This window comes from Indicator indicator, chromosome 5 (assembly GCF_027791375.1).
Source record: "Indicator indicator isolate 239-I01 chromosome 5, UM_Iind_1.1, whole genome shotgun sequence".
Taxonomy (NCBI): domain Eukaryota; kingdom Metazoa; phylum Chordata; class Aves; order Piciformes; family Indicatoridae; genus Indicator; species Indicator indicator.
In genome coordinates this window covers 13,173,312-13,234,259 of record NC_072014.1, presented here as the reverse complement: position 1 = coordinate 13,234,259, position 60,948 = coordinate 13,173,312, and the positions used below count along the sequence as shown (strand labels likewise).

The window sequence follows — 60,948 nt, the reverse complement described above, 5'->3', positions numbered from 1 at the left end:
GTCTCCTCCCGTTTCGGACACATAACCACAGGCGATCAGCTGCTCGGTACCCTGGGGATAACAGCGCTCCTCCTCCGCCTCTTCCTTTTCCTCTGCCTCCTCCTCCCCTTCCTCCTGCCCGCTGCACTGTGGAGCTTGTAGTCCCCCTGCCGCCACGCACGTGGGGCGCGACTACATTTCCCGAGGGCCCCCCACATCCTCCTGCTGCGCGGCTTGCTGCGGATCCGGCTCCAGCGGCTGCGGGGTCGCGGGGAGCCCCGGGACCCTCCGACTGAAGCCAGGCGGGGTCGGCCCGCCGGCCCCATGCTCGCCGCTCCCCAGGTACGGCCCGGGCCGCGGGGGTCCGGGGTGCCGGGGATGAGGGTGCCCGCCGGCTGTCTCCCGGGTGCCTGGCATACTGTGGATACCCCCAGGGTATGCTGGGTGCTTTGGCAGTGTCATTTCTACGCCACCATGTGGCTATGGGGAGAGCAACCCCCCGATCCCCTCTCCCAGGCTGTCTTGTCCCTTCCAGCCGGGGTGGCAGTGGCTTCCGGGGTGGCTGTGCGTGAGCTCGCATCGCCCGTGGCCCTGGGCTAACAAACGCACAGCCTGACAATGATCCCTCGTCAAGGTCACACCGCGATAACATGGCGATAATCAGGTTCACACGATGGTCACCACCTGTGCTCTGTTCCCTCTCCTCCGCCTGGCTTGCACCAGCGAAAAGGGACAACAGCACCAAGCTGGGAGCATCTCTTGGGGCTCAAGCCCACTCATCTCCACCAGTGGCAGCTCTATGGATGGTCTGGAGAAGTGGAGCTGGGTCTGGCCAGATGGATTCAGGGCTGAGGTCCCTGCATATGTGGGGGACACATCAGTGGGGAGTTAGGAGCCTCGTGCTCCTGGGGACGGTGGCATCGAGGCAGCTGCAGCCTGGGCAGTTTCCTTTGGGCCAGGGACAAGCAAGTCCATCCAGGGTGGACATGAAAGGAAATGGCTAGCATCTACCTCCAAAGCAGGCTTGGATCAGAGGGTGCAGAATGCCCACATTGGGGGTTCTGACGCACGTGGTAAGAGGCTGCCCCGCAGGGAGCAGCTGCTGGAGGTACTGGTTGCTTGGCTCAGGGATAAGTGGGACACCAGGAAGTGGTGGCATAGTCCAGGCAGTGGTTTCTGGACAGGAACAGCCAGTGCTAGGATAGGCAATGGGGGAAGTTTAGCCCCTGCTCCTTGCCCCTTGGCCTTTCTGGCACAGTGAGGGGGAGGGGGGACTCCACTGCTTCATTTACTGCCCAAGCTGGCACCAGCTCTGGGTGATAGATGGCTGACAGTAAGTGAGCACTGTATCCCTGCCCTGCTCCCCAGTGGCCTGTTTAAGAGGTAGAGGCTGTTTGCCCAGCTGTGGGCTCTAGACCAGATGGCTTTTGGAGATGGATGCCCATGGGAATGCCACTGCACCAGTGAGTCCTCTTTGGGGCACATGGGCACCCTGTTTCCTGCTGCTGCTTTCGTTTTCAATCTCAGTTGGCTTTCCCCTGCCAGCACTGGCACTGGCTCATTTGTTTCCTAGGCATGTGTTACCTGGGTGGGGTGAGGGCTCTTCAGAGGTGAACTCCCCAGTCTCACCATGCAGGATGGCAGCAAGGGGCACAGACTGGGAGTGACTGTGATTAGTCATTTTGCAATTGAAAGGATAATCAGGTTTCTAGACTTTGCTCCCACAGCATGGATTGGCACACGTGGATTTTTATGGCTTGAAAAGCAATGTTGGTGACTTGTCATGGGAGTGGGGAGCACTGAGAGGACACCCAGGCCAGGACTTCTCCCTTACCCTCACCTTCCCTCACCCCGTGACTGCTAATCAGGCCTTTTCAATGCTGCCAGCTTTCCTGCAGCCAAACCTTGGGATTTGAGCATTTAATCCCTCTCTGGACTGTGAACTTCATGGCATTTTGCATTCTCCCCAGGCTAGGCAATGCCACCTGAACACCATGACTGGCTGGGTGAATGCTGAGGGGCAGCCACTTTCCTGTAGCTCAACTGAAGTCCTGTCAGTGACCCAGCTAATGTGTAACATGGGCAGTCCTGTGCCCTATGTGCACATTAACTTGCTTTCACAACCAGTGTGGTGCCTGCAGCTGCTGCTGTCTCACCCCTGCCCAGAGCATCCCTGGAGCAGAACATTTTACCCCTCTTCCTCCAGGTCTGCAGTAGAGTTACTTGGCTCAGATGGAAGTGTCGCTTCATGAAGGGGGTAAAACCCTTCCAGCTCTTTAAAAAAGGAGTTGTTGGGAGCTGAGGATGCCTGACCACAGACCCAGGTGCTTTGTGCATCCAGGCTCTTTTATGTGGGATTTACAAATGCTGCCTGAAATGCACCCCCCTGTCCTTTGCACAGCATGACATGCAGCTGCTTTTCTTCTTGTAAGAACATGTCCTGGGGAGAAGGTAGTGGTTATTTATTTGCCTTGCGATTATGGAGGAATTTGAACCAGTGCCAGATGCTGCTTTCTCCCCAGAAACTACAGCAACGTGGCTTTCGATGCGCCGGAGACTGCCTGCGGTCAGAGAAGGGCTGCCTGGCCCGGCAGAGTCTGCCTAGCTGACAGTCCCTGGGATATCGCCGCCAGCCCTCTGCAGAGGCAGCCCAGGACAGCCCAGCCATGCCGAAGAACGACGATGACGCCAAAAAGCAGGCATCAGAGACAGCACCAGACCAGCGCTGGAAACTGCAAGTCTTCTACCTCTGCTTCTATGGCTTCATGACACAGATCCGGCCTGGGGAGAGCTTCATCACCCCGTATCTCTTGGGGGCTGACAAGAACTTTACACGGGCTGAGGTGAGCCATGGGGAGCCTATCCCCCACAGGGCCTCCCTTTCTGGACACGATCTCCACCCTGGGGCTGGCCAGAACATCCTTCTGTGGTCCTGGGGCATGGAGGGATGCAGGCATGCCGTGTCCTGGGCAAGGCAGCATGTGGTGCTGCACGGTGGTGCTTTTTGGTGGGGAGAAGGTGGTGTGGTATACGTCCATCTGGCAGCTTGTCTTGCTGGGCTGTGAGGTCACCCTGTCCCCTAAGTCCCAGGGTCAGCGTTCTCTGGCATGAGACATTGTGCCCAGGCTGTCAATGATTTGGCAGGGGGGAATGCCTGACCCTTGCCCAGGGCCTTGCAGTCAGTGGGATGGCAGGAGGATGCTGGACTGGAAGAAGCCCCATCCCATCCTATAGGAGGCCTTGTCCTGTTGTCACAGTGCAGTGTGGGGCACAGTGCTGGGCACTACCAGGCTTCTGGCAGTGATGGGATTAGAAAAGGAGGGGTCACATGTCATTGTTGTCTGACCAAGGGATGCTGGCCGTGGTCCGAACAGGCTGCTGCATCCGTGGGAATGCTGCATTCCCATCACAGGAGGGGGCCAAGGCTCAGCCAAGCCCCTGGCCGAGCATGATGCAGGCCACATTCCTCCCTGAGGACATGCTGTGATGGGGGCCAGCAGCTGCTGCCCACCCAAACTGCGCTTCTCTGGGCTGGGGGCCTCTCCCAGGGACATGTTCCATGCTCAGTCCCTCCCTGCACCCTTGGCAGGTGACTAATGTGATCACACCGGTGCTGACCTACTCCTACATGGCCATGCTGGTGCCCATCTTCTTGCTGACAGACTACCTGTGCTACAAGCCAGTGCTGGTGCTGCAGAGCCTGAGTCATATCTCCATCTGGCTGCTGCTGGTGTTGGGCACCTCTATCCTGGCTATGCAGCTGATGGAGTTCTTCTATGGTGTCACCATGGCTGCCCGCATCGCCTACTCCTCCTACATCTTCTCCCTCGTCGCCCCATCCCGCTATCAGCGTATGGCCAGCTACTCCCGCTCCTCTGTCCTCCTAGGCGTCTTCACCAGCTCCGTGCTGGGTCAGCTCTGCATCACTCTGGGTGACGTTTCATTCCTCACCCTCAACTACGTTTCATTGGGCTTCGTCAGCTTCGGCCTCATCCTCACCCTCTTCCTCGAGCGCCCCCGGCGTAGCCTCTTCTTCAACCGTTCCAAAGGGGCTGGAGATGGGGCTGCACCCCATGAGCTGGACAAGATGGCCGAGGGGGACAGCGGTGGCAGGAGAGGGGACTGGCGAGAGGCAGCACTCTGCCGTATGCTGCGGGAAGTAGGAACTCTGATCAGGCAACCCCAGCTTCGTCTCTGGTGTTTGTGGTGGGTCTTCAACTCAGCTGGTTACTACCTGATGCTGTACTACGTGCAGATCCTCTGGAACGAGATCTACCCTGCCATGGACAATCGCCGGGTGTACAATGGAGGAGTGGATGCTGCCTCCACACTGCTGGGTATGGTTGCATGGGTGGGAGACACCGATGATGCGGGGAGACACCCCCATCCTGCTGTGTCCCCAGGAATGGGTAGGGATACCAGGATGTAGAGATCCCCATTCAGTTGCCTCCTCAGGATTTGCAGTCCTTACAGCATTTTGGGGAATGGAAGGGATGGTTTTGTAGTGCTGATGATATGAGATGACCATCGCTAAGTTGGGGGATGTAAGGTGCTGCCAAGCTGGTGAGATGCTCACAACATCCTTCATCCCCTCTTCAGGGGCTGGTGCCTCCTTCGCAGCTGGCTATGTGAAGATACGCTGGACGCTGTGGTCGGAGCTGGTGATTGGGGTGGTGACAGCTTTCCAGGCGGGGTTGCTCCTGCTCATGACCACCACCAGCAACATCTGGCTGTGCTACGCTGCCTATGTCCTCTTCCGTGGCTCCTACCAGTTTCTGGTGCCCATTGCCATGTGCGTGATGCCCCTGCAGACCTGCTCCCACCCCAGCAGCCTGGCTGGTGGCGTGGGTTCACTGGTGCCCCCTTCTCTCCCAGTTTCCAGATTGCTACCTCACTCTCCAAAGAGCTCTGTGCACTGGTCTTTGGGGTCAACACTTTCTTCTCCACCGTGCTGAAGACCATCATCACCATCATCGTGGCTGATGAGAGGGGCTTGGGCTTGTCCGTGCATCCCCAGGTAAGGATGAGGGGTACTTGGGATGGAGGTGGTCCCCTAATGATGTGGGATGAAGAGAGGCCTGCAAGCGTTGTTCTCTCCCTGTCCCTTGCAGTTTTATGTGTATTTCGGCTACTTCACATTGCTGGCAGTGGCCTACCTGCTGGCGGCCATCGTCGTGGGCATCCGGCACAGCCGCCACAAGCAGCCAGCAGAGCTGGCCTTGTCCAAGGAGCCGTGTCCGCTCCCTGCCGACACGCAGGCACAGGAGAGGAGCCTGGAGGCCGGCGCTGTGTGAGCCTGAGCGCTGGCACAGTCACTGCTGAGGCTGGGTCTCTGTTCTGTACGTGAACACCACCGTCACCCTGTGCTTAGTCTCCTGTCCCGTCGCCAGTTCACAGTGCTGGCCCGTTGAGGACGTAACCCTCTGGGACCAGTTTTCTGCTCCATGGAGGCAGGGCTATGCCCCCCTACCCCAGCCACAAACACAACCATAGCAGGGGCAGGATGCTCATCGCTGCCACTGCCAGGTGCCACACACAGGGTATGGATGGGTCCTCGGGGGTCTCCCAGCCACCAGCTCCCCATCGTTGCTCGGAGCCAGGCTACAAGAGGATAACTTTTCTTTATTCAGTGCCTTTAGAAAATGGTTGATGGGACACAACCAACACACACACACACACAAAATAATAATAAAAAGATCTACAGGCTTTAAATTGCATTAATTACAAAAAATACAGTAGACTGTAAGAAATAGAGACCTTGTGACTCGCACAGCTTTTATGGTAATAATTTCCATACAATAATAAAAAGCTCGTTACAGTTATCTTTTTTTTCTTTCGTTTTTTTTTTCTTAGCACCTTGGATTTGCCCACAGCAATTCAAACCACCTTTGCTGCTCCTTGGCCCTTAGAGTGCAGCAGAGGTGGCCTGGGGAAGGAAGGTGATGGCAGTGCCTGCCCTCGGTACCACACATACTTAACACACACATGCCAAGGGCACGCCTGGCCCCATGTCAGGGCCACCCCACTGCCCTCGGTGTGGCTGGACCCAGGGTGTAGGGGCATGGCTGGGGGGCCCAAGGGTGTGCAGAGGGATTGGAGGGGACCAGACATGCCCCCCTCACTCCCCAACAGCACTCACAAGCTGCTGTTTGGGAGGTGGAAGTGAAGCTGAAGATGGGGATTGGGTGGGCTGGTCCTTACCTGGGGAGGATGGACAGCATCTGGAAGGAGCCGGGGTGCTGCCATGGGACGGTCCCTTGATTGGGTGGGATGCCAGGATTTTGGATGAAAAAGGCCCTGTAGCCCCAGCAGTGGAGGTTTGAGTCCGACCCTGAGGTCCTGGTGAGGACAGTGTGGGGCTGGAGGTGGGGTCAGATCAGAGGAACTCCCACAAGCTTTCCAGGAGGGCATACCACAGACAGCTCTGAAATCTCCCTGCGCAGCATCATCCTGCCCAGCCACCCTGGGAAGAGCATCTGAGCAGGTGGGGGACCCAAGCTGAAGTGGTTAAATATTATGAGTCAGAAGAAGAGTGAGAGGAGGAGGAAGGCAGCTTTCCCACTGCTGCCCTGCCCCAGGTGGGACATGAGCCCCTGCTGACCCACGGCAGGGGCGATGGTGAGACTCTTTGGCTTCAGGTCTGTGGGAAAAAAAAATCCTGTAGGGTGAGGTCAGGCACACGGCAGGGACTGAGGACCCGAGGGGATGCCAGGGTGCAGGCTGGCCTGACCCTCCCCGAGGAGATGTGGGGTACCCAGGGGATGGGAAGGTATCATTTTTTGGCAGCAGTCATGAAGCTGTTCTCGATGCAGAGGACAATGAAGTTTTGCTGGCAGCTGCTGGCCACCTGCTCCAGCAGCTTGCCAGAGGCCAGTGAGGAAGCCTGGCCAGTGGCAGCATGCTCGTCCGTCCGCCACGTCTCGCAGTAGCTCTCAGGCAAGCGCCGGCCCTTGGCATCTGAGCCATGCCAGACACTCTTCTGTGGCCTGGAAAGATGAGAGGTGGTGGGGTGGCTGCTGCTGCCCACACCAGGCGCAGACCCTCATCTCCCCTCTCTCCATCACTTGATCCCGCACTCACCAGCTTGCATCCTGCAGGACATCTCGTCCATCAAAGGAGAGGATGCGGGCACCAGCTCGCAGTGGGGCACCGCTGCCCGTGAAAAGGGCTTCCCAGTTAGTGAAGAGCACTTCATCCTGATAGGGATGGAGGGAAAAAATGGAGTGTCAGCCCTACCTGACACAGGAACACCACAGAAGCTCTGAGCCTCAGCAGCCACTGGGGAGGGGATGCTCCACTGTTACTGCCATGCGGATGGATGGGGGGTTTGGGATGCTCTCCACCCCTCAGAGCTCTTGGATCGTTGAGAAGGGGCTGGGGGACACAAATGTACCTGGAGGTTGACGATGGGCACAGTGGCACGGTCGGCCCTGCGCACAATGCTGTAGAGGTCCTGCAGGCGGGAGGAGAGGAAGGCACGGAAGGTGCCAGACAGCCCGACCTGCCGGGCTTGCTGGAAGCACTGGAAATCAGCACCTCGGATGCCACGCATGCCGCCGCTCAGCGGGGCATTCAGGGCCACCAGGTGAAGCTGCCAAGAGATGACAACAGATCTTGAGGGACACAGCTTTGACCTTCATCCTCCCCAGCCCTCAGTCATCAGGTGGCACTCACAGCAGGCTGGAAATCCTGGTGGACGTGGGCAGCCACAGGAGCCGGATCCGGCCGGTGGTGGATGTAGTAGCTGTTGAGGAGCTCATGCTGGTGGTGGAGCAAGGGTTGGTCAGGCAGGCGGTGCTGGTTGGCCACCACCTCATCCCCGCGCCAGGGCCGGGCGGTGGGTGGGGGGACATGGCTGCGGAGAGGATGCAGGGGTCCATGGGGCTGGAGTGGGGGCTGGGGGCCAGCGTAGTGGACGCTGGGCAGCTTGTCGTACACCTCGTTGTCCTGGGGAGGGAGTGGGAGCCAGAATGAGGGTTGATGCTGCTCTGGGTGGGGATAGGGATGAGGATGGATATGGAAATGGAGATGGGTTGGGGCTGGATGGAGATAGCGATGAAGATGGCTGGAGATGGGGGATGGATGGGGATGGGGTGAGGATGGATGAGGATGAAGGATAGATATGGAGGATGGAGATGGGAATGGGGGACAGGGGACTCACCAAAGCTGAGCTGGGGATCAGAGTGTGCTCCTCCAGCTGCAAGGACATGGCACATCAGATCCCAGCTGCCCCCTCTGCTCTTCCTCACGCACGGGTAGTGGGGACCCCCCAGGCATTTCCAGAAGACACCACCAAAACCCCAGGGCCATGCCATCTGCACTCCCCTGGAGCCAGGTGATGGCAAGCCAAGGTGGGGTGCCCCTCCAGCCCCACCCCACTCACCAGCACTCTTCGGAAGCCCCTGCGCAGGCGAGCGTAGAGCTCCTGGCGGTCGATCAGAAAGATGAGGCTGCCCTCGGGCAGCTCGTGCGCGGCGCTCAGCATCGCCTGGTAAGTTGGCAGGGCACGCAGCTGCGGGCACAGCCCGGGGGGTGGCTCAGGGCTCGGCCAGATAGCCTGTGGGCAACCCCTTGCCCAGAGCCTTGACTCACCCCCAAAGACATCTCACTGGTGCCTGGTGGTCCAGGGGGTCCTGGTGGTCCAGGGGGTCCAGGGATACTGATAGCTGGGCAATGAAGAAAGGTGAGATGGACAGGGCTGCAGCTCAGGGAGGGATGCAGGGTTGGCACTGGGGGGTGTAAAGAGGATGGAGAGGAGGGATGGGGGTAGGCAGGGAGAGATGCAGTGAGGCAGCTACTCACCTTGTCTGTGGGGACCTGGGAAGGAGGGTGGACCAGGGGGTCCGGGAGGGCCAGGGGGTCCCTGTCGTCCCTCATATCCAATACCAGGAGGGCCCTGAGGTCCAGGAGGCCCTGGTGGCCCAACAATACTATCCCCCTTGGGACCCTAGGCAGTGCAAGAGAACGTTCCTAGAGCAAAGCACACAGGGATGCTTCTCCCTTCTGTCCCACTCATCCCCTGCCGTGTGGAGTACTCACCGGCAGCCCCGGGTAGCCCTGGGGCCCTGGAGGCCCTGGTAGCCCAGAGACGCTGGGACTGTAGAGGGAGGTGCTGCCTGGCTCGCCCTTCTCACCCTTGGGACCTGCCTCACCCTTGTCACCCTGCAGGATGGCACAGCCTTAAGTATGTGGCTGGGGCACAGCCCAGTACTCCAGATTGTGCCAGGTGCCAGCCCTGTGAGCCACTGCTAGCAGGCAAAGTGCTTACCCGCAGGGTGGCACTGAAGTGACTCAGGTCATAGGGGAAGTGGCCTACAGAGAGAAAGAGGAGGGGAGAGGAGAGCCAGGATGGGCACAAGCCACTCCCTGCCCGCCTCTGCCTGCAAGGACCAGTCTCCTACCTGGAGGTCCTGGGGCTCCAGCATCGCCTTTCTCTCCTTTTTGTCCTGAAAACTGTTGGAAACCTGTGGGGAGCAGCAGAAAAATGCCATCTTGGCTCTTCAGCATCCCAGCCCCAGCTGTTACCAGGGGTTCCCAAAATGCCCCAAGGAGCTGGGAAAGGGACACTGCCTTACCAGGGAAGGCTGGCAGAGCAGGATGGCCAGAATCGCTGAAGGCCTGAAGGGTTGCAAAGGAAGTGGATGAAGAAACAACAGCATCCTTGGGGTCCTCCCCTTAGTATGATGCTGATAACATCTGCAAGTGCCAGCCTTGGCCAGAATGCCATCAGAGCATCCTCTAGCCAGGCTGGAGATACTAGGGAGATCCAGTCACCAGCCCTTAGCAATCCCATCATGATGAGCCTGTTATTACTTACATTGCTGTTGCCATAGACTATGCTGCCAGGTGGACCGGGGGGCCCTGGGGGACCTGGAGGTCCTGGGGGACCCTGTGGGGGGAAGAGAAGAGGTGTCAGAGTCCTGTAAAGTGGACAGTCCCTGTCAGGATACACCAGGAACATGTCCTGCACCAGAAGGGCAGCCAGTCTCTAAAAGAGGGAGACATGCCTTTTCCAAAGGGACTATGGTCCCCAGGGAGACCCCTGGGGTGTGTCCCCAGCTCTGGGGGCCAGCAGCTGGCAACTGCTGCAGCAGTACTCACCCGTAAGCCCAGGATGCTGCTGACATCTGCAGGGTCACCCTTCTCACCCTTCAGCCCGTTCATGCCAGGACGTCCCTGTGGATGAGCAGCACACATAAACCCTTTCCCCATCCCCCTGCCAACACCAGGGTAACACCCCAGTGTCACCTTTGACAACCTAGCATCCCCTCCAGCACCCTGGCATCACACTGCCCCTTGGGGACACAATAGGGTTTGGGGCTCTGGAAGTGCAAGATGTGCAAATAGGGTGGGATGTGCAAGTAGGTGTGGTAGAGGAGGTGTTGGCCAAGGGCACAAACAAACCACGACCAGGTCTTACAGGTCTGCCTGGAAAGCCGATCTCTCCCTTCATCCCTGCTCGTCCCTGTGGACCCTGGAGGGGAGAGAAGATGAGGATAAGGGTGCTCAGAGCAGGGACACCTCTTGTTCCCCTCTGCCCTGGATTAGCTCCATGGGATACAAGAAGGATGGTGATAGTGATGGTGACTTACAGAGGGTCCCATCGGTCCCCGCATCCCTGGCTCCCCCTGTGGACAGCAGAGAGGGAAAGGACACCATCACTGGGACTATCAATACCTGTTGCATGGAGACATGTCCCCATTCCTACAGTGCACCCACCTTTTCTCCTTTCACCTTTGCAGTGACCATAGTCCCATCGGGACTGATGATGACACCAGGCTCCCCCTTCTCTCCCTGCAAGACAGCAGGAGGTGTGAGGGAAGATGGGAAGGACCAGGCTCCCTCCTGTACCAGGGATAGCATCACCACTGGGACCCTGGAGGCCAAGCAGGATGAGGGACCAGGAATGTGACCACTTCATGGGGAGAAGGTGGCCTGGAGCAGTTACCTTCAACCCTGGAGGACCCTGGGGTCCAGATGACCCTCGGTCTCCTTTTGGTCCCATTGGGCCCTGCAGAGAGAAACAGAGCCCACATCAGCCCTGATCTACCACAGGCAGATCCCAAACCCCTTCCACCATCACCACCATGCTGACACTGCTGCAGCAAAGCATAGCAGGACCAGCAATCAGAGGTTTCACTAAAGCATGCAAGGAGCTTTCACTGGAGTCACCCCTGTGGTCCCCAGCTCTGCCACTGACTCACCAGGAAGCCAGCATGGCCTGGTCTGCCCTGCAGAGAGAAGCAGAGTTGCTTGTAATGGCAAACCCTCTCTTTCCAATCAGTTAGGTGCTCTTCTGGCACTGTTAAGGGGTGGGCAGGAGTGGTGGGGGAATACTTACCTCTGGACCAGGTAAAGCCAACAAAGATTTCTGGAAAAAGAGACAAAATGAGGTTGTTCATCCTGGTCTTTTCTCTGACGAGGTCAGAGCCCCTGGAGTGTTCTCCCTCAGTCCCCACACATGATAGGTGCTAGGCAGACCCCTTTCCCCACCCAGCTCAATTTTAGCTTCCCCTAGCTGTTGTGAAGCTGGGCACTTACATCTTCGCTGGAAACAGTGATGACCTGTCCAGGGGGACCAGGTGGACCAGGGGGGCCGGGTAGCCCCACACCATCTTGGCCTTTCTCACCCTGCAAAACATAAGTCATCAGCCCCAGGGCCACCACTGGTGGTCTCTGTCCCCAGCCCAGTGGCACCTACCTTCTCACCGGGGTTGCCTCTGTCACCTTTGGGTCCCTGGAAGGAGAAGCAGGCAGGTGAGCTTCACACTTAGCACCATACACAATGGACCCTGGATCACAAGTGAAGACCCCCGCCTCGGGCCTGCAGCTTGGCAAAATCTTTCAGACCACCCCCCTCTGCCTGCAAAGTCTGGGCAGCAAGCCAGCTTGGGATACTTTTGGGTGGAGGTGGTGGCAGTGAGCAATATGGCAAGTTGATGGGGACAGGATCACAAGCAGTATGGGCACATCTGGCACATGGTGAACTGGGTTCCAGAGCACAGGAACAGCCAAAGGCATTAGAGGGGATGAGTTTCAGCTGCTGCAAATGGCACTGCAGTGATCAAAGGTGTCCTGCCTGGAGTGAAGGGGCTCCTGGAAAGGGAGAGCTGATGTTCCTACCTGTGGGCCAGGGAAGCCCTCCAGGCCAGGGCGGCCATCCATGCCAGGCATGCCAGCATCTCCCTGCAACGAAGTGAGGGAAAGGGCAAGATGCAGGATGGAGCATCCCTCTGACAGTCCTAGGTTGGGGAGCACAGGGGCCTTGCCCAGTGCCCTACAAATCCAGGTGCTCACACATCAACCATCCCAGTCTCCCAGCACTCCTACCTTCATTCCAGGCAAGCCAGACTGCCCAGGACTGCCAACCTCCCCCTGCAAAGAAAGAGGTGTCAAAAGAAGGAGCATCCCCATAAGCTGCCCATGGGCATCTTGCAAGAATGGAACCTAGGGTCCAGCACTGGGAAGGTGTTTAAAGGGCTCCTCACCTTCACCCCTGGTAGTCCTGGCACTCCCTGCAAGCAACAAGTGGGCCATGAGTGTTAGGTGACAGGAGGGGACATGATGGCAGGGGATGCCCCAGGAAGCCCAGGGTGGAGGGGAGGGAAGGGACAAGAGCTGTTACCTGTGGCCCTTCAGGTCCGCGTGGTCCAGGGGAGCCAGTGGTGAATGGTAGCCCAGATCCCTCCATGTCGCTCTAGGTGAGGAGAGAGAAGGAGCTCAGCCACACCTGCCCCTGCTCCAGCTCATCTTCCTCCCCCAGCACAGGGGTGGTCACTTACAAATCCAGACTCATAGCCTGGCCCTGGAGGTCCTGGGGGCCCTGGCTGCCCACGGGGTCCAATGGGCCCAGGCAGACCAGCTAATCCCGTTTCTCCTGGGGCTCCTGGTGGTCCTGTTTCTCCCTTGCTGCCCTGTGAAGGAGACAAGAAAAACAAGAGGACAGGTGATACAAGGTGACAACAGTCCCTGCCTGGAGCCTGTAAGAGGAAGGCAGTGCATCCTCTCCCACATCCCCATCCCTGTGCCCCTTGGAACAGGACACAGACGCTCCCCGTCTGGGGCATTGCAGGAAGGGGCATTGCCCACCTCGGGCATCCTTTCTCCCAGCTGTCCTTGGGTGGCATTGGCTGCCAATGCAATGTGCACAGTGGCCACCAGAGGCTCCTCTAAAATCATAAATGCACCTTTTTTTTTTTTTTTTGCACATGCAGCAATGCTGCAGCAGAGCTCAGTGCTGATGGGGGACAGTTGCAGACATCACTGTGCTTTGCTACAGGGTCTCTGAGGAACAGGATTGGTCCTTACGCCCACTGCCACCCTACCTACCTCTTTGGTGCTAGCAGCACTAAGAAACGGTAATTCTTGAGGTTCTTGCCCCAAGCTCAGGCTGAGGTGGATGGGCCATTCCCAAGGAACATCCTTAAGATTCATCCAGATCCCAGTAACTCCTCTTCTATGCCTCAAAACACTCCACTCAACTTTCCTGCCCACTCCCCAGGAACAGGTTGCCCAGAGGTGGTAGATGTCCCATCTCTGGAAACATTCCAGGTTGGGTTGGATGGGGCTCTGAGCAAGCTGATCTAGTTGGAAGGTGACCCTGCTCACTGCACGGTTGTGGGACTAGAGGACATTTAAAGGTCCCTTCCTACCCAAAATGTACTGTGATTCTCAAGGTGGCAGCACTCAGAACAAAGCCAAGCAAGGTGGTAGGAGCTTAGCAGGCGTTCTGGGGTGGGTCATCAGCTACATGAACCAAGCTGCAGCATGGCTCTGCTCTGGGAGGGACTCAAAATACCACCATTTGCCTGAGCACTTCAGTATGAGGTGGCCTTCCCAGGCAGCATCCCTGCATCTGGTCTGCAATGCACATGGGACTCTTTGGCAAGAACACTCTAAGCACAGTACCTTGGGTCCTGGTGCACCAGGGAGGCCAAGGTCACCCATGTCACCCTGAGGAGGAGGAGAAGAGGGTGTGAAGAAGCTCCTCAGCTCCAGGCAGGAGCAGGTTGGTGCTCCCCAGCCTTGGGCTGGAGGGAGCTGTGACCTCCCAGAGATGTTCCAGGGGTACTGTGACATGCTCCTGTGGGACACAGGATAGGGGACACTCACCCGCTCTCCTTTGGGCCCTGGCTGCCCAGGTGTCCCGTCTCTTCCAGGAGGACCCTGAGGACCCTGCAAGATGCCCAGGAGCACACGGAAACTGTGGGGCTGGTGGGTATCAAGCCCCCCACTGCCACAGGGGGAACTTACAGCCCCACTGCTATGGGGTGGCCCTGGGATCAGTTCTCTTGGCCACCTCATACACCTACCACTGGCCCTGGTGGTCCAGGGATCCCATCCCTGCCTGGCAGCCCTGGTGGTCCTGGCAGGTCTGTGTGGTTCATTCCAAATCGTCCTGGCTCACCTGGCAAACCAGGCACACCTGGTGGTCCTGGAGGACCAGGTGGCCCTCGTGGACCCTAAAAGAGAAGGAGAGGACAATGGCTGAGTGTGTCCCCTTACTCCTTGCCTGCAGGACAGGCACTCGCCCACACTCACCCGCAGGGTCTCCAGTTCGCCAGTGAAGCCAGAACCCTCCATGTCGATGAAGGTCTAAGTGGGGAAGCACAAGGGTGATGTCAGGCATCAATAGTCATGGTCAGGGTACCCAGTGGTGTGGGGATGCTGCCTGGGGGCTGATGGCAGCATGCCAGGTCTTTGTGGTTGATGAACCCCATGTCCCCTCCAAATCACTTTTTCCCAGAGGGTACCCACCAGCTTGTCATGCTTGAAGGAGGGTCCTGGTGGTCCCGGGGGTCCAGGAGGTCCAGGGGGTCCCCTTGGCCCCATGCCTGGGTCACCCTGACACAGGGAAGAGAGCACGGTTTGTGAGAGCAGCCAAATTGATGACAAGAGAAAGGAGGGGTAACGTGGTGTGTAGGCCCCCACACTGGCACTGTCCCCCACCACTGGCACTCACCTTCTCTCCCTTCAGACCAGGCTCCCCTGGCATTCCAGGGAACCCCTGGGGCCCCATATCACCCTGCAACGAGGAGCAGTGGGGTGTCAGCATGTGGCAAGGCAACGGGGTGGCCAGCACCCACCCCCTGCCCCACAGCCCTCACCACACTTACAGGTTTGCCATCCTCGCCGGGATCACCCTAGGGAGAGCAGAGAGAGATCAGAGTGCTAGCAGACAGGGGTGAGGGGAGAGGGGATCCCTGATGGATGGGGTGCTTGACTCACGGGCTCGCCATCCCTGCCAGGGGCTCCATCCCTCCCCGGTGGCCCTGGGGGACCAGTGACCTGCTCCACCACTGAGCCATCGGTGTGCTGTGAGAGAGTCCCAGGGGGTCCAGGATCACCAGGTTCACCTTTCTGGCCCTTGGAGCCAGGGTAGCCAAATCCAGCGCTGCCCTGGGGAGGGGAGAGGAAGGAAACCAGCATGAATGGCATGCCCCCAGGAGTGGTAGCGCAGGCAGGCATGGCTTTGGTCCTGCTCCACCAGCAGTGCTCACCTTAATGCCCAGTTCTCCTTTTTCCCCCTGCAGGACAGAAACAAAGAGGAGTGGGTGACAAACATGGAGATAGCACCAGCCTCCTTGAGTTCTCGAGGTCCAGTCTCTCACCCACCTTTTCGCCCTTGACACTGCCTGTCCTCACAATGCCACCAGTCCCCGAGTCCCCTTTCAGGCCACGTTCACCCTTCTCTCCTTTCTCACCTTTGGGGCCAACGCCTGAGGGAAGGCAAAGGGGATTTGGTTGTGCGTGAGGACAGCCACTCCATCATGTTCCCACTGGTGTGCCCTGGAGTCAGCAAGCACGGTGGGGAAGGGAAAAGCTGACAGCATTACCTCTCGTGGAGCCCTGCAGTGTCTCCTCTGCTCTGGTCCTCTCAGCTTGCTGTGGGGAGCCCCCACTGGTCCTAGGTCCACTGCCCACCACCATAGGGGGAGAGGTGACAGGGACAGCATCCACCAGCCCTGGGACACCCTGTGCCAATAAGGGGACACCACAGTGCCATTCACCTCCTGGTGCCTTCTCAAAAGGGACAGCTGCAAGGACCCCAACAGACACTCCGAGACCTTGACCACAGAGGGGACCCAGCCTTCCTTGTCCTTAAAGGCTTGGGATCCCGCTGCTGACTGCAACATCTGCAGGCACCAACTCACCCCAACTTTCCCTAAAGGTTGATGTCCACCTTCTGCCCCGCTGCCAAAATCACCTGAGACCTGTGTTTGCCAGGGAAGAAGGGGTGAGAGGTGAGCTGGGAGCACGGGGCAGCAGCCCTCTAGCCCACCCCATTTGGGCTGCCAGTGCTCACCTCCTCAGCATCGTCATCTTCTTCCTCACACTGGCGCTCAGCTGCCCGTGGGTCCCCTAGCAGCTTCAAATCAGCAATCACCCCCTGGAGGAAAACCACATGAAGGGTTGCCACACATAGATGGATGCCATGGATGGATGCATGCCACAGACAGACAGGTGCTGCAAGCCACCCTGCCGTATGGTGTGATCTGCCGTACCACTACGCCATCACATCACTGAGTGCCCCTCCATACTTTCACCTGATGCAGAGAGTGCTGTCCACCCAAGCATCCAGCCACAACCCAGCACAGAAAGGTTTCAACCTTGCAAGCCTAGTGCCCAGCACCACCAGCATGGCTCAACAAGCCACAGGAAGAGCCACATGCCAGCTCCAGCACCAGGCAGGCTGAGCAGAAGTAGCGGCCAGAACGCAGCCAGCCAGCAATGCTTTTACAGGGAAGTTCATGGCTGTGCTCTTTGTTTCCCCTCTCTGGAGGGCTCCCAACCCATTGCAATCCCAGTTTTGTATTTCTTAGGCTAATCCTCCCTTCCTTGCCATTTATTTGGGTTTTGCAAGCACTGTGCGTGTCCAAGCTGCTTGTTTATTCAAGAAACCACCACAAATTTCTTCCTAAGGATGCTGCCTCCAGACAAAAGCCTGCAGCTGAGCTATCAGCACTGTGCAGGAGGGCAGCATCCCCATCTCATCCGGGAAGGGTGTGTGGGTACCAGCTTGAACCTCGTGGCTTCCACGGTGAGTGGGGTCACCCAGCACATCCTCACTGCTGCGATAGGACATGAGGATGCTGCCAGCATGGGGTGCTGACCACCCCTCTGGTCCCAGCAGGAAGGTGCCAGGGACCACAATGGAAAGCAAGCTCTGAGATGGTAGATACATCCTGCTTGGTGTCCCTTCTCTGGGCAAGACACCTAAAATAATATTTGGGCAGGCTTGAAAGCACAGTGCACCATGTCCGGGAAAGAGAGCTGTGCCAGCAAACATGAGAGGTTTAAGAAAATAAGAATCAGGGGCAGCTGCAGCTCAGCCAGGCTGGCTGTGACAGTATAATAAGAATAAATTATAAATACATTATTTTATAGATATGCCATAAGCATACCATATTACAAACATTGTATTTTTGTATATATAACATAAAAAAATAAATCCTTCCCACAAGCAAATGCCCCCCAGATGGGTTGTGACCTCTTCCAGCTGCTCGCCCTGGTCACAGCCAGCTCTCATTCATTCCTCTCCTCCCCACTGAGCACCAGCAGCAAGCCTGGTCTTTGAGAAATGCAACACACCAGCCTGGCCTTCCTGGTCCTGGGGCTTTCTGGAGGCACCAGAAATAATCCTGTTCCAGCCCTGAACTGGCGTATCCTCATGAGGGCCGGTCATAAGGGCACTGTGCCGCCTGTTTGCCCCAGTAAAGGGGCAGCAACACCAGAGGTCTTATCATGCACCCAACTTCAAACAAATCTTCCTGCCAGATCTCAGCTGAGACCCCATTTACAGTAACCTCCTTGATGTAGAATCATAGTTTAGATAGGAAAAGACCTTTAAGATCACCTACTGCAAGCATTAACCCAGCACCGCCAGGTCACCACTAAACCATGTTCCTCAGCACCACATCTACACAACTTTTTAATCCCTTCAGGTAGGGAACCTCCACCATTTCCCTGGGCAGCCTGTGCCAGGGCTTCACAATCCTTTAGAGGAGGAAATTCTTCCTAATGTCCAACTTAGACCTCTCCTGGTGCAACTTGGCACCATTTCCTCTTGTCTTATCACTTGTTACTTGGGAGAAGAGACCAACAAATTGGGAGAAGAGATCTATATCTGCTGTCCCAGAGGCTACTGCGTTAACCAAAGGCTTTGCCCCTCCAGGTTTCATGCCACTGACACAAAGGCAACCTGGGAGGAGATACAGATGCCAGCTGAGACCCCACCAGCAGCCCTCCAGCTGCCCTCAGGCAGCTCATCTTGCCGCTTGACTGAGGGCCAGGTTTTAATCAGCTTGATGCCCTGTTAGTTCCAGATAACACGAGGCAGAGCTGGTCAGAGATGGAAATAACACGAGGCAGTCAGATGCCAAGGAGATATCCAAGCCTGTGCTCCCTGCACCCCTCCTGGCCAGCCAAGTGAGTCAGCCTCCTTCTGTCCATGGCCCGCTATTCCCTGCGGGAAAACTGGGGGCGGGCAGTGGGATTGGGGGTTTGGCAAGCTCGGGAACATCACCTGCTAGAAAGGCAGGAGCAGTTTGCTCTGCTCTGGGCTGCTGCTTTGCCTTCCACACAGTGCCAAACCCTCTTCAGCTGGTGAGAGGAGTTCCTCTGTGACCATGACTTAAACCTCCCAGCATGTTCAAGAGCAAAAAATTGTTCAAGAGACAAAGTTGCTTTTGAGACCTCAAGGGACCAACTCGAATGCCGGTGCAAGCCAGTCTCTAGCCCATTAATCATTAACCCCTTCCTGGGGGATCTTTCCCTGCCTGAAGTCATTTAACTGGGACCGTAGCAGCACCACTCATTGAGGAAGATTATGTTTAAGATCAGAAACGTGCTTCGCCAAGGTCCTTGGGAAAAGCACCACTCCATTCAGCAGAGTGGAGTTTGCTGTTGCTGGGCAAACCATGCTCAGCCCAGGAGAAACCCACTGGTGCGATCCTGAACTTCCCTCAAGCACCATGGGGGATTTCCATGCCCGCTGGCCATTTTCCCCACATTTTCCATAAACTTTATCTAGAACATAAGTCATGCTCAAATCATAGGCTGAGCTATCACCTTCTCTCCTTGCTCTCCAAAGACTTCCTGTAGATACTGTCCAGTGTCAGCCAACAAAGATATGCTCTGGCCCAAGCATTTTTTCCAGCTAAGAGAGAGGTTTTGTCAGCCACATCAGCTCCCCTACCAAAGGAGTTAGGTATTTTTAGCAGTGGAGAGGCTCCATGTGTTTGCTAGAAAAGCGACAGGCAATAGTGACTGCTGTAGTGCCACCCCATCTCCCACCACCCCCACCTTTGGTGAGACCCAAGACAATAAAGTTGGTGGCCTTTCAAGCCAACTTTCCCTTCTCAAGTGTCTCCTTCCCCAGGCTCACACAGAGAATGTAGCCACTGGTTTGTCTTCTAGACAAAGAGGTTGGGTCAATAGGCATAGGCCGGTGTCATGTCTCTCTATCCTCACCCAGACTCCCTGGAGATGCTTCTTGGGGTGATGTGAGGCCTTACCTGGTATTTATCTGGATCAGCTCCTCCAGCTTGAGCAACAAAGAGCCCGGAGCCCTCTTCCAGCTCCATCTCATCTGGGGAGCGCTCAAAGTGGAACCGTTCATGCTCCTCACAGTCCAGGTAGAGGATGACTTCATCCTCCTCCACGCTGATGGCAAAACGTGTCCACTGGTTGAGCAAGGTAGGCACAGTGAAGGTGGCTGCCACAGATGAGCTTGGCGAGCCTGGTTCCGTATAGTAGAAGATGATCTGCTGCTTGCCTGCCCGCAGCTCTGAGAGCTTGATGCCCACGTAGATGATGCTCTGTGAGGAGTCCGTGATAGCGAAGAGCACGCCAGCTCGTGGGGTGGTGGGCTGGATGTGGAATAGGACAGAAAAGTCCCGGAAGAAAGGGCTTGGCAAGTGGTACCGGGCCACTTGTCCTGTGTTGGCATTGGGGCCAAAGACATAGCCGGGGTTGTTGTCAGGGCCATAAATTTTGAGGATTTCCTCTGGTGGGGGGTCTCCAATCAGCTCCAGGAGGCTGACCTCAGTGCTCAGGTTCTCTGCAAGAGGAAGGGAAAGGGGATGGTCACAAGTGGCCCAGTGAAGGTGGTCACTCTCAACAAGGTGCCTTGGGAAGACATTACCAGCCATGCCTTTCCCAAATGCTGTTATTCAACAACATCCTCTGCTTGCCCTCCCTAGGCCGTGTGTTGGTCAAGGCAGCAATGCTCCTCAAGCTGCTCCCACTCCCAAAATGCCACCTGTTCCCTGCTGCTAGCCCTCCCACCATAGCTGGGACATCCCTGAGATGGGATATAACCAACAGGATCTTGCCCATGGTAGCAACATGCCTGTGCAGGCAGCAGGGAGTGCAGCTGGAGCACTGGTATGCTGAACAACTGCAGAGCTGCGAGGCAGCCTGCTGCATCCATACCCGCTACAGGGTCATGGTGACACCCCACGTCATCATTTGACACGTTCACGTGGTCACCCCAGCTGGAAATAAATCAGAGCCATCCTCTTGCAACACTCTGGGAATGAGGCTGAATCCAGTGGACACCATTAGCCTCCCAGGATGATCTCAATTTGGATCTCGCCTCCTCTTCCAACTCCTTTTTCTGAAGGCGCTTGGGGAAGTTCTGCTCGGGATGGGCTCTCCTACCCAACACAGCTGAACATCTGTCCGGGGCGAGAGGGCTCCCTGTACGCCAGCTCCCGTCGTTTTGGCAGCAGGCACATCCTCATCGCCCACACACCGGGAGCTGGATTCCTCCTCTCCTATGTCAACTGCTCGGGTGGGTGCCAACTTGGTGGGAGCGAGCACATCGGGTGCTTTTTAACTCCACGTTCCCTGGGAGGGAGGAATCCCAGCCACACCAGATCTGAAACAGTCAAGACCTTTGCACCAGGAACAGATGCTTGGTGCTGATTTTAGCCCCATCTGAAGCCAGGAGCAGGAGCTGAGACAATTGATGTCCCCAGCTCCAGCCCTTGTGTTTCACGTGACCAATGGTGGGATATCAGAGGTGTGCTGAGCCCAGGAGGACCAGCCAGGAACCTCCACCCTGCTCTGGAGCCAGGCATTGTCCTTCAGAGCTCTTAAAAAAAAAAAAAAAAAAGACAGAAGAAATCAGCCCAGCCTTGCCCTGCCTGGGAGGAAAACATACCTCTTGGGATGGTGGGGGAGATGAAAACCTGAGTGTCTCTTTCAAAGCCTGAGGGTACCTGCACACACAGAGCATCCCCAGACTCCCCCAGCTGCTGAGCCCCAATGCCAGTGCCAGCCCAGTGACACAGACCCTGGCAGTGGGGACATTAAAAATGTCACTGATAAGAGGTGGGAACAAGTTTTCCCTCTTCTAGACCCTCTGATCCTCTTCTGAGCCTGCTGATCTGAAACTACTCTGTGTCCACCCTGTGCCCCCAAGCCCCCAGTCCCTCCCAAGCTTGGCATCCCAAAACTGAGCACCTGGCTCAGAGGAAACCTCCCTCCTGGTCTTGCACCAGCTCTAACTCCCTCATCTGCCCTGCACCATGATCAGGCTTCTCCATGGGACTTCCCCAGCCCACTCAGAGGGGCAGGGCTCAGTGCAGCCCCTCTGCCTCTCATGCAGGGACCTCTGGGTCCTGGCATCCAGCATCCTTAAGAGTCCAGCATCCTTTCAAGTCCAGCATCCTTTTGAGTCCAGAACCCTTTCATGCACAGATGTATGCAACCCTACAGGAGAAATGATGGAGTGAGCAAGCAGGGATACCCTGGATCTGCAGCAAGCCCAAGCTTGGCACACACCATTGAGACCCCCCCTTTCTCAGGCACCTCACAAGCTCATGGCCACTGCCCCATGCACAGCCCTGTCATCCACAGCCACCCTTCAAGTAGGCCAAGCTGACAGCAAATGCCAGGATACAGAGATGGAGCTTATCTTGGGCTGGAAGAAGCCCAATTCACAATAGCTTTATGGGAAGAGGAAAACAGAGTTTCCTCCTGGGGGTCTGCACGGGTGTAAGAGCCTGCACTGCAATTTCTGCAGTCAGACAAGGCACTCTCTGCCCCTGGGGCTTGGGGTGATACAGGACTGGCTGAAAGAGTCTTTTGTTAATGATGCAGTTTGCAACCACGCTCCCCTTGGTGTTTCAGTTAGCTCTGAGATCTCCACTCCTCTCCACACATGCCACTCACCCCCCAGTGTGTGGTGGGAGCTGGATACTGGTGCTTCCACAAGCAAATGGGGACATGTCCTTCCCCTGTGCAACACGTACAGCAGGCAGAGGCCAAGGCTGTGAAGCTCAACAGGGCCTGGGGAGTAGGGAGGTGGTATGGAGGGAACCCCTCAAAGAGCTGTCCTCTGTAGAAGCCAAGTGCCCCTTGTCAACCACAAACCTTTCAGGAGACCATGCCTGCTTTTTCCAAAGGGCACTCAGAGACCAAATACTGCACCTTGCTCCTCCCCACAGCAACCCAGCAGCACCCACCACAGAGCAGAGAGAACCAGAGGTTGCTGTCACAGGATGGCTGCAGGGATGCCTCTGGCTGCAGCGACCCAGCTGTTTGCTCCTGTTGCCATTAGAAAGGCTCCAGGGATGCTCCAAGCCACCCTCCTGCTCTGCCATGACTTTCATGGATGGTCCACGCCAGGCCTGCCAGCATGGCATGCTGCCAGCATGCAGGGGATCCTTGGCACACAGGAGCATCTCAAGTCACTCCCTGGGGTGCACCAAAGCACCCACATCTTCCATCCATTCCTGATGCTGCCCGTTTGGGAGCATGTGCCTCCCACTGAGCATCTCCATGATTCCATTTCCCCCCTTCCCAGGGCTGGCCCACGAACAGAGCTGCTTTGATGCTGAGGGGACCACGTGTGAGACCCTTGTCTGCCAGCCCCCTCTGAATCACCCCTCTGACAGCAGCGGGTGCCTCGCCGCTCCTGGTCAGCAGCCCCAGGCCATCACTTGAGTGCGGAGGGGGCCAGCCAGGAACACAGCCTCATTGAGAGGGTTCAGCAAGGGCAGCAGCGAGCTCCCACTCCTGCTTTCATCTCAAACCGTGTTCTTGCTCTTGCACCCCAATGGGCATTTCTCTAAGAGCCAGTTTCCCCTCTGCTCCCTTCCTTCCATGCCTCTGGTAAAGAAGCACGTTTCAGTCCCCAATTCACATGCAGAAAGGTCACAACCACCTAATGATGAAGCTGGAGAAGTAACCTCTCCCACCTGCCAAGCACGGGGGGATCAAACATTAGCTGTTGGGTAAATCATTAACCCCAAGGTAAAGAGCCACTCTGGGAGAGGGGAGTGTGTGGGCACAGCCAAGGGTCACCTTGAAGGTACTGCCATGTCCCCAGTTGCTGCTAGCATTGTGCCGTTGCAGGGTCCTGGTCCTTTGTCCCTGCAGGAAGCTGCCAGCTTTGCAAGCACCCTGCTCCTGGCACAGACACCCCAAAGCCTTTTGCTGTGCACTCTGGCACCTGCAAACTGTCCCTGAATGCCAGCACAATGTGCTTGGTGAGCACCTCTTGTCCTGGCCACCAGTGAATTTTGTCTTTTGAGCTGGCTGCTGCATTTCACCAAAGATGAAACAGCCCAAAGAGGGGATGGTGATGCTCAGCCTTGAGGAAGGAGCCTTGCAGAAGAAGCCAAGACTGGACAGAAAGCAATATTGGACTAAAGAGCATCCCACGGGGACAAAGCAGAAGCATTCTTCTGCACCTAAAAACCTGGGGGAGTTTGGGGGGAAAAAGGGGGAGACACACACACAAACACATGGACATCACCCAGCCACATTACCTGCAGAAACATTAATAAAGACACAAGAATACCCATCGTCTTCCTTGGGGAGAGCATCACAAGGCAGAGGCAGGTGCCCGCCAGCCAAGTGCATCCAACACAGGTCTCTGACGGCCTCACAGAAGCCCTGGCATGGTGGGGGGGTTATGGGGACCGCGGCACTACACCCTGGGAGCAGGAGCAAGCAGAGAAACCACTCCACGTAGCGATGGCACCGCGATTCAAGCAGCCCCTCCCACTCATGCAAAGCTGCCCGAATTTCCACCTCGCTGCTGTGGTGGAGGTAATTTGGTAATCTGAAATGGTCGGTGCCCAGCACGCTGCAGAAGGGCAGGTGGGTCAGGATGGGAAGGCAATGGCCGGCTGGTGGCAACAGTCCAGGATAGGATGGGAGCCCTGTGCCACCACTACCGTAGAGTTGTGCAGCAGCGGTTAGTAAATCAAACTTGAGAGGACTGAAGTTATCAGCAAGAGGAGGATCCACACCATTATCTGCCCTTCTGTCAGGCAAAGGAGGGCTCCGACTCCCATTTGTGCCAGCCACCACCAGCTCTGGGCGGCTGGTGCCATGCCACAGCTTTGGCAGGGTGGGAAACGCTCTGTGGCGATGTCGGGGCAGTTGTGCCATGGCGTCCGAGGGCGGCACCACCTGCTCACGAGAACTGCCACCTGGTGAGAAAGGAAAAGGGGCACTACCTGGCCGGGGACCCGCTGGTCTCTGCAAGGACACCTCTGTCCCCATCGCCACAGGGGTCCCCGTCCCCAGGAGCTGCAGGTCCTCGGTGTTCTTCATCCCCAGGAGCTGTGGGTCCTTGGTGGTCCCTGATCCCAGGAGCTGCAAGTCCTTTGTGGCCCCTGTCTCCAGAAGCTGTGGGTCCTCAGTGGTCCCTGATCCCAGGAGCTGTGGGTCCTTGGTGGTCCCTGTCCCCAGGAGCTGCAGGTCCTCAGTGGTCCCTGACCCCAGAAGCGGAGGGTCCTTGGTGGTCCCTGTCCCCAGGAGCTGCAGGTCCTCAGTGGTCCCTGACCCCAGCAGCTGTGGGCCCTTGGTGGTCACTGTCTCCAGGAGTTGTGGGTTGTCAGTGGAGCTGCTGGCTGCATCCTGGCCAGGGGCAGGTGATGTGCTGTGGGGTGGAGTGATGTTTGGCCATGACATGCTCTCCACCAGCCTCGTGGCATTCCCGTCCCACTGTGTGGCATTTTCAGTTGTGGTCTCCTTGCTTGCAGGTGCTGCTGTAACAGTATCCGGCTCCTGGTACCGTGGGGTGGTGATTTCTCCCAACATTTGGCCACCTGACATTCCTGGGGACACACTGGGGGTGGGAGCTGCTGCAGAGGTGAGCGATTCCAGCACTGTGGTTCTCTCACCGGGTGCTGCTGGGCTTTCCGTGGTCTTCGTGCTGCCCCAAATCCAGTCCAGGAACTGTGTTTCAGAGGAGGAGAAGCAGCAAGCCAGAAGGAGCAGAAAGCCGAAGCGAGGTGGGGCCATTAGGAAGGGAAAGCAAGCCCCGTTGCTTCGGACAGTCAAATGGAGAGGCCAGAAGAAGGAAAGCAGGGAAGAGACAGGAGTTTTGCCCCAGCCAGACTCCCGGAGCACTCACATTGCTCTCTCCTCCCAGGCTCGAGCACACAACCCTTCAAACTGGAGCGGAGTGGGAGGAGTGGCTCTGCCAAACCCTCCTCTCCTGAGCGCCAGCCTCCCTTGCACCCGGCACAGCCCCCCAGGGACCTGGCCGCCTGGCTGGTGACCCACCTGAGCCCCCCAAAACCTCTGGGAGTCCAGCCAGCTTTCAGATGCACCCTGTTCCCAGTCCCAGCTGCTGCTGACATAATTTTAACTGCTTCCTGCCCAGAAAATCCTGAACACTCTCTCTCTGCTCAGTGGCTCTGGTTAGATTACCAGTGTCGAGAGCCAGACAGGGTGGGGTCACACATGGAGAGGGTCCGAATGGATGTTCAGTTTAAATGGGACATACAGGTCGCCCCACATTGCAGGTCTCAGGGAAAGGTTATAACATCAGAGCAAGGCAGAATGAGCAGGGGAGAAAAATCCCTGAAAACATTTCCAACATTTCCACCATCCGGAAACACAAGTCTCCAGAGTCAAGTGCTTTTAAGCTGCTTTCACAGCTCAGTTACAGGGCCAGGACCCCCCAGGTGCTGTCACAGGATGGTTAGGGGAGTGCTCAAAATTCTCTCTGCCAGGAACATCACCCATTAGCAACGTCTGGAAACCAGGAGGTTTGAGCAATTGCAGCCTTGAAGCTCAGGATGAAAATCTCCCCCAGGCAGCCATTCTCCAAAAAGTTCAGCTGCTCTTTGCCTGAGCTTAAAATAATCCCCCAAATCCACCTATCTGGTCCATTTTCATTCATCAGCACTGCCCTGCTCTGGAAGTGACGACCCCTGTTCATGGGGACTAACCAGTTATGGCCCCCTACAGCGATGGAGCAGAGCCAGGGCCTGCACCACTATGCTGCTCTTGCTGTGACACTGGGCAGGTCACTTTTGTGGTTCAAGAACTGCCCCTGAGAAAGGACATTGATGGAGAGGTGACAGTTTTGGCTCCCCCTCACTGGGAGTCTGCAGGACCAGGAAAGCCTGTGGTAACATGGCCTGGCAATATGGAGCAGAAAGGGAGGCAACTTTCCTGATGCTCGTGTTTAAATATATGCAGGAAAAGCACTGAAACAAACACTCAGATGTCTGCTCTACTTTACAGAACATTTCCCACAATACTTTTTAAGTGAAATGAGTGAGTTTTCCCCATAAAACACTGGCTGGCACGGCAAGGCTGCTGCTGCTCGTAGGCTGCCCCATGACTGATGTTGTTAGGGGCACATATTATGGAACAGCCCACGACTAATCTAATGTGGGATGTGTTTTTGTCCATATGTCAGAGTTTCCATACAGCCCCCCTGCAGCTCATGAACCTGATGAACCATCAACCTGAGAAAAGGAGCCAACCTGCCAACCTGCCTTGGCGTGTTTGGACGGGACCCCACTGCACCCAGCTCTGCTCCCCTGAGGCAAGGGTGCAGCGTCCTGGCAGGGTGTAGACCTCCCTATGTACTCAGCAAGTCTGAGTGGGATGCCAGCAACTGCTCCTCTCCCACTGGTGGGGAGGACAGATGGAAAAGCTCAGTGTTCCCGCAGCCAAACTGCAAGGAGATAAGTGGGGGGGGGATGACAGCCTGTAGCAGGGATACAATCCAAGCCTCTCAGAGCCATGCAGCATACCCAGGGCAGCTCCTGGAGGCAGGCAGGAGCATCACGAGGAGCCTCAATGAGCTGCCTCATCTCAGCCAGGAAGGTTTTGGCGGTGGCACCATGCTGGGGTGCCCCAAGCGTGTGCAGACAAGATGCCCAGCTGGAAAAAAATCCCATTTCTCCCTTCTACTGGAATTAGGCAGCTTAAAGCAAAGCAGCAATCTTGTGGGACCTCCTCACATGCAGGTATGCCACTGCCAGCCCTCATTAAGGCAATGATCTTCATTTCACTGCACAACTCCATGCTGGCAGCTCCCAGGGAGGCAACCAGGGCTCAGGCATCCCCCCCAGATTATAGCACCTGTGTTCCACAGATGCATTGCTGACCCCCCTCCTGGCAGTGGGATTTCCAAAATAAGGGCCTGAAGGGTGGCCTGGTGGCATAGGCGGCACTAGAGCATCCCAACCCAATGTCCCCAACTCTGCCACTACCCAAGCAGCCAGGCAGGGATGCAGAATGTACCAGCCAGTAAAATGTTTTTGAGAGGTATTTCCCCAAAGAGAAGCCACAGCAGCTGGCTTGCTGGCAGAGGAGGGGAAACCCCTTGTTAACCTCCTCTAGGCTAAAGGCTCCCAAAGAGCTCTTTGCGTGCTCCAGGGGATGCTGCAGGAAGCTCATTGTGACTTTGCACTTCCTTAAAAGCAAAATTGGCTCCTCAATCTGGTCCCAATTCCCTCCTGGACAGACTGACTGTGTCTTCCCACCACTATCCAGCACTGGCTGCTGCAGTCTGGTCCCCCTGGAAAAGGGGGATGAGGCCACTTTGATCACTGTGGGCTCAGTCCTGTCCCAAAAGAAAAGGGAAAAGGAAAAAAAAAAGGAGGAAAAAAAAAAAGAAGGAAAGACAAGACTGAGGAAAAAAACGGAGGGGGGAAAAAGGGTGGAGGGAAACGAGGAGGGGAAAAAAAAAGAAAGAAAAAGGGAAAAAAAAAAACCAAACCTGTCACCCAGGTTTCAGATCTGCAGCATGCCATCAGTAGTTAAAGAATAATTATTTTACTCTTTGGGGCCAAAGCAGGGCTGAGCAAGCGGATTTCAAGTGCCTCAGGCACGTGCCCCCATGCTGGGGAATGCAGCAATGGCCAGGGACAGCAAATCTAGCCATGAACCCACCAGGCCTCCCAGTCCCCAGCCCGTGTCCCGAGTTCTTGCAGGGGCAGCTCTAGATTGCTCTCCCAAAGGCATTTTGGGAGGTGACAGGGATCCTGCCCCAGTCCAGTTCAGACTGGTCAGGGTTGCATCCCCCAGAAAGATGGGCAGACAGGCAGATGGACAGACGGGTGGACAGAAAGGCAGATGAACACCAGAGGGAGCCTCAGGCTGAGCAAAGTGCAAAAGTATTCTCAGGAGAACCACTTCGTTGCACCCCATCAGGGGTGACCGACCCATCTTCATTACACTGGGGACCCTTTTATCACCAAGGAGTCACTAAGGCCCGGTCAGGGACAGACAGCAGCAGCAGGTTTTGTAGGGTGCAGCTGGACAGGGTGAAGGCAGGGCTTTGTCACCCATGGCTTCCTTCCTCCTTCTGCTCACATCTCAGGGAAGGTCTCTGCAAACTGGTAGGGGATTCTGGGTCTGAGATGTTCCGAGTGAGAAGCTTTAAGCCCAACAAGATGAAGCACAGCTGCAGAAAGGACTTTAATGCTGACAGCAGATGCCAGTGCCTGAGCCAAGCAGAGAAAGACCCCCCCACCCAGGGCACCTCCTGCTCAGCCATGCACCCTTGGAGCAAGGCAAGGATGGAGGTCATAGTATCCCCATGGCGCTACTCCCAGGAAGCCTCCTTAGGAATTAAGGACTTTAATTAACATATTTACTCATTATCAGGCTATTTTAATCCACTTTGTTTGCTGAGACCAGCCCTGGCTTCCCCAGCCTGCAAAGAAGACAGGATAGCTGTGAATCGCCTCTTGCTTTTGGCTACCACTAAAAATGTCCCCAGCCCCATTACCTCACATCTAGAAGTATTCATTCTTCACCACCTTCTCTCAGCTTAGGCAGCTCTCTCTCAAGCCCAATATATGTTTTGAGGCCTATTACATGGAAAATTCCTAATCACAGCATTAGTTAAAATTGGTTTGATGTTGCAGCGTAGTACGGACACGTTGTAAGGAACCTCATTCCTGAATAACCAGAACAGGCTCATAGGATCATTCAGGCTGGAAGGGACCTCAGGAGGCCTCTAGTTCAACCTCCTGCTCAAATCAGGGTCACTCCTGAGCTCAGACCAGCTTGCTGAGCGCTTTATTCAGTTGAGTCTTGAAAACCTCGAAGACTGGAGACTGTACTTTGTGCAGTCCTCAACTTCCTCATGGGGAATTAAGTTTTTCCTTACATCCAGTCTGAAGTCACTCATTTCAGCTTATGCCTGTTGCCTCTTGTTTTCTGCTGCGAAGAGCCTGACTTCATCTTCTTGCTAAACTCCCCATAGGTACTGGGAGGCTGTTGGTTTCTCCCCACCCCTGAAGCTGTTTCTGCTTCAGGCTGAACAAGCCCAGTTCCTTCATTGTGTTCTCACTGGGCAAATGCTCTGGTCTCCCATACGGTGCCCAAGAAAGCAACCGCCTCCAAAGGGCACAAAACAACAGCAGAACAAGTGTTTGGGGCTGCAGCTGATGCCCCAGCTGTGTGTCCCCTCTTCCATGGATGCTGCTGGGGAAGCAAAGGAGGAAACCTTGACACTGCTGGAGGCAGGAGCATTTGTGGACCGAGCAGAAAAATTCAGTAACCATGAGCAGCAGATGATGTCTATAAATCCTATCAGTGTTTGGGATTTTAATCTGTTCTTCATCTAAAAGGCCAAACAACAGCGAAAAGGCCCTTGTCAAGATGCATGCTGGGGATATTGCCACATCCCAAGCTGCTGACCTCCCATGTGGAGACAGCTCCTGGGGAGAGACAGTGGGACACAGATCACAGATGGGCACTCATCCAGAGAGAAGAGAAGCCAAGAGCTGGGGATGAAGATGCACAGGGGCTGAGCCAGCATGAGTGATGGCATCTACCACAGCCCCCAGAATGATGCAGGTGTCAATTTGCTGGGACCTGCCTCCAGGCCAGCATTTCCACCACCCCGGGCTGCACAACACCACCAAACCCCTAGGACTGTGGCATTCCTAAACATTTACTCATGGAGAGCCAGAAACATCCTCCCAGCAAATTCCTCGATAAGATAAACTGTGAAAATGTCACAACTGCCTTGAGAAGCCATCAAATAAACCCATGGGGCAAGAAGAGTGGCCGTGACCAGACCCTCGACACTACCTGCATCCTCCTCCTGCCTCCAAACTGAGTGGAGACAAGAGGTACCCACTACACCAGGGCACCCATCCTGTTCATGGAAAGAGCATTTTTGTCAGCCCTCATGGGAAATTATGCAGCCAACAGCAGCAGGCAGGGCAAGCAAAGCACAAAGCAAACAGCCTTCCTTCCAAGAGTGGCTAAAAATACCCGTGGAGGTCGAGCCTTTGGGGAATGGTGTGTCAAGGGACAGGTCTCATTGAAGGTATCTTGAGTTTGCCTTGTAATTTATTATCCCCCAGCAAAGACTGTGAAACCCTAGCTGGAGAGGAAACAATCAAGAGATGCTGGTGTTCCCCCTTTTTCCCATCCACACAGGCAGGACAAAGCAGTGCCTGCTTTATCTGGCACTTGGAGCAGGGAATTGGGGCTGGGGTGACTTTGGCCACTCTGCAAGGTGCCCCGGCGACCCCAGAGGAGGGATGGTGGAGGGCGGTCATCAGCTTCCAGTCACAATCCCAAGGGAGGTCTTTAAAAGGGTAAGGAAGTCTTCAAAATGCAAGGTGAGCTGGTGTGACCTGTAGACCATCACTGGTGTCCCTCAGCCTCATCCTGCCTCCAGCACTGGCCACCAGCTCTGCTTCCCATCACTTGCCTCCCTCTGGAGCTAACCGACAGCCTGGAGATAAGGCGACAGCCTGGAGATAAGGCGAAGGGAGGCAAGGGAAGGAATGTGACCCCCTCACTCACCCTCTGCCACATTACTAAATTACCTTGTAGACTAATTGCTTCTTGGAGGGTGAAGGCTCACCCCTCCCTCTCACCCCCCACCAGGGTCTTCACTCAGCCTGGGAGCCACACTCCTGGGAATCCCCAAATTTCAATTGCGTTCCTGGCATTCCTACCCCGGGGGCTCTGGCAGCATCCACGACCACTGTCTGGGCACGCATAGGGGCTACCCTGGTTATAAGAGTGGGGTTCAGTCCCCATCTCTGCGAGGGACTGAGCAGATTTGTGGCTGTGGAGCACATCCCTATTCCCAGGCACTTATTTATCTAAGAAGTACAGAGACACCAATGCATCTGGTATCATGGACAAGTGCTGTGCCCAGGGACTGATGCTGTGTGGCAGGATGAGGTCAGAGCTGGGACACGGAGTTTGCAAGCTGACTAGATGCCAACACAGCCTGCTCATTTGCACAAAGCAACACGGAGGAGGACAAGCTACCCAGGTGGAGTACACTCCCCCAAAGCTTGAATGAAGTCTTTCAGCATGATGCAACAGAGAAGCCAAAGAAGCCCAAGACATTAGGACATGACTTGCACAAGCATATTCCCAGCCATGGAGAGGGCTGTGCACCAAGAAGGATGAGGAAAGGGTCCATGGAACACCCTGCTCACACACTGATCATGTTTGTGCACTGCACCATGCTAGGACATTAAACTGCTAGCATCAGCCAACACTGCTGGAGGGTAACCCTGCACCAGCAGTGAAGGCTGCAGGGCAATAGCTGGGAGTCACCCATGACCAGCAGTTTTTCAGGACTTCAGTGCAGAGAAAAATGCCAGCACAGATTTTTAAAAAACCCCAACAATTCACCATACAAAAAGCAGAAGAGTTGCCAAACAAAGCAGTACCTGAAGCTATGATGGAGCAGTACAGCATTCATTCCACGCTACAGCTTCCTTCCTGCATCCACCATGGGCCGAGGCTGCTGGGTGCTAGCTGATTCATGCTGCTGCAAGAGGCAATGTAGATGGCAAGAGACAAGAGGCCATAGCTTGTGGATGATTTACAGAGCCTCTCCGCAGCTTTACAACAGAAGAAACCACCCAGCAGTTCATTAACCTCATCCTCAGCACAGCTCACAGCAAACAAAATGAAAGCTTGTGGGGTTGCCACAGGGCCAGGAGACAAGAAACGCTGTTTTGCTAGGGAATGGAAAGGAAAAGAAAGACTGGGGAGGGGGTTTTATTTTGAACTTCAGCTGCAACCTCCTGCTCATCCAGCCAGCCTCGATCTTGTCAGCCCTGCCCTCCTGCAGCACAGGGGACTTTGTTTAGCTTGGAGCCTCTCGAAGCCTCCAGCTGTGCTCGTAATAAGACCCCTTGTCCGCTCTGTGGTCCTTCCACCTCTCTGCACTCCTCAGACAATAGTTTGCCTGTGCTGCTGACTTTGGCATCGTTTCCCTGCTCTTTCCAAAGTTTACCCTGCACCAGGCAGCTGAGCCTGCCCATCCTTCTTTGGCATCCCACTTCAGGCCAAGATCTCGACACAGCTTTCAGTCCCTTGAGGTGGGGAGATAGAAGCTGGTGAGACATCCAGCAGGCCCTTTGTGGGTAGATGCTGAGGTCAAAGATATTTAATGACTTTGCAAGCAGCCTGGATGAGGGGCCACTTAAACAAAGAAAGTGTCACCCTTGAACTTACTTAGCTGTACGCATCCCAATGCTAAAGAAAAAACAAATCAGTTGCACGCTTTGAAATTAAGTTGAGGAGGTGGTTGAGACCCCATCCCTGGAGGCGTTTAAGGCCAGGCTGGATGAGGCTCTGGCCAGTCTGATCTAGTGTGAGGTGTCCCTGCCCATGGCCGGGGGGTTGGAACTAGATGATCCTTGTGGTCCCTTCCAACCCTGACTGATTCTATGATTCTATGATTCTAATCTATGACGACGTGATGTCAGCCAAGGCTGAGTTCCCCCACTCCCTACCAGGATAATGGTCCATGCCTCCACTGCCACAGAAAGTATTTAAGTAGCAAAATTTAGATCTTTTGAGAAAGTCTAAGCACCCCTTGACTCAAACTGGAGTCAAATGGGTTGATGCTGTCAGTGGCTACTTTGCTGCTTCGTGCAAGTGGAAAGAAGGTATCTTAGCTTCCTTCAGCGCTGGGGAAAGCCAACAGGATCTGGAGGAGTCCAGAAAACACATCATCCCCCTCCAACCAACAACCAAACATGTCAGGCAAGAGATCTCGTTCTCAGCACAAGTAGGAGATGGGGATCAAAAGCATGTCAGGCAAGAGATCTTGTTCTCAGCACAAGAAGGAGATGGGGATCCTCTTTTCAGCAAATCATTTGGTGTTAAAGCAAAATGGGACTTCAATAAATAACTTCATGCACTGGAGTTTACTATCTATAATGTGACAGTGTCAAGAACAAGGATGGCTGCAGAGTGGGTTCCCGTTTGCATACAAAAGGAGACTGAGGAGCAGATTTGCCACCTCCTGAACCAGGATGCCATGGTACCATCCCTGGCATTGGCATCTCAAAGCAAATCCGGCCAGCCTGAGGACACGGTGCTACTGGCTGAGGACAATTATGCAGCCCACGGGTCCCTGCAAGCGGTTGTCCTGGCCAATAAGGGTTAAAAAACCCAACCCCAAACCACACAAAAAACCCAGCAGGCATGCCTGAAGAGGAGGATTAGAGAGAATAGGGGCATTTCTCAGCAAAGACTATGGCAACGTAAATAGAAAAGTAACATTACGATCAAGAAGGGGGCCCTTTCCCTTTGCTTCTGCCCTACAATGCCACTATTGTTTTGCTGACAACCGGTAATTGTCCCAAGCTCCATACACTGGTATTCCCACCCTTTAACCGGGAGGGATTTTGCTGCCGCCGACCCTCTGACACCAGCAAAAATTCACATACCACAGGGTTCAAAGGGGGGGCGGGCTGGAAAGGCTGGGCCAGCCATACTCCGAGCCATACTGGGTATGTCATTTGGGGACTTCCTTTTAGTCATCCATATGAAAAAGAAGCCGTTTGGGATGGTTTTGCTCCCAATGACCATGCCTGGGGTTCAAGGTGTCCCAAACAGCAGTGGGTCTTTACCCCCATTCCAAGTGAGGGGTATCCATTGCCACCCTAGTAGAAAAATTAATCAGTTCCCAAATGCCTGACTCGATGTGGTGCATCCTTTCTCAACCTGGTAGCAAAGAGGAAACTGGGAAAAAAATAATCCCATGGAGCCATGGGTTTTCTTCCCTCCTCAAAAGCTCAGGCATTCATACACCCCTGGAGATGAGGCCCTTGCAGGCAGCAGATGCCCCGCTGCCCGTGGGTCGTGATGGGGATGAGTTGGACCCATCAGTTCTCCTTTGCAGGATGAGGGGGTCATGGTCCCAAGGTCCCCAGACCACCACGAATCAGCACCAGCTCAGAGAAGGTGATAAAAAATACCAGAAAATACCTCAAGCAGAATAAAACACTTCCATGTTCAAAAGGTAGATTCTTCTTTTTTTCTGGCCTGAAAGACCAGAAAAAGAGGGGGGGGAAAGCATATTTTTTTTTCTGCTACAGACTGCAGGCAGCACAGCCAAGAACAGAATGAGAGGACCCATGCAATCACCAAAGGATCCATCGCTTAGCACAATAACCAGCTGCACTGAGATTGTTTTTTAGTATTTTTTTCTCCTGCATTTTAATTACATGATCACAGAAGTTTCTTCCTAATAGGAAAGCTGGAAACCAGTTTTTCCTGCAGCAAGGCCAATTCCACAAATGCTAGCAGTGACCTGTAAAGATAAAACATGCCCCACGGATCTGTAGAGTAACATCTTTCCTTCCTTGCAGTGTCACCAGCCTGTTTTGCTGGGGTGGGGTTTTGTTTCTTGTTGCTTTAAGCACCCAAGAGATAAAACCCCACTTAACCTATCCCAGTCACAGGAAAAAAAAAAAAAAACCAAACAAAAAACAACCCCAAAAAACAACACATAGGCAGGAGGAGCTACAGACTCCAGGCAAGCTTCAGCGTGTCCCCGCAGCACCCAGCCAGGCTCTGAGGAGCACGAACCGCAACCCCCCCCCTTCTCCCAACCCTGGAGCCCTGCCAGCTCCTTGCCTAGTTAAAGCATGTGGCCGCTTGCAGGGCAGAAAGCCGGCAGCTGGAGCATGAAGGCTCCAGCACCTCACCACCAAACCAGCACCCCACTTGTAAGGATGCTGGAGCCTGGAGGAGCCCAGGGTTGTATCAGTACCCAACTGACCTCGGCTGAATCACTTGCTTGGCCAGAGGGGTGACACAGCTGTAGTGCAAAAATTAAACCCAGATTTTGTCATTAAACCAATTTTGGTCAGAGAGGATTGCGCTGCACCCCCTTTTTGGGGATACTGGAACACAGCAGGATGGGGGGAACATCAAGGAAGAGACAAAGGCTTGCATGGCTCATGGGGGAAATGCTCAGAAGCCCCTTGGCAAGGGGAGGAGGACAGGAGAAAGCCCAGAAAGGGCTTCAGGGAAAGCAGAGGAAGGGCTTAAAAGATTAAAAAGGGACAATGTTATCAGCAGGCAGCTGCGGTGTGCCTCTGTGCCACACACGCGAGGGGCTTTGACTGATGGCTCTGGCAGCGTGGTACCCATCAAAATCCTGCAGTACCCACCACCCTACCATCCAAGATGGATGTTTGGATGCTGGCACTGGCTGCACCCCTGAAACCCACACAGGGGCAGTGAAGCACCACCAGCAAACTTGGAAGCAAAGCAGGGTCATCAAGAGATCGAACAGCAACAGCATGATAGAAAGATTAAACAGCAACATGAAAGAAATGGGTAACATTTCTACTCTCTACCCAAGCAAACTGGTTTTTACTGGTGTTTGTGCAACTGTGGTGCAGCAGTTCGAATCACAGCAGCAGCAGCCTGAAGCCACAGAGGAACAACCAGCAGCTTAACAGCAATCCTTGTGCAGCAACTTGCACAGCCACTGCTTTGGGGTACAAAAGACGTACTGGGAGACCCACTGCCACCATGAGAGTCAGATTTAGAGTGAAATAGGCTGTTGCAAGGACCCTGTACAGCTGCAGTGGGGCTGGTGCCACCAGGCAGGCTACAACTGGCCATGGAGCCTCCCACCTCAGCGAACCTCCTAAGCCAGGCTTGGTGTTGGTCTAGGTACTAGTGAGGTCGCACCTTGAACAGTGGGTATGGTTTTCAGGCTTTCACTACAAGAAGGATATTAAGGTGCTGAACTGAGTCCTAAGAAAGGCAACATAGCTGGTGAAGGCTCTAGAGTACAGGTATTATTAGGAACAGCTGAGGGAACTGAGATTGTTTAGGCTGGAGAAAATGAGGCTCAGGGGAGACCTTCTCGCTCTCTACAACTACCCAAAAGGAGGTAGTATTTAGAGGTGGACATTGACCTTTTCTCCCAAGTAACAAGCAATATGACATGAGGAAACAGCTTCAAATTGAGCCAAGCGAGGTTTAGGATAGACGTCAGGCAAAATTTCTTCCCTGAAATGGTTGTTAAGCCCTTGGATATGTCGTTCAAGTAAATGGTGGAGTCACCATCCCTGGAGGGATTTAAAAGACATGTAGATGTGGTGCTGAGGGACATTGTTTATTGGTGGACTTGGCAGTGCTGCATTAACAGTTGGACTCGACCATCTTAAATGTCTTTTCCAACCTAAATGAGTCTATGCTTCACCATCAATCCACCCATTCCTGGTTGAATGCAGGCCAGGAGAAACATCCCTAAGCCTCTTTAATCACCCATCTCCAAAACTTCCCCACTGCTGGACCAAAGCTAACCACCAGGAGCTGCTGTTGGAGCCAGAGGCAGGCACAGGGAGCAGGGCCAGGGCTGCCCCCAGAGCCCAGCCCAGCTCTCCCCTCTGCCCAGCCATAAGGAGAGGCACGCATCCGGAGCACCAGCCTGGGATGGAGCAGGCCACGGCCAGTGTCCGTCTTACACCGCTGCATTAATCCTGTTGCTAAGACACCCGGGGGTGCAGAAACACAACACCCGGCGGATTAGCGTCTAGACGGCCTGACCTTTCCTTCCACCGCCAGGTGGAACCGCCAGGAGAACCGGGCGCCCCGGGATGAAAGGAGAGGTTTCTGTAGGTGGGAGCCAGGGAGGGAGGGACAGCACTGTTGCTGAAAGAGCCATTTCACTACCTGCTGCTGAAGAGGGATGTGCAGGAGATGGACCCAGGTCCTGCAACCTGCTGCCAAGCCTGGGCTTTGCCCAGCAACCCAGCTGACAATAGAGCTTTTCATGAGAGGGGACGATGTCAACCCTGCAATTAGCAAGGGAAAAGAAAAAAGTGCCGAAAGAAGATTATTACCTTCAGCAGTTGCCTCTGGGGGCCCCTCTCAAATGGCTTTGTTAACTCTTTCGGCTGAACCCAGGAAGTAGAATGTGAGGAAGGAGCCACCGTTGTCAGCAACAGTTGGTGGCCAGGTGGACCCAGGGTGGCATCTAAACCCTAAGGGATGCCATGAGGAGTCTCCTTGGACACTATTGGAGCGACCTGGCAGCAAGCAATGTCTCTACCCCTGAAGTCCAATGCTGAATCAGACACAGAGGGAACCAGGACCATCACCCACCTATATTCTAGCTGGGAGGGAACCACGCTACAGCTACCATCATCTCCCACTAAGATCTGGGGAAGTCCTTGTGAGATCAGACACTGACCTGGGTAAATCACATCCTCACTCAAGCCATCAAGTAGCCACAGCATAAGCCAGCACTGAACATCTTCTGCCTCCCGCCTTACTGAGTAATGCAATGGAGGGCCCAGCCCAGTGGGTACCACATGCTGTAGTGGGTGACAGGACTCTCCCATATCCTCCACATCTTCATGACCTGATGTCTCCATCTCCCCAGCAAAAAGAGGCAATATCTTGTTGAAATAAAACAGCATGTATTTTTATCAGGTAGTACCCTGGTTACCTGGTGGGAGGAGGTTAGAAACCTCCCTCTGGGCAATATTTCTGCTCTTGCTGCTAACCCCTACCCCAGCTTTCTCTTTTGCCACCCACCCAGAGGAAATCCAAGCTTGGTCACCTTAGAGGAGAACAGCTGATGGCCCTGATGGTGCCATTGTCCCCCACCCCAGGGGCATCACCTGATGCAAGTCATTCCTGCAAGAAGCCATTCAGAGAGCAAATCCTTAGTCAGGCCTCCAGCAGCTTTGGCAGGCAGCCCAAGTGCAGTGACAGGGAGGGGACCTGTGGGGACAGCTCACCTATTTGTCCCAGGAACACTGCTTTCCAGGCTTACAGGTGAAGCAGGGCTGTAGCACTTGCTCCTGGGGAGCCAGGTCTGGCTTCACTGAACCCTAAGGACACCTTTGGTAGCTGAAGCATTGGTCTTGTCCCCACAAGGAGATTTAACAGCAAGCCCCAGGTGCAGGGGTCCCCAGTGCAGCTGCAGAAATAACAACTGCTTAATCAAGTCCTACATTAAAAGCCAAAGAACTCACATGTGATACTGCAACACACTTTCCTCCATCTGCAAAGTCAGGGACTTTCTCCCACTTTATGATATTCAGAGGGATTCAGTACCAGCCAAAATCACTGCAGTTCTCTTCCATGCCCCCTCCCATTCATCAGTGCTTCCTCCAACCATCAGCTCTCAGCATGAGGCACATCTGCCTGAAAGGCAGCTGCATCACTGCTACACAGACACTGGCACCTAGGGGGCATTGGTACCTCCAGCGTGGCTGGAGGACAGGAGAGCCTGTGAGAGCAACTAATGGAGGTGCAGAGACCAGATGGAGCGATGGGGTGAAGCAGAGTCCAGCACTGACCTCCCACGCTGCCTCCAGGCTGTGTATGGAGAGATGTGCAGGACACCCTTGCAAAGGATCCATCTCCCACGGGAAGGCTGCAGAGAGCTGAGCCCTCAGGTCTGTGCCTGCACCAGATAAGGCCCCTCCAGCAGGCTCAGGGCTACTGGCATCTCCCAGAAGAGCGATGCCATGCCATGCACTGCATGTTAGGGCTCTAGGGAGGGAATCCTCACTCATGACACAGCAGGATGTAATCTCCTTACAAAGCACAGGGGCTCCTGGCTCCGAGAGCACACATCCGCCCCAGGGAGAACACCCTGGTGCTCAGCAGAGGAGTGCAAATTCACCTCATGAGCAAGACAAGTGGTTATTAATGATGGGCACATGCTAACCAACGCTGGGGTGAAGGCTTAGGGTCCTGGCATGTGGACACTACAAGCCCTTCTCCTGTTTCAGAACCTGGCTGGGGAGATGCTGGCATGAGGTGTCCTGGGGCTCCGCACCCCCATATATGTCCTGGGTCAGGGCAAGCCCATCCCCTTGCTTCAGCACAGCCCCCTGCCCAAAAGCAAGGTGGGAGGGGCAATGGCTGTGGTCACTCCATCCCTGGGAACAATGTTGGGAGTAGAGTGAAGATCTAAGGGGGTCTCCCCAGGAAGAAGTGGGGAGATGACCGCATGCTGGGGTTTGGCTAGGAACTGCCACTCCCAAAACTGGGCTGGCCACAGGAGTGCTCACCACCAAGACAAAGGCCCCAGCCCCTCTGCGGAACATTTTAGGGCCAGAAGGGAAGGGCCACACAAAAAGATACCTTCCCACCCTGGGGAGCTGGTTAAGAGGAAGACAAGATGTCATTTCACTCACTGGTGAGTCTCTTGCTACTCTAACTTGCGTGCATCACTCCTCCAACCTGGCCCACAGGTGCTTAGAGGAGGGGTTCACATCACCCCTTCTTTGGGGACCCGGCTAATCCTGCTGCCAGCAGGCAAAGCAGGACAACAGAACATGCACCACTCATCTCACCAGAGGCACAGATCCCACACCAGCACTGAGAGAGGAATCCTCTGGCTTTCAGCACTGCCTTGCCTTCCCCATCCTGCACTGCCATCCATTTAATAAATTACAGTAAACCAGAACAAACATGGAACCCCTGATCTGGCACCACTAGCTGCAGTAGTGGCCTGGAACCTGCCAGCAGGAGCAATGGCTGAAGCCTTGGGCACCTATCATTCATATCCTTAACCTGGAGGCACATTCCAGCACTACACTGCCTCAGCTGGGAACACTGCTCAGCTGGAGGTGAACTGGACAGGACCTGGGCCACCACCCACAGCATGAGTGCAGCCAGTGAACAGTGTCAGCTTATCGGGGGTTATCAAAAAGGTGCTGTTTATCCAAAAGTCAACAATCTCCAACTCAATTAAGTTACAGACTAACAAGGAGGGTGGAAAAGACTAAATCTGTTTGACTGCGGCGTTTACTGGGGGGAAGGCAGGTGAATGAATGTGAACTCTAAAATCAGGGGTAACTTCAGGGACCATCAACCTGACAGAGATTTGGTGGGAAGAGCATGGGGATGGTGATGCTGGGCTGGTGAGCTGCAGACTCGAGGTGCCCCAGCTGCTCCTCCCACCCTAGGCTGATCAAGCAGCCTCCCACAACCTGGGGACAGGGTCAGAGCCGTATCTTTCACTCCCGTGGGAGGAGGAAGTCAGCAAATTGAGCTTGGGAATAAAATCAAAATGCAATAAAATCCACTAATGACCAATTTCCATCTTAGAAAACATCTGGGAGGCAATGCCAAAAAAAGCAATAAAAATTCCACAAAAGCAACCTTTTCAACTGAAAACCAGCAGGCACAGAACGTTCCGGTCCAGATGTTTCTTGATGAGAAAGTCCTCAACACCGGGGATGCTGCTGCCAGGAGCTTAGCAAGTCTCCAGGGCCTTGTCCCTAGGGCACCCCTCGCAGCAGCCCCAGGATGAAATGGGGGAGAGGGTGGTCCTGCTCCTCCTCCAGCCCCCAACACTTGCTGGGAGTCAAAAGCCATCCTACCTTCAGCTTGTCGGAACCATTCCTTCACCCTCAAAGGGTTTATTAACTGCACTCATACCCCAAGGCCAGTGAGGGGGGTCTGCCTCAGGGTCTGCTCTTGCACATGTTGGCTGGGGAAGGAAATCAAGACAAGAAACAGAAAACGCACTGAATGACTCCAAGACATCCAATTATGTGGGCAGATCTGTCAAATGTGCCTAGCACCACCAAGGTAACCCACCAGCTGTGCCAACGAGCTGCTACACACCCCAGAGGCAACCCTGGTGACAGGGAGGGATGTGGGACATCAGGCTGCAATGCTGCAACAAGATACCCAATGGCCTGCTCTTTAATGAAGGCTTCTCGCTCATTAACAGAGGAGCAGAACTTTCCAAGCACAGGAGACAGCCAAACAGTTGTCTGAGCAACTCTGCATTAACCTAAATCTGGACAAATGGCACCTAGAAGGAATCAGCCATGAGTGTCCCAGGTTCTGGTGTTTCCTTGCCACCATGTTCTTCCTTCTCTGCTCTTTGATCGCTCTCACCCAACACAGCCCATTTTTGCCCTCAGGCCCACTCCAGTTCTCCCCATGCCTGCAGCCTCTAGTCTCACATTTCTCCCAGTGCCTCCAAAGCCACATGAAGGCAATGTTGGAAGTCCCTGTTAGCTGTACAAATGTCCAAACCATTTTATAGTCCTGTTCAGCTTCTTGCTTCAATTAATATTTGGCAGCAAGCTCTCCAGGCTAATCAAGTCCCACATTAAAAGCCAAAAACCACACGTGTGCTGCTTCATCATACCTCCCTCCACTCACAAAGTCACGGATTTTCTCCCACTCCCCAATATTCAAGGGGATTCTGTACCAGCCAACTCTGTTGCAGGTTTCTTCTCCACCACATTCCACCTATCAGTGCTCCTCTGAGCACTGACACATCTGCCCAGAAGGCAGCAGCACCACTGCTTCACACACCAAGGGATACCCAAGGGATGAGGAACAGGGCTGGAGGACAAGAGAGCTGGGGAGAGCACCCTACAGATGGCAGAGCAGAGATGGGAGTTGTGGGGTGAGGTGGACCCCAGCACTAGTCCCTGCCATCCGTTGCAAAGATGCTGCCTCCAGGCTGCACATACAGCCTGAGAGACGTGCGGGATGATCCTGGAAAGGATTCATCTCCAACGCTTCCTCAGATGTCATCAGCTACACTAGAAGATCATTAGAATGTTTTATTAATCCCATACCTCCAGGCTGCTGATATACATCCGATACTTAATCCCAGATGTCTCCTTTAGCACTTTGAACTCTCTGCTGAACTGCCAGAATTAATTCTGTTCTTGCTAAATTATCAGAGTTTGGAAGAGGCACAGCATACTGAAACTGTCATTTCAGGTCTTACAGCATCGTCCTAGCAGTGGCCACAGCCCAGACTGGTGCAGCAAAGAAAGCCAGCCGTGCACACATCTAACAACAACAACAGAAGCAGCAAGGTGGAGGCAAACCCTCGGCAGTAAAGCTGTGCAGCAGCCCCCGCCAGCCTATGAGCAGATGCATGGTTCCATCCCTCCAGCAGTCCCTCCAGGTCTCCTCCTCTCAGGACTGTCACCCTCTGCAAAAGCAGTGCCAAGTTCCGAGCACCTGGAATAACATGAGGAGGTTGCCCACAGATGGAGGATCTTCTCCCTCTGCTCTCTAGACACAGTTCAAGTATCCCTCCTTGACCCCACCTCCCCAGTACACCTCTCCTGACTATATCGACCTTACTGAACAGGAGAGCTGCTTGGACCATTGAGCTGGTTATGATGGGTGTCTGCCTGTTACTGCCATGGGAGACCAGGGAGCCCCCAGGCAGCAGGAAGGAGCCCATGTGAGAAACATGAGGACTCCGGTGCAGGAAGGATGCACACCAGCATGGACCACGGGGCTTCCCACATGGCTGGGCAATGGAAACCCCTGATCCCCACTCTGTAGGTAGTGCTTGGAAGGAAGTGGGTATGTCCATGGTATGATAACCTAAACCACAAACCAGAGCAGTAGCAGGTAGAAAGTGTGACCAGCCTGTTAAGGGAGGAGATTCTGCCCCTCTGCTTCACTCTCCTGAGATACTAGTCAAGAGTATTGCATTCAGCTCTGTGGTCCTTAGCACAAGAAAGACACAGACTTCTTGGAGCAGATCCAGAGGAGGCCACAAAAACAATCAGAGGGCTGGAGCACCTCTGCTGTGAGGACAGGCTGAGAGAGTTGGGGTTGTTCAGCCTGGAGAAGGGAAGGCTCTGGAGAGACCTCACTGTGGCCTTTCAATTTATAAATGGGACTTAGAAGAAAGATGGAGAGGGACTTTCTACCAGGGCCTGCAGTGACAAGACAAGGGCCAATATTTTTCAAAGATGGTCTGTTGACATTGGACATTAAAAAGGACTTTTTTTTTTTCTTTTAAGAATAGGGTGGTGAAACACAGGAACAGGTTGCCCAAAGAGGTTGTGGATACCCCATCACTGAAAGTGTTTAAGGCTAGGTTGGATAGAGCTCTGAGTACCCTGACCTAGTGGAAGATGCCCCTGCTCACTGTGTGTGGGGGGGGGGTTGCATTAGGTGATCTTCAAAGGACTCTTCCAAGTCAAAACATTCTGTTATTCTATGATAAAGCAGGAGCAGGTAAATTAGTAAGACTGCAGACATATGAGACTGAGAGACTCTGGGCTTGTGCAGAAGACCAGGTCGTCCCACGTACCTGGGAGCTTCCTCCCAAAGCCACTGCGACAAGTCAGGTGTGCTAGAGGACACAGCAGTGGCATCCTATGGTACAAGTTGTTTGAGAATAGCTCTCCCTCACTGTGTCAAAGGACTGAGGACAGACCTCAGGTCTACCAGATATCCCTGCGCTGTCCAGGTGGCTGGTTTGCAAACAGTGGTGGCCATGACACCTAAGCATCCAGGTCCTCAGCACCTTCTGCAGGCTCTGTGCTCATGGGTGGATGCAGCTTTGGATCAGTCCTTGCACCCTGTGCTCACCCCCTGCTCTACACGTTCCTGCCTCCTTAAAAAGTAGCACTGACATCCCCCCCCTACAGAAGAGGCTCTTTCCCAGCAGCAAAGTTATCTGCTTGGGATTTTTTAAGCCATGTGATAATGCTTGAAACAGGATTGCAAAATGCGTTGCTCTGCCTTCTCCAAGGGCTCAAGGTTTCCTGTTTAACAGCACCCAAATTATACCAACATAAACTTTGTAAGAAGAGGCTAATTCCAGCTGCAGGCTAAAAAGAAATAAGAAAAGATGTCACAATGAAGCTGCTATTCAGAGTAGAAACCCCACTTCTTTGGGACCTTGTAGTGTGCATGCAGGATCTTTCAGCAGCCACAGGGAAAAGCAGTTTGGTTCTCCAATCTCCCAGGGACATATGCCAGTGGAGAGGGAGCTCCCAGGCATTTATGGACATGCAGGGCCAGGAGAGACCTGGTCTGTTCCCTGTCCCCTCATGAAAATCTAAAATCGAGTCAGAGCTCTGGGAGATGGTTGCTGAGGACGGACCAAATCCAAGTATGAGAGCTGCAGAACCACCAAGAAAATTAGGGTTGGGGCTTGAAAAGGTTGCTTGCCTCAGGGGAAGTAAAACAAAAATCCTGCCTGGGAGCTCAGCCTACTCAGTGTCTTTTTAAAATAAGTTTCCAGCCCCAAAGTGCCATCTGAGCAGGGCCACTTCATCTCTGCTGCCTCCTCCTCGGGATGGGATCCATCACCCAGGGGATGGACCAGGAGCCCTAGGAGCATCCAGCAGTGCTGCAGAGAGATATCTGCAGGATTGGCTCCTTCCAGCTGCCGGCAGCTTGAGGTGGCTCTCCCTCCCCACCAGCTCCCACAGCGGAGAGCAGCAGCCCAGATAAGGTTTTGCAAACAGAACTCCTGCCAATTGATAAGGAGATGAAGCGCCTGCAGAGCCTCTCAAGCACAGCATACTCTCCCTGTCGCTCCAGCTCAAGAGCCAAATGATGCTGTAGGAGCTGAGAGATGCCAACTCTCCCCAAGGTGAAACCATGCTGATGGGTCCATCCCTTGGCCAATTTCCCACAGCCCTTCTCCTAGTCTTTAGAATAAATTCTTAAAATACTGTTTGCAAAAGCTCCAATCCACCTGTCAGAAATCCCCAAGCGCCAATGCCACAGTAGTTATGTGACAAGCTGTAAGACATTTTGCACAGCACCTGCTTCTTCTTTGAAGGCACATGTTTGCAAGGAATCTGAGCCACTGAGACCCACCAGACATTGAGACCAACTAACTATTGAGGATGGAAATAAAATCAAGCAGGAGCCTCTATGCCAGCAGCGAGTGGCTCCGGCACCTGCTATATTTAACAGTGGGAGGGGGCAGCTCAGCTTCCCAGGTGCTGCATGCATCCTCCTCATCACCAGCCAAGACTTCAATGTATCAGCCCATCCCAATCCCAAACTGATGCTGAGAAACTCCCTGCAGGAAAAAATGAATGAAGCCAGGCTCTCTCATATAGCTATACCCACCACAAGACTAGGCAACCTTGGTCAGCTTTGTAAACCACTAAGTGTGAGGATGCCCCATCTCCAGGTTGTCCTCCTTCCTGGGAATGTGGATTTCCCCAGCATCCAACCCAGCCCAGGCTGCCGCCCCTTGCATGGGGGACACCAACAGCCCTGTAGTGTGCTGTTTCCCCCGTGCTTTCAGGACTGGGCTCATGCCAGCATCACTACAGCATCCCCATCCCCTGCTGAGGAATCCCAGAGATCCAGTGATAACAGGTAAGACCAGTTCTGAGCAGCTAAGCCTCCAAATTTGCAAGGCAGGCAGACAAACAGAAAGGTTATCTCCATGCCAGGACAGCCTTCAGAGCAAACATTCACCAGGAGCCATCACAAAGGAAGGCTGGCAGAACAGGCCCTGCAGTCCTTGGACGTTGAACCAAGGGAAGGAAAAAAAAAAAGAAAAAGAAAGAAAGAAAAAAAAAAAAAAAACAACATCCCTCTTGCAAATTCTTTTAAAACCCACTTCACAGCCTGCCTTTGGGAGACAGCCAAGTCAGCTGGGTGAGACGGGCACCTCCCTGCCCTGCCACTGGTGACTGTGCCAGTGGTGCTGCCCCGGCATTTAACCCCTTTGTACACCACATGAAACCCCTTCAGGGTCCCCCAGCATGGCTGCTCAAAGCTGGAGGGGATGCAGCTTCAGCTCAGCAAAGGGTCTCAACCAGCCCTGAGTGCCCAATGCCATGCCAGGAGCTAAGATGCCAGTGGAGAGAGGGTGGGAAAGGCACAAGTACTTCTGAGTAATCACTGTTAAACCAGCTCCTGGCTCTCCAGCTCAGTTCAGCCATGCTGGATGGTCTCCAGGGACCTAAAATAGTGAATTCCGGATTTCACATGGGAATGATGCACCCATCTCTGGAGACCTCCAAGGGGAGCTTTGTTCCCACGGTGCCTGGGGAGGCACCCACACCACAGAACACAGCATCACAAACTCAGCCTGGGGCACTTCAAGAATGTCTATAACTGTTCCCAGACATGCTTTAGTCATGCCATGCATCCCTGCTGCCCAGGCCACTCTCTTGCCCTCTGTGACATGACCCAACCACCAGCAGAGCCAGCTTCCACACATGCATGCCTGAGCTGTTCCTAGATGACAGAAAGCCTTGTTCCAGTAAATAATCCATCGATTTCATGGCTCACTGCCTGTCCGACTTCCAGCTCGCCTGTACCTGGGGCAGCCACTTAACAACATATCTCACCCAGCCTACAATGACAGAGAGGGGCATGAGCCATGCCTCCTAATGTGCTGGCAAGCTGACAACACTCAGCACAAGCATAAGACAAGCAGAACATCACCCCCAGAGAAAAGCCACCCTCACCTAGTTTTGGTTTATTGTTTGTAGCTCAGCTGCTTTTTAAAGGGGATTGCTGGGAGGCAAATTGGGCTGGGGGCATCCTGTGTTACCCATGGCTTTCTCAGCTGCCTGGCGCTGGGCACGCATCCAGAGCTGGCTGCAAGTGGAGAAGGGTTTTCAACTGGCCTGGCAGCCAGGCGGAAGCTTCCCCGGCGTGGAGGTAAAGTTCACCGGGAAAATAGGCAACTCATATGCTCAGGCAGTGAGAGAACCAGCTCGTGTGCCCCGTGGGTAAAGATAGGCTGGAAAGCTGAGTCAGTGCTGAATTCCCCTCTCCTGGGGCACAGCAAGATGAGCAGATGAGAGGGCTGTTTCGCAGAGCCCCGAAGGCCGGAGAAAGCCAGCGAGCAGCGTGGGAGGTTTTGCATCCCCAGGGCTCACACTCGAGGCTTCCTACTGCTCGTGCTGCTCCCAAGGACTTGCAGTCACAGGGAGGACTTCTGCTAACACGGCAGAAACCACTAATACATGGAGCATGGCCACTTAAGGCAAGGCCATCTCGTTTGTCCCACAACCAGAACGAACCAAACTACTCTCACCCCAGTAAAGCCTTGGAGTGTGCTGCAGCCAGACATCTCTCCCAAATGTTGTTCAGCACAGCATTCCCCCAGCATCCTTCCCTGGTGCCCTGTTGATATGGGGCACACAGAACCCCAACCCTGCCACTCTCAGCGGCCGCGAGGGATGCAGCAGTTGAAGGGGTGCGTGGGGGAAAACGCCCCCCATCACCCTTCTCTTTGGGGACCACAGAGACTGGGCGCAGCATCTGGCCCGGCAAGGACTGGAAGCTCTGTGCACACCCAGGAGCAGAGCTTGTTCACACCACATCCCGGGGTACAGGGGCTTCAGGACAGGGAGCGGGTGCAAGACCTCGGGCACAGGCGGCAGGGACACACACCCTCTCCCCATCATCCCGCGCACGTTACCGGGCTCCTGGGAAGTGGCGGGGACCAGCAGGACAAAGAGCCCGAGAAGCAGCCGCCGCGGGGGGCACCTGCGGGAAGGGAAGAAGAGAGCAAGAGGTTACCTCACGTCCCGCTGGTTCCTGACAGCCCCCCGCCAAGCAGCCCCGCCAGGACCGATGGTCCCTGGGACGTTCCCATGCTACCGGTGCCCTCCAGCCTCGGTGAGATTGGCACACCGGTGCCTCGTTGAACCCCAGCCCAGGTGGCTCTGGGGTCCCAGCGGTCCCGGTGGCAGTGTCCCCGGGGTCCCTTTCACGGCATACCAGTGCCCCCCAGCCTTGGAGGCACTGGAGCCTTCGGTAAACCCCAGCCGAGTTAGTTTCGCAGGTCCTAGCAGTACCGGTGCCCCCGGGGTGCCTCCCACGGCATACTGGTACACCGGAGCCTCGGTGAACCCCAGCGCCAGTGGCTCTGGGGTCCCCATGGTACCAGGGTCCCTCTCAAGGCATACAGGTGCCCCCAGCTCCGGCGGCTCTAGGGTCCCGGTGCGCCCGACAGGCCCCCACCCGGTACCTCACCTTGAGCGCATGGTGCCCGCTCGGTGCCGCCGGCTCGGATCGGATCGGCGCGGCTCGGCTGCGCTCGGCTCGACTCGGCACTGCTCGGCTCGGCTCGGCTCGGCCCGGGGGGCGGGGAGGGGAGGGAGGCAGGGGAGGGAGGGGCGGCCCGCCCCGGGCTGGCTGCGAAGCGGGAGAGCCGGGGCTGGGCCGCAGCCCACTGCCAACTCCCGGTCACCGGGGAATGAACTGGCGCTGAGCTCCTGCAACATGGGGGGAGTCGGAGACACCCCTCGGGGCGTCCAGGCTCTTCGCCAGCCCCAGTGCAGCCAGTGTGCGGGGGCCATGGCCCCGCTGCCCTCTCCGAGGAGCATCTCGCCTCTCCCCGGGGCGCCGGGAAGCACTCGCACCCCGAAAGGGCACTGTGAGCGTGGACCTGCCCCGGCATCGCCTGCTCCACCGAGCCCGTAGGTTTCCGCTCGCAGGCTAGGAGCGGGTGAATCGGCGAGTTGAGGTCGTACCCTCTTCCCCATCTCAGCTCCGGGGGCGCCCAGCAGGGAAGGAGGCTCCCATCCGGGCACCCCATGCCATCGTCTCCTGGCCTGTCCGTACCCCAGCGGCCCCTCACTCCTGCACGTGGTGCTTGGAAACCCCATGAGCTTTCGCTGCTGCTCTGTCCCTGCGATGAACGACATGCCCCCTCTCTGGGTGTGGAGGTCCACTCCCTGGAAGTGTGGAAGGCCAGGCTGGACAGGACTTTGAGTAACCTGCTCTAGTGGAAGGTGTCCCTGCCCAGGGCAGAGAGGTTGGAACTAGATGATCTTTCATGACCGTTGCAAACCAAACCATTCTACAATTCTATGATTCTAACCAAGCCCAGCCTGGCAGGATGGGAGTCCTGGGTGTCCCCGAGACAGCCTGTGCCAGAGGGCTGGGGTGCCAGCGTCTAGGTAAATACACAGGTCACCTCACCTTTCCCATGCAGGGACAGGAGTTAAAAGTGGTGCTGCCGCCCACTTTCACCTCCTCCCCTTATCCTAGCTTTCATCTGCCTCCAGCCCCAGCCCAGCGAAGGGCAGGATAATCCCCACAAAACCTGCCACACCTTTCTTTGTCTTCCACAGCATTTTAGTGCCCCGCGGCAGCAAGCTTCTGAAATTCAAGCCCTGGAAACTTCCTGGGGATCTAGAAGTGATTCATTGATGATGGCAGAGGCAGTGTTTAGTCTGATCCACGGTTTGGATCTAGCAGTATAAACCATGACATCCAGCTGCTTGGCTCCACGCTCGCAGAGGTGCATGCCATCACTATCTGTTTTTTAGCAATAAATCTTGACTGTACCGTCACCAGAGCCAAAGGCAGGCAGCCCCTCAGCACGACCCCAGTCTAGGGGAGATGAATAGACACCGAAGCTGCCTTTTGTTTGGGTGCAGAATGATTTCACACAGTCAGGACTGTTAAATTTATGCTCTCCTGGCTGGATGCTGAGTGATTTACCGCCCTTTTCTTCTCCTGCAGCTATAGTCCTTTCCTCCAGGTAGGCATTGATGTGCCTTGCCCAGGTACCTGAGCTGCACAAAAGGCAACACGTGGCAGCCCTGAGTCACTGGGCTGCCATTTCATGCAGGGTGGATGGGCTGCAGGAGGAGTCACAATTGTGCTGGGTCTGGAGAGTGTGGAGCAAGTGGGAGGAGAGTCCTGGGGCAAGAATAGTGTTTGAAAAAAATCTCCTTGAAAACAGCAAATCATCCACCTTGGTAGTGTCGGTCTCTTCAAAGCAAGCCGGCTTTTAATGGGCTTGATGGGAGTGGGTGGTAAACACTCCTGTGGAGTGGGAGAGGCCATGGGCAGCTCCAAGGCCCTGCTCTGGGCATTGCTCTTGCTCAGCAGGGAAGCATGGCATTGACCCTTCCCACCATTATCAGCAGGGGCCAGGAGGTGCAAATCTGGCAGGGGCTATCCTGACCACCTGCCTGGACCTTCCCACACACTGACTCAGCTGGTGCTCCACCAAGAGCAGAGATGTTATCACTGGGCACTGCAAGCACGAGGTGCAGGTGAATGTGGAGCTGCTTTACAGCCCAGACTTCCTCCTTGCTGCACTTCTGGGCTCTGCCTGGCCTGGCTGTGCTCTCCCAGCTCCTGCTGTGCTTGTTTGCTGGGGGGATACACGGAGGAAATTCAAGTGCATCACCTTTTGCCAGCCCTCCTGCCTCCTGCCTTGCCTGTGAGTGGGTCTCTGCCCTGGTACCGGCCCCACTGCCATGGCACTGTCTCCCCCAAGCAGACCTCCATGTGAAGTGCCTGGCTGACACCAGGGCAGTTTCCCATCATAAAACTTCCTCCCGCTGTGCTTTAAAGTTCAAGAGCCATGAAGGACAGATAATGAAGCTCATCTTTTCCCAAGGAAACAAACAGCCTGCTGTTGGGGGGGACATGCTGCCAGGGAGGCAGCTCTTTCGAAAGTCAACCAAATGGAAACCAGCAGTGCTCTGATGGTGGCTCTGTAGCTCACAACCGCAGCTTCCCAAACCCTAGCCAGAAAGGCCCTCCTGCCCTGTAGGCTTCAAGCTCCAGCAAAGCTTTGACGTTTTTCATCTCTGCACGGCTCCTCCAGGGTCCCACTCTCTCCCCACCCCTGTGCCTGGCTTCCACCCGCTCTCTTCCAGCTGCATCCCGCAGCTGGTGGTCCCATGCTGCTGGGTGGCCCTGGGCAGGGGCACCCTATTGTGGAGACAGAAGGACTGTCCCAGCTCCCCAGCTTCACACGGCCCTTGCCAGCTCAGTGGCTGGGACGGCACGGCGGCCAAAAACATGTCACCCTGGCAACCCTGTGAGACGACTAGCCTGTTTTTCCCTCTTTTGGGCAGAGAGGAGGGGTTGCAAACCTTGGCCATCATGACCCAGGCATGACCCTGACAGTGGGTTCAGTGCTGGCACGTATGGCCTTCATCCACATCATCCTCCTGAAACAGCTTTGTCAGGGCGGCTGCCCTTGTGCTCTCCCCAGGCTGCCAGGAAGCCTGAGGAGCGGCACACTGTGTGCTGTGGGAGTGGCAGGGGTGCCAGAGGACACTGAACTGTCACCACTGCCATTGCTTGTGCACAGTTGCCTTGGGATGCTCCTGTGACTTGCAGCTAGGATACAGGCAGGGGTGGCCTTAGTCCCAATGCCAACATGCTTTTCCACAGCAGCCTCAGTGAGAAAGCTGAGGAGCAGTGGAAGCCATAGGATTTGGGCCAGGAGGGCAAGAAGGGACAAGAGGCAAAGGATGATAATTGGCAAGTGTCCCTGCAGAGAAACAAAGGCTGCAGCAAGCAGAGGGAGGAGAAAACCAACAACAGGCAGTCCCCAAGTGGTGACCATAACTGGCCTTCCTGCTTTGATGTGCCATTTGTCCATGTTAAACCACCTTCTCACAGCGGCAGCCTCTGGGTGTGAGTACTCAGGACCACTGACACCAGTCATTTTTTTACCTCTCTACCACATCTGTTGCTTTGGCTAAGAAGCCTGTGTCTGCTCATAGCCCAGATCCACCAGGAGAGTAGTGTAGGAACTGGTCCAAGAGGGATGTCTGCTGCAAAGGGCAGCACCATTCATTGGCTCCAGCAAAGATCTGGCAAAGGAGGACGTGACAACATCTGAGGCTGCAAAAGGCATCCCTCCTTTCCGGAGGTGAAGCATGCATAGCCATGAAGGTGGGCGGTTGGGAAGGACCCAAGGAGCTCAGGCAGGGAGTGGGAATAATTGGAAATCCAGATATTCCCCCAATAAGGAGAGCTGGCAAGCACAAGAACTTGGCCGAGTGGGGAGCACGTTACCCGCCCATGTAGGCGTGGGATGAGCTAAGCCAGGTTGGGGTGATAGGAGAATGGGAGTGTAGCAGCCTGGCCCCAGCAGCCAGATATGGTGGATGCATTAGTGAGGGGCTGCAGAGGGAAAAAGGAAGTGTACAGGGGTGGCTGGAAGAGTGGCAGAAACGCTCCAATTTCTGGAGCTCACCTGCATCCCTCCCATGGATACAAAGAAGATGGGACAGCATGGATTGCTGCAGTTCAGCAGCTGAGACCAGGGGACCACTGTGTCTACCTCAGCAGGTACAGACTGCTGTCTGCAGCCCCTCACATCATTTCACATGGCCCTACCATTGTAGAGCTCAGACCCCTGCACATTGAGCTAGGCAGGCAGGGGACCCCAGCCCTGTCCACATCCTCTCATCTGATGGAATCGTGGTGTGAAAGAGGGCTTGGCCCATTCCCAAGTTGGATATCAGGAATAAAAGCGCCAAACGATGCTCAAAAGAGAAGGGGAAGTGAGAGCATTTGTTCTGGAGCCAGAAGATACACAGCTGCTGATTCAGCAGAGGCACAGCAGAGAGCTCACCCCACCCCTACACACTGTAACCTCCTCCCCAGGGAAAGAGGAGGGGGACCAGAGAAGTGATCCCTCTTCCTATTCCAGGTCAAGCGACCCCAGTGTATTGTTGTCAGGGAGAAAGCTAGCCCCAGACCCCTGGAACACATGAATCCTTCCTGCTCTCTGTCTGCACTCATGAGCAGTGCCTGCTCCCTCCTGTGCAGCCTCCCTACCAGATACAGGCACCTGGAGTGTCCTAGCAGCCCCCTCTCCCTCCCGGCTTCTCCATGACTCATCCACTCCAAGGGAAAATCAATACTTCAGTATGCATCAGAGGAAGGACTGAGAGAAACATTTCATGGGAAAGGGGATGAGGCAGATGCTTCTTGCATGCCTCATCCCCGAGGCTCACCCTTGAGTCTCTGCCTCTTGGCTGGCTGTGGGAAATGGCACTTGCTTCCCTTCCTGCTGCACAGTCATGCTTGTACACCGCCAGGGTAGAGCGCTGCAGCCACAAGAAACCACATCCGAGGTATGAGGGGCACATCCGGTCCCTCACAGCTTCAGAGGGACCCACTGGAGCTGGGGTGAGGAGATTCTGCAGCAATGGAGGAGATGGAGCAGCTGCCTGAAGGGCAGGAGCATGCAATAGGAGCTCTAGGAGGGGAGGAGAGGGTGGAAGAGGGGGTTGATAGAGGGCTACACACTCACAGAGCTGGTGGGCGAGGTGGATGCAGAGTCACTTGCCACAGCTTGCAACACCACATCAGGAGCACTTGCTGAGGCTTAGTGGAGAGACCAGATTCCAGCAGGCATTTCTGTCCCCAGCCACAGTGCTTCCTGCCACAGTAGGATGAAGAGGTGGATAGAATAAACCAGAATGGGAGGAGAGAAATTAATGGCCATGAACTAAAGAGCCTGAACAGGCACATCCCTACCAGTATCCTACACTATGGGATTATGAGGAGACCAGCTCGCAGTGGCCATATTCACAGCATTCCCCAACAGCATCACTGGGCCCCCATGCCCCTTTCCACTGCACATCCTGACTGGAACCCTCATCTTTCTGCAGGGCTTGGGACTCACAGGAGCACCAGTCACCTCTTGCTCTGCCAAACCCAGAGTGGCTGAGAGCTCCTGAAGCCTTCTACTAAATGCCTTGGTCTGCTGTGGTGCCTGAATTGCTCATGTAAGGGAGGAGTCCTCCCACACTGGGACACCCTGGCTGCCAGCTCCAGCACCTCCATGGCCCTCCTACGACTGGTGGGGACTTGATTGGGATGGATGCCCTGGGCTCTCCCACCCCTTGCGTGGCCTGTCCACATGCACTGTGCCTCAGCAAGCTCTGCTCACAGACCTATCTCCCCATTTTCCCCTAGAAACTGCAGTTCAGTTCAAATCAGTATCTGCCTGCCTTGCTTGATGTGAGCTGGGACCAGCAGGCAAAGAAAAAAGCAAGCTCATCTGGAGTCCTGCTTCCCTTCCCCAGTCCTTTCAGAGACACCTCTTGAAAAGCAGTTTATTTTTAACACAAGAAACATAGCATGTTCCTCCTTCTTCCTGCATTGATAGACAAGGTGCTTGCTCATGGAAGAGCCCCAGCTCTGCCACAGCAATGGGGCTGAGCCCAGGCTGCCATTTTGGGGGAGTGCCCATTAAGCATTCTTGCTGGCTTACAGGCACAGTGCTTACAGGCTGTAAGTCATGGCCTGGCTTAAGCACAGGGAGCAGGGTGCAGGTGGGAGGACACGGGTTGCAGTGTGGGGTGGTGGCTGGAGGACAGGCCTGGGGATGCTGTGTTGGTGATGAAGAGTGCCTGTGTTTTCCCTGTGTGGAGGTAACACTGAGAGCAAACAGCCCCAGATGGAAGGTTCTGGCATGTGACAGTGCTGTTTCCTTGGGGAGTCTCCCAGCAGCTCTGAGGTTGTCACCTCCTCTCTCCCAGACTGCACTCGACATCTCCCCTGGAGAGGAACAGTCAACTTTGACTCATCTGGGAGAAAAAAAGGAAAAAAAAAAGAAGGAAAAAAAAATCAAAGTCCTTTGCTCCAGCAAGACTCAAAATAGGAGCTGTTTCCTCCCTAAGAGGAAATTCCCAGCTCCCAGTAGAGGAGCTTGTGCTGGCTGGATCTGCAGGACTGGACTGCACTGGGCTGCCCCAGGCTGCTCAGCAACCCTGAGCTTCTGCTCCAGTTCCCCAAGCCAAGATGTACTGAGCTGCCAGGCTCCCTGCAGCCTGGGAGGGGGTCTGGGCAGTGGGAAGAATTGCCTTGGTAAGGATCCCAACTCTCAAGGATCTTCATACCCACTCTGCATAGGGTAGTGCTAGGACCTGACCGTGTGCCTACTGACAGTCAGCATGCCCCATCCCTTTCTGGCCCAGCTGTTGCTGGCCATCCCCAAGCTGTCCATGACTGACTGACATTAACTTGCCTCTCCCATATAACCTTGCCAGAATTTCTGTTGCAATTTTTGAGCTTTTCCCTTCTGTCTGGGGAAAAAAAAGTGAGTGAGCTGGCATGGGTAGGATTGGCCCCAGGGCACAGAGCTGTCTGCTGGGCCCATCCCATCCCTGTGCACCCTGCTCAGCTCCCAGTCCCTGCAGTGGATTTGCTGAGCTGTTCGGTACTGGTTTGAGCACACTTGGCAGGAGAGCCCTCAAGGCTGCTCCTAGCCCTCTTGCTTCCCCATTTGTATCCAAACTGCTGTGCTTTTTTTCAGCTTTCCTGTTCTTTTGGCAGAACTTCTGCTCTCTGACATCAAACTTCTTCCTGTGCTTCCCATTCTTCTTTCCCATCAGCTCTGTGTGTCTGGTTTATAAAATTGCCCTATGTGGCCTTTTTTCCATGTTTTACTGAGGCTTTTCATAAGGGTCTCCAGGCAGCTTGGAGGCTTCTGGCTGATAGGTTTGGGATGGACCTGGTTTTTGCCTTTTTTGACACATTTCCTCACTTTTAAATGATCTCCTGTCTTGGAATCAAATAAAGGCCACTTATTCAGCCTGGTCTTTCTTACCATAAAATTAAAACCAAGTGGTGCAGCAGCTGGCCTAGACCCTGCTAAGCTAAGCTCCATGTACTGTGCAAGCGCAGATCCAGAAAAGTATCTTCTCCTGGTGGTTCTCAGACTGCTTCTGGGGTGATGGCACTGTGTACTACATTCAAGAGTTTTCTCTTTATGTCTTGTGCCCTGACACTTCAATTCAGTCCACAAGTGGCTAGTTGAAGCATCCCCCTAAAATTCCAAAGTATGTGGCTTTAGGTGCCTGGAGTTGCTGTGGAGTTGGTAGGTTTATCCTTGTTCAGTTGCCCAGACATGTGCTGGGCTGATTTCCTGGCACTGCAGAGGATTTGATTTGCCTTCCTTATTTACTGCAGTTACCCTCTTTATCTTCCTGATGGCATTTTTCAGAAGTGTACTGAACATCAGCTGCATTCCCCATGTCAGTCCCACCAGTACAGACCAAGTGCTCTCCCCTAGCCACCTGTTTCTGGATTAAATATTCTCTGGCACTGGGGTTATCAGTGCCAGCAGCCTCCTTCTGTTATGATGAATGAACAGAACCTCAGTTCTGTGCATGTCCCTAGCATCCCAAGAGGTGCTCCAAATCCTACCATAGCTAAACACCCCATCTCTGACCCACTGCCTCATCACCACCCTCAGACTCTACCTCTCTGCATGTTTCCTGAGTCTCACCCTTCGCACTGGCAGGGTTTCTAGAGGACCACAGGCAGGTCTTGGGCACCAGCATCTGGCTAAGCATCCTGGACGTAGCTGCCATGTCACCTTCCTTCCAGCTCACCTAAGACAGGGCATGGCACTATCAGCTTCTCTGCTGTAGCTGGAACATGTCCCTGACAGTGGGTGAAGGCAAAGAGTGTCAGGATATCCTGGTGGTCTTGCTTATGTCATACAAAGTAACTGCCACCAGATACTGCTTTCCCCAAAGAGCCTGACCTGCTGTGTAATCCTGGCGATGGGAAAACGAGCAGTTTCATCCCAGCACTTAAGAGCTGCCTTTGGCTCGTCTTCACTTGCTCAGCAAACGCCCCCGAACAGGTCAGCACTTTCTTCACAGCAAAACTATGTGAGGAATTTCTCCTAAGGCAGCTGGACCTTTTCCAAAGAGGGTGAGCTGTTAGAATTCCCACCCCCCCACCCCCCCCGCCCCCTCCCCTCCAATCCCAGCAGAGAAACAAGGTGCAAAGTTGGAGCCTGAAGGCTTGCTGTGCACTTCCACTTCGGCCCTTGTGTCTGCTGGAGCTGGGGAAGAAGGGGCCCTCTCCACGCCCCTTCCATGCCTGGGCTGACTGCTTCAGGGAAGGACTGGTCCTGCCCTGCTTCTCCCGGAAAGAGCTTTGGGTATCACAGCTCTCCTCCAATGCAGCAGCTGGAAGACACAGGTGTAGGTTTGCAGCTCTCCACGCTCCCCTCTCCGCTCTCAAGTGGTGCCTGGCACTGCTGGGGGGATGGGAATGAGGAAGCTTCTGATGTGTAGGCTGCACTGGGGTTAGGGGATCCTTGTTGGTATCACTGCCTTCTGTGATTTATTTTTCTTTTTAATCACAGAATCATGGAATGCCAGGTTGGAAGGGACCCCAAGGATCATCCAGTCCCACCTTTCTAGGTGATAGTGTAGTTTCAATGAGACAGCCCAGCACCCTGTCAAACTGAGTCTTAAAACTGAGCAGTGTAGGGGAATCCACTACTTCTCTTGGGAGGTGATTCCAAGGTCTAACTGTTCTCATTGTGAAAAATTTTCTTGTGGATTCCAGTCGCAATCTCCCCAGGAGCAACTTGTACCCATTGCCCCTTGTCTTTTCCTCCTCATAAAAAGGGAGCCTCCATCATCCTGGGAGCCAGCCTTTACGTACTGGTAAGTGGTAGGAAGGTTTCCCCCCACGCCTTCTCTTTTCAAGGCTGAACAAACCCAGTTCTCTAAGCCTTTCCTCCTATGGCAGGCCTTCCAGTACTCAGATCATTCTTGTGGCCCTTCTCTGGACACTTTCCAGCATGTCTGCATCTTTGTGGTACAGTGTGGACCAAAACGGCACTCAGTACTCCAGCTGTGGTCTGACTAGTGCTGAGCAGAGTGGGACAATAATTTCTTTATCTCTGCTGCTAATGCCCTTGTTGATGCAACCCAGTATCCTGTTGGCTGCCTTTGTTCACCCATGCTGAGCTTGTTATCTGCCAAGACCCCCAGATGCCTCTTGACAGGGCTGCTCTCCAGCCATCTGGATCCCAGTCTGAGTACACTCCTGGGTTATTTATTCCCAGGTGCAAGACCCTACCCTGTTGAACTTTATCAAGTTCTTGCTATCCCACTCATTCAGCCTGTCCAGGTACTCCTGGCTCTCCCTTCTGGAGTGTCGACCTTCCCACTCCTTTTGGTGTCATCTGCAGACTTCATCAGGGTGCTCTTGATCCCAACATCCAGATCACTTACAAAGATATAAAGCAGTGTTGGGCCCAATACCAATCCCCTTGTAACTGGCTGCCAGGTTGAAAAAGAACAATTCACTATCACCCTCTGTCAGCCAGTTCCTCACCCACCACACAGACCACCTATCTAGGCCATAACGTGTCAGTTTCTCTAGGAGGAGGCTGTGGGAGACCATGTCAAAAGCCTTGGAGAAGTCCAGGCAGACAATGTCAGCTGCTTGCCCTGCATCAACTGAGTTACTTTGTCATAGGAGGCAATCAGGTTTGTCAAGCACAGTTTGCCCATGGTGAATCCTGATCACATGATTCAGCTGACTTGTGACAGTCCCTGGGAAGATTTGTTCCATAACTTTTGCAGGGAATGAAAGAGGCTAATGGGTCTGTAATTACCTGGGTCCTCCTTGGAACCCTTCGTATAGATGGGGGTGACTAGCCTTCTTTCAGTCTTCAGGGATGTCTCCTGGTCTCCATGACTTCTCATAGATTATGGAGAGTGGCCTTGCAACAACATCAGCCAGCTCCCTTAGCACCCTCGGGTGGATGGAATCTGGGCCCATTGACCTGTACAGATCAAGTTCCTGTGATACTTGACACACCAACTCCTCCTTCACTGAAGGCAGGTCTTTATCTGCAACAACCTGCATTGTTGTTCCCATGGCCTGGGGCCCAACAGCATTGATAAAGACAGAGGTGAAGAAGGTGTTGAGGACCTCTGCCTTTTCAGCACTGTTGGTGATTTCACCTCTCCTGTTTAAGAGTGTGCCTATAGTCTTTTTCTGCTTCTGCTTATTAATGTATCTTTTTATTGAAGTTTGAGACTTTGAGACTTTGGCCAATTCCAGTTCAAGCTGAGTTTTTGCACTCATAACTGCATTTCTGCATACCAAGCTAATGCCCTTGTAATCTTCAATAGATAATGTTCCACTTTTCCGTCTCTATTTTGGTTCTGAGCAGACCCAGAAGCTCAGAGTTAAGCCAAGGGAGTCTCTTTTCCCACCTGCCTCCCTTGCCTTTAGAGGGGATGAACTGGTTTTGTGTATCTAGGAGACTGCTCTTGAAAAACTCCCAGCACTCACTAGCTCCTTTATCCTCTATGGACGCTTCCCAGAAGATCCCTTCCAGCTGAGCACACTGATGTTTGCTCTTCTAAAATCAAAACCCTTTGTTTTGGAACTAACCTTTATTGTGCTCAGCAGTATCCCAAATTCCACAGTCTTGTGATTGCTGCAGCTGAGGCTGTCACTAACAAAGCAGGTTTTCTTGGTTAGTGAGCAGCAGGTCCAGTAGCTCCTCATTCCTGGCTGGCCCATCTAACTTTTGTATGAGGAAGGAGCCCTCCATGCATTCCAGAAACTTGTTGGATGACAGGTGAACTGCTGTGTTGTTCTTCCAGCAAATGTCTGGGTAGTTCAAGTCTCACATAAGAACCAAGTTTTGTTGACCTGAAGCTTTCTTAAGTGACTCAAGAACAGCCTCATTTGGTTGTATCATCTTGGTTTGGGGGTCAGTAACAGATACCTACTGTAAGGCCTCCCTTGAAAACAACCCCTCTGATTTTGACCCAGAGACATCTGATAGAGCTTCCACAGTTACCATAGCTGACTTCAATTCTTTCAAGGTTCTCTTTAATATAGAGAGCAACTCCACCACCTTTTCTACCCTGCCTGTCTTTATGAAACAGCCTATAGCCATCTATCATCATCAAGTTGCGTGAGTTGTCTCACCAAGTTTTGGTTATTCCTATGATATCACAGCTTCCTGACAGGGCACAGAGCTCTTGTTTGTTTTCCAGACTTCATGCATTAGTATACACATGCTTCAAGTGGCTGCCTTTTTGTTTCTCATTTAGGCACACAGCTGAGGCACATTTCACACTATTCTGGTTGGCTTGGTTAATTCCCCATTGGTTGTAGTGGTGATGGTGGCTTGAACATTGCCATTTTGAATCCGTCTCCCCAAGCCCTTCAGTTTAAAGCCTGCCTCAATAGGTTGGCCAGCTTGCTGGCAAAGATTCCTCTGCCTCTTTTAGACAGGTGGATTCCATCCCTTCCTAGCAGGTTGTAGTCCTCACAGGAGGCTCCATTATCATAAAAGCCAAACCCCTCACAGCAACACCAGCTGCGCAGCCAGAAGCTGATCTGCATCATGTGTCTGTTTCTGCCTGCCCCCAGTCCTTGAACTGGTAATATGGAAGGAAAGATGATTTGGGCAGCAAGATTCTTCACTTTCTCAATCTCAAATTGCTTCTCAAAGCTCCAGCTGCTGGACTCATGATCAAGCAATACACTAGGCTTTCCCATAAAAGCCCATCCTGAGCCCTCCCATCATGAAAGACAATTGCAGATGTGTTCCTCTGACACGCTTTCCACCTGCTCCTGCTTGGTGAGTCCTATGGAGTTGTTGCCAGCAAGGCAGAGAGCTTTGTGGAGCATGGTGAGCACCCTGGCCTGGCAGAGGACAGACGTGCTTGGCAAGCTGGAGAAGAAACACACCCTCCAGGCATGGATACCAACCCACCCTTGGTGGGTGGCAAAACCAACTGCAGCTGAAATTCCTTATGCAGGTATCTGAAACTTCCTGCTATTTATGAGCATGGCTGTGGGCTGTAGAAAGAAGGCTGCTTATCTGTGTTGTACTGTGGGTTCTTTGTCCTCCACTTGTCCACCCATCCTCCCCAAGGCCCCTGGAGAAGGTGCAGCTTCCCCCTGCCTGGCCCCAGCTCCTGAAGGTGGCTTCTTGCCACATCGTCCTAGCAAGCACAGCTGGACCCTCATCATCTGCTTCATTTCTCTGGCTGCAAATCATGGGTAGGAAAGTTGGCTTTTTTCTGCTGCCCATCTGCTGGGAAGGTGAAAGAGGATCTCCAGGGAATGCAACCCCTCTGTGCCTTCCCTAGAAGAATGTCAAGTACCCTTGAAAGCCAAGCACTTAGGAGAGCAAATGAGCAAGTG

General features: G+C 54.4%; 2 protein-coding genes across 2 annotated transcripts; one reads left to right on the top strand and one right to left on the bottom strand.

Moving 5' to 3' along the window:
- The first annotated feature begins 2,645 nt into the window (after positions 1-2,645).
- Positions 2,646-5,273, top strand: SLC19A1 (solute carrier family 19 member 1). Its single transcript, XM_054380945.1, has 5 exons — positions 2,646-2,822; positions 3,569-4,316; positions 4,579-4,771; positions 4,855-4,996; positions 5,091-5,273. Exons 1-5 carry the CDS (start codon positions 2,646-2,648, stop codon positions 5,271-5,273), a joined length of 1,443 nt encoding a protein of 480 aa, XP_054236920.1.
- Positions 5,274-6,751: 1,478 nt separating this feature from the next.
- COL18A1 (collagen type XVIII alpha 1 chain) lies at positions 6,752-25,362 on the bottom strand. Its single transcript, XM_054380944.1, is given in 42 exon segments — positions 6,752-6,965; positions 7,060-7,175; positions 7,373-7,570; positions 7,654-7,926; positions 8,141-8,176; positions 8,363-8,491; positions 8,572-8,645; positions 8,782-8,926; positions 9,019-9,141; positions 9,248-9,291; positions 9,381-9,443; positions 9,555-9,597; positions 9,797-9,868; positions 10,081-10,155; positions 10,400-10,453; positions 10,572-10,607; positions 10,699-10,773; positions 10,928-10,990; positions 11,184-11,210; positions 11,321-11,350; positions 11,521-11,610; positions 11,681-11,716; positions 12,103-12,165; positions 12,310-12,354; positions 12,468-12,494; positions 12,605-12,676; positions 12,762-12,893; positions 13,888-13,932; positions 14,092-14,154; positions 14,292-14,441; positions 14,521-14,574; positions 14,737-14,823; positions 14,942-15,004; positions 15,096-15,122; positions 15,208-15,378; positions 15,480-15,506; positions 15,595-15,698; positions 15,816-15,954; positions 16,134-16,193; positions 16,286-16,369; positions 19,497-20,041; positions 23,763-25,362. Coding segments are annotated over 42 exon segments (5,574 nt in total).
- Between the last annotated feature and the right edge of the window lie 35,586 nt (positions 25,363-60,948).

Bases quoted from the DNA above. Each gene is read 5' to 3' on its own strand.
- SLC19A1 (XM_054380945.1), top strand. From the start codon at position 2,646: ATGCCGAAGAACGACGATGACGCCAAAAAGCAGGCATCAGAGACAGCA. The intron at 2,823-3,568 runs GTGAGCCATGGG...CACCCTTGGCAG, and splicing joins AGAACTTTACACGGGCTGAG to GTGACTAATGTGATCACACC. The intron at 4,997-5,090 runs GTAAGGATGAGG...TGTCCCTTGCAG, and splicing joins GCTTGTCCGTGCATCCCCAG to TTTTATGTGTATTTCGGCTA.